Raw genomic sequence first — 71652 nt, 5'->3', positions numbered from 1 at the left:
CCTGTCAGGTATCTACGAGACGCCCGGAGGCACCATTCTCTATCATGCTCACCTGGACATCGAGGCTTTCACGATGGACAGAGAGGTCAGGTCTATCAAGCAAGGGCTGGGAATTAAGTTCTCTAAACTTTTGTATAATGGTAAGACTTGAGGCAATTTTTTTTTTATCAAATATTGTATAATAACATTTAATGATGCAAATCATTAAATAGTCTGGTTTTGGAATATTCCTGAACGAAGCGAGAAAGGTCTACTACACGTCCATATTAATCTATCTATTTATATACACATATGTGTACATATAAACTCTTTATTAATTTCTGTAAGAGCACAAATACCAGATTGTTTTGTGTAAAAGTTCCTGTTCTCTTTTCGTTCACTTACAAGTCACATACAGTAACAGATGTTACATAATAATAAAGCCCAAATGTGAGCACCTAGCTCCTTCCTTTCTCTCTCACACCGAGCCTCTTCTTTTATTCTCCGTCCTTCTCTGGCTCAGGTGTCCTAATCTCTTCGTCACAGGCAGCAGGCTGCTCTCTGGCCCATCTTCCCTTCCCATAATAGGATTTGAACTCATTAGTGGCTAATTACAGATCAGTCTCCCTGCAATTAAAGCCACATGGGAGTGAGAACAGGCACAGGGGAACGGAGCACCTTACAAAGGTGTGAACAGATTAAACTCATTAGACTCCTGCGTTCAGGGGAAACGGAGGCGGACGGAGCCAGAGAGGGAGTGCTCGGCCCCTGCTGTCCTGCAGAGAAGAGAGAGATGGACGGACTAAACGCAGGGCTTCGTTCACACCTGCAGACACTCACAGCCTCAGTGGACACACTAATAGCAGGGGGAAAAATGGTGGGGAGTGTTAAAGAAAAAAAAACTCTGTGTAGCTCAGCTTTACACAATGGATCATAACTTTCAGACCTAATGCAGTATTTTTAATGCGGTTTATATTAGGAATAAACCTAGTTAATAGCTTGAATTCCCCTGAATTATTTAGGAATTTAAGCTACGGATATAATGAGTTGTATGCTTGCTACCATACATTTTAAAGTCTTATTTTTCTCCTGCATGAGATAAAAAGATATTTTGTTGGTATCCATTCCTATTTTTGAAATTGCATACATAACTGATGTCACTTCTTTTCCACTTTTTCTTCCCAACTATTTTACAATAAGCTTGGTGCTTCGGAGCAGCATAGTGATATATTAAACACATGGACAGAATGACTTTTGTTATTAGCTGTGTCTGAAATCACAGATTTACAGTGCCTGTCAAACGTTTGGAAACACCTCAACTTTTTAACATCTTTCAAACAAATGCACAAAAGTTCCTTTTGTGTCTATGCAGCAAACTAGGTAAAAGGGCAAAAAAACACAAGTATTGGAGTTCTAGGCTTGACATTTCTACATGTTTTATGGACAGATGAGTCCAAATGTGACATTTTGGCTCTAACATAACTTATATAATACAGAAAACAGGAAAGAAGATGTTAGCAGAGTGCCTCACCCCCACAGTCAAACATGGAGGTGGAAGCTGGGGAGCAGGGAAGGTGAAAGTAATACTGAAACAACATGGCAACCATTTTATACGCCAACCCATGCTATGCAAGTCTATCTGGACTGCGAAGCATATATCCAATCTCTGGGATGAACTGGATTACAGAAAGAAATCTCCAACTAGTAAAGAACACCTTTGGCATGTTTCACAAGAGGCATAGCAAAGTATTTCAGCTGAATGTTTAAGGAAACTAAGTGTCCGGATGCCAATAGTGTGTAAAGCTGATATTCTTTCTGAGGGGAGTTTTTAAATGGAAATAAAATGGAACATCTAGACATTTATATTAATATTCATAGAGTAAATCTACATAAATTACTCAGGTTGTTGCAAAGAAACAAAAGAGAACATGCATGTGTCTTTATAAAAATATATATTTTTCAAAAACACATGAACGTATATTATTAATATTAAAAAAGTTGTAAAAGATTTGTATATAAGGTAGGTGAAAGGTTTATTAATGTATATACTATTCCATAAAAGGGAAATCAGACTACTCTAAAGGTCTTCTGGCTCTCATAGGAAAAACTCCAGGAACATTAAGTGGCAACAGTCATTCAAGAAACTCCGAAAGTATCTTTAAAATGTTTAAATCTGATTAAAGGTGGATGAGATTTTCTTCGCTGATACAGAATTCAATCTATTTTTCCTGTAGTAAGTAATGCCTCCTTTTCTCACCTTTGCTAGGATTTTGGTACAGCCCAGAGTGTGAATTTGTGCGCCATTGCATTGCCAAGTCTCAGGAGAATGTAGAGGGCAAAGTGCAGCTGTCTGTGTTTAAAGGCCAAGTCTATATCCTGGGTCGGGAATCACCCAAATCTCTGTACAACGAAGAGCTTGTCAGGTAACCACCATAACATTTAATATCTTGGTAGGTTCATTTGTCCTTGTATGAACATTTCACTTGACCACAAAATTGCTTATTTATTAAAAAAAAAATTTTTTTTAATTTTTTAAAAACTTGGTGTTAGAGTTAGATTCAATTATTGGATAGAGGGTCCTCACAAGCATAGTAAACCAAGTGTGTTTTATGTGTGTTAAAACTAAACCTTGCACTTTTTAAAAATATCTTTACGATTAATAGAATCACATATACCATAGAGAACATGAATTGAACCATGAAAAAAAGTGTTGTAAAGTTGCTAAAACAAACAAAAAAAAAAAAAATGCTAGCTGCTCAACTCAGTTTAAGTCTAGTTCAATTATTGGGATTATATCCATAATCGAATTTTTTAAAAGAAGAAAAATCTTTCTTTAAAAAAAAAAAAAAATGAAAAAAGCCTAATATTATTCATTTATAAGTAACATTTAAAATGTAGTTTGTGTTTTATAAACTAAATCTGCACAGACAGTTTTTATGGCATTTCTACTATTATTTATTTTGTTTGTATTCTTGTTTAATTGAAATCAGATCACTCAATGAAAATAAAAATAAAAATCTGCTACAAGGTTTAAATGGACCAAAGCGCCACTGATTCTTGTCTCTGTGGTCCATGATCCATTTTTTTTTGTGTGAAAAAGTATCAGGGCATTTTCCATTAGTTTCCATTAGTGACCAGAAAATGTAGGCACCTTGTCCACAATCAAGCGCGGTGTGTGATGCTTGAACAGGTCACTCAGCATGTCATCTCAGCATATGCATCCATTGAGCTGACACCATCTGTAGAGGAACAAAAATCTACACAGTACCATTAGCTTTAGAAGGTGAAACAAACGATTCTTTCCTACAATTTTTTCCATCCATTGCGTTGTCTCTCTTTCCTTCTGCCTTGTCCTGGGAGAACAGTGAATGTATTTAGTGCCATGACCCCTGGATGCCCTCGGGGCAGGCTCAGAGCTGACCAAAGCGGAGCACCCATATGCCCAGATCTCTCCTCTTGCCTCAGCTGCACGCTAATGGCCCTCACGGCCATGCTGGGGGAAGTGGCCTGTTTCATGCTGGTTAAGCATGGAGACATTCAGTTGAAAAGGTCACATCGGTGTATGTCGCTTTGTGTTTCATCGAGACTTTAAAAGAAGAACTGAGTGTGCAAGAGAAGAAGGACGAATGTGAGTGAGAGAAAGAGAGAGTCCTGGTTTCTCGGTCTCCCTGTGGTGAATCAACAGGGATCAGTAAATAGTGTCATTAGCACAGTGGTGTCCCTCACACGCTGTATTGATCCAGCAGAAATGTCACAATGTGGCACACCGAGTGATTACACTGACAGCTGTACATACAAAGAGTTACACACTAGGATAAACACATACACACACAAGCTACAGGAAGGGGGTCTGTTTTTACATCCCTTGCTACATTTAGTTCAGATCTTTCCCCAGACTTCTCTACTCACCGAGTATGTCTTCTTTTCCCCTACATCCTCCATTTTCTTCCCATCGTCCTCCTTCTTTCCTAAAGGCCTAATTAATGTGTTAGGCTTCTTACTAGGTTTCTGTGTGCAGCTCAGAGCAGCAGGTATAAACTACTGTAATTACAAAATACTGAGAGGAAAAAGGAAATCAGATCAATAGGAAGACTATGGTCGAGAAAAAAAAAGAGTCCACTCTGAACATTTATCTGTATTCATTTGGAACATACGATTATCTGAAGCAAGTTAAGAGAGATAGGATCAAACCCAACCACGGAGACGACAATGAGACAAGTGCTGCATGACTAATGCTCTTTTTACCGCAGAACCACCGAACCTTTCAAGGAAAGTTGAGCTTTCCAACCAGTACCATTATATAATTGCATGTAGTGGTTAAACAACATACAAATAACACGTGTGGACACTCTGGAAAAGTGTACAAGGCATTCAGGAGATGTTTGTTGCACAAAGTCTGTTTTTTTTATATTTATATCTAGTACAAACAGGTAACAAATGAAAAGAAAAAACAACATACTACTGTATATGGAACCCCTTCAGAACACTGAGGGCTCATAATCATCTGACGAACACATGAGGAACCTTTTTTTAAGGACTGTAATAAATAAATAAGGAAATGACAAACTAGTGGATATGTGAAAGTAGTAAAAGTAGTTTGCTTTGTTTCTCTCTGTGGGTACGTTTTTAAGGTCTAAATAGAACCCCATGTCAAATATATTTTCTTTCATAGAAGAACTAAAAACGAGTAAGTGTTTGAAAGGCTCTTGAGGAATGTTTAAACAAGTACAGAAGACAGCATAATGTATTCTGTACAATTCTGTAACACCTTGACATCCCTTTTTTTTTTTTTTTGTCCCTCTGAGGGACCCTTAAAGGTTCTATGCAGAACTCCAACCACAGAGGGTTTATCTTTAGGGAGCTAAGAACCTTTAACTATTGAAGAAAGCCTTGGGGGGATTTAAGGTTCATGTTCTGTAAAACCTCCACATCCAATCTCATCCATGAGCTACCCTCTTAGAAAATGTAGAACTTTGACTTTAAGGGTCAATCCAGGGTCAAGTGAAACTCCTTTTGGAAGCTACAAACCCTTAACCATCCAAACAACCCTTGAGGAAACTTTTTTCTTAAGAGTGTAGAAGATTTTAGATGAAGACTTTAATCCTCTGTCTATGAGCTGTAGTTTAAGAAAAAAATGAAATCCTTGAGGGTTCCTTGGTTCTATTTTTGGAACCATTAACGCCTTTATGCACAACTTAAAAAAGTAGGATTTTGTACTTGTGAAAAAGTTGAGTTTAAAAACTCCAATGTACCTGGAAATAGATTCTGCAGGACTCTTGAACTTTTCTGGAGAGTTCCTGCAAAACATAATCTTCCAGTTGGTGTTTTGAGGATAATGATGATGGTGATGAATGGAGCTAATACCTCACTTCAAAAGGTGTTCTCATTTTGAGTAAGATTGGGGCAGAACAGTTTTTATATTGTAGCATGCCAGGTTTGTATGCAAAATGCAACTTCTACAATTAAGTACATCATTCAGGCAATCAATTGTATTCTATATTTTGCTGAGTTTCTCAGTGTGAACATACTACTTGCATGCATTACTTGAATCATACAAAATTTGAGACAAAGCTGACTTTTTGCTAGCATTAGCAATAGCATTACATTCGCAATGCACTTACCATTAAGCAAAAGGTTTTTCCCAGGATGAATGATTTCATACCGCCATTATTTCTTGGTGGTACTAGATGAATAAAACTTTGCTGCATAACCCATGACCACTGATCATCAACACAGACAGATTTATAATGACTCTGAACTTGAACAGTGTAGTTTAATGAGAATCAGATCTGAGTACCTGCTGAAGCAGCTGATTTCCCTCCTCTTTCTCCTCCAGCATGGATGTTCAGGGAGACTACGATCCATCAGATGCCTCCGGCTTCATCAAGATCAATGCAGTCAGGTAGGTGCATACGTTTTAACACCATTAAATATAGATTTTATCCGAAATGGTGTATTTTTTAGTCAGTCTCTACAAACAATGTTATTTCACTTTCTTTCCTATTCCTTTCAGGCTCCGTGAGCATCACAGGTTGCTGGGAGGAAACCAGCTGAAGCAGTAAAACACTCGAAGCTTCACAACTCAGCCTATACATCTTCTCATACTGTCTTTATTCTTGTTTAAGTCTTTGATTACTTGATAGCATGGTTTTTGTATGGTGACAGTCCGTGACGGTTTATTAAAAGCACTTAAACTATCTCTGCTGTTTTGTTCTTTTCTAACATACACTATATTGGCAAAAGTATTGGGACACCGGATCTTTCCTGCTATATGTGGTTCTTTTCCAAACTGTTACCACAAAGCTGGAGGCACTCAATCGTACGTCTTTAGATGCGCTATAATAAAATTTTGCATTCACTTAAAATTGGAAACCCAAACCTGTTCCAACATGACAATGCCCCTGTGCACTGGGTGAGCTCCTTGAAGATCTGGTTTACATGCTTTGTAGAGGACGATCTTGAGTGGCCTGCTATAGAGCTTTGATCTCATTCCTAGTAATATCTATAAGCACACTCCAAAATCTAGTGGAACATCTTCTGAGAAGAGTGGAGGAAATTATAAGAGCAAATTGGGACTAAATGTGGAATGCAATGCTCAAAAATCACATACAGTACTTATGTCCAGGTGACCCAGTACTTTTGGCAATATAGTGTATGTTCGATGGACACAAGTCTCCATATATTGAGGCAGCATTATCAATAATCGTTTATAGGTAATCCAAAACAAGAATGCCAAAGAACCAACAATATTACAAGAAGTAAAGCTCAAAATTACATTTACATTTCCTGACATAATGTTGTTTAATTGAATTTTTTGTGGTTGGCAAATATAAAAATTTGGAATCACTGCAAAAAGATAAATTCTCTCTGAAAAAGCAACCCACAAAATACAGTGTCATCAGAACTGCAATTTGAAGTTTTGCCCATGCAGACTATCTGCATGTTTTCAAATATATAATGCAGAAACTTTGGAGCGGTTTTGTGCCTTAGACCAGGTTAGTATAAATCAATATCTGGTTGCCTCTGCCATTAGGTAATGGTTTCCTCATTAGGTGCACCTTTGGAAAAGCTAATTATCCCAAAGGTCCATCTAGATTAGCACAGAAATGCTTGCAGGAGCAGCAACAAAAAAAGCTCTTTGGAAAGTCATTGAATTAAAGATGGTGTCCGCATACAACTGCACAAAATGAAGGCCTTCATAAAGGCAACCCACAAAATGCAGTATCATCTGGACTGCTATTTGAAGTTTTTGGCCTTGTAGACTATCTTTCCAGAAATAAGATGAAACTTGGTTGCCTCTGCCATGGGGTTACAGTTTTCTCGTTAGATTGACCTTTCTAAAATTATCCTAAAAACCTATTACGTTTAGAACAGAAATGTTTGTAGAAACAACAACAAAAAACACAAGTCTAAGAATATAAAAATGGTTGAAATAGAAAATTACAACTTAAAGCACCTTGAACCTTTTAGACATCAGAAAGAGACTGTGTGGTGTTTTTGCCGTATAAAATTGCAAACCTTTTAAAGTTGATTCAGCAACCCCAAAAAACCATCCCTGCTACAATTGGTTATTTTAAATGTTAAATACTTTTGCTCATTTTGACCAATAATTCTCGAATTGACTATATAAACATATCAGTAATCTGAGCTGACACAGCTAAAGCACAGCACAAGGTGTACTTCTAGCCATCAACATGAACAAGCCAACATGAAATGGTGACACAATGACAGAAAAGTGGACAAGAACCCAGAAGTGACAAGAAATGACATCTCAAACTTCACCAAGCCATTTACTGTCCACCAAACTTTCCTCAACATACACTTACGCACTCTCCTTTCCTCTGACCTCTCCACTCTGTTCCATTAGCCATAGCTGAGATGGTCTCTGGGTGGTTTTCAGTGCCGCACTTACAAACGAGACCAGGAGCCCCCCTGCTGACTGTAATAAGGTCCCTTCCATGGCAATCAAACAAACATCCAAACCAGAACATTCTGCATACTCTCTACAATATGCATTTCAAGCACAGACTTCTCAACACCAACCTGACGGATTTCAGTATGAACTTTGTACCTGTAATGTACGGTTCTTCTAAAAGTGATGACAATCGACCTGGAGATTCAACAAAAACCTTGAAACTCTGCTTACGATTTTATCTTTGTCCCGGGAGACTAGACAGATCCATGCTTGCCCCAAAGGGCAAATAAATAAGGTACGATTTTCCAGACCATTAAATATCTGAAAATGTTTTGTATTGTTGATTTCAAATATGTATTTTCAAAAATGTATTTTTGACACTATTAGAATTGTTCAAATGAAGCACACAGTGAGAAAAGACTGGAAATACTCAGAAATTATAATTTTTAATTATTAATGTTAGTAGCTAGAGTTTCAATATATTCTCTTCATTATTAAAATATATGAAGCCACATGAACATATGAAAATGTACTCAAACTATTTTTTTATACTGATGGTATACTAATTGATGTTTTAACCTTACTTCTAGGTGATGTCCAAGCAAAATACAAATAAAAATGTAATATAGCTCAACCCTCTCTGCTACAGTTTGGTTGTTTGATTGCTGGCCCTGTGCTCTAAACCCCAGCTTCCTAACAATCTGGAATAGAAAAGACGTTCACTGTGCAAGGTGTAATGCATATATGTGTATGTATAAGTTAAAGCCTCTATCGTTCTTTTTATTGATAGAGGAAATGGTGTATAGTCATAGGGTGGCTCATGAAAAGTGGTAGCTTAGTGGTTAAGATTTTGGATTTCTTATAAGAAGGTCATGAGTTTTAATCCCAATAACACCAAGCTGCCATTGCTGGGTCTTTTAACAAAGCCCCACTGCTCAGTTGCATGAATGAGATAACTAAGTTACTAAGTCACTCTGGATAAGGGTGTCTGCTCAATGTTGTAGAACATGAAACCTTCAGAATCTGTAACATAAAAAAGGCAAAATATTATTTAAGATTTAAGTACCAGTTGTAGAGCTAATAATAATAATAATTAAAAAAAATAATGTCATATTTAGGATGAAGCTCCGCCCATATTCTGGGAAAGTCATAAAGTAAAAAAAATACAAAAATGCTTCTGTTTTCCGCACTGTTATTATGAGCCAGTTTGTGAAAGCAATCCCTGCCTCTTGTTTGATCTCCACAATAGAAAGGAAGTCAGACACGGCTGCTTTGGGACATCAAGGTGATTGATTGTCAAAAGGAGGAAGTTGCAGACTATCTAACAATATGATGGCAAGGATTTGAGCCCTGTCTCATGTGGCTCATATGGTAGCTCGAGACGGCGCTACCTGTCAGGCCAGGTATGAAAAAAGGTGACACTCAACCAATGGAGTTAATCATCCTTGACCTTTGGCCAATTATCTCTCATTAAGCGGCATTCTCAGGGGGCCGGGACACAACCAAAGGACATGAATAGTTCAAGTTTGTCACACAGAATGAGCTGTAATGGGGGCTGTTCTATCTCTCTCTTTTTATCTCTCTCTGCCATGATCCTTAAACACACAAAGCCTTCTATTGTTCTGCACATGTCGCCTGTGAAACCAGAGTCTCATCAATGCTATTATTTCTCTCAGACATGCTACTAGATGGATAAACACATGCTGTGTTGAACAAATCCTTCAACCAATAACCTGCCATTATTTCAGGTCATCAATAGCTATAAAACTACACTGAGGGTTTTTTCGCTGCTCAGACCAACATTTCAAAATCATAAAGTAGCAGCTAAGTGACTAGCTCGATGACGTAACAGCAGCAAAACATACATTTTTGATCCAGCAAACAGATTAAAAGTACACTGGCTTAACTATCCTATTAGGGACTGTAAAACTGTAATTACTGAGATTTGAAAGTATGTTGAGTATCGAATATACACTATATTGTCAAAAGTATTGGGTCACCTGACCTTTTCTTCTATGTGGTTATTTTCCAAACTGTTACCACAAAGCTGGAGGCACTCAATAGTATAGGACATCCTTAGATGCGCTATAATAAAATTTTGCAATAGCAATGCCCCTGTGCACAAAGTGAGCTCCTTGAAGAACTGGTTTACATGCTTTGGAGAGGAAGATCTTGAGTGGCCATGCTATAGAGCTCTGATCTCACCTTTGGGATGAATGTGAACGCTGACTGTACCTGAGGCCTCCTCACCTACATCAGTACCTGCCTTTCGTAATAACCTTGTGGCTGATGAACACAAATATCCTTAAACACACTCCAAAGTGGAAGAGTGGAGAGAATTATAAGAGTGAATTGGGACTAAATGTGGAATGCGATGTTTAAAAATCGCAAACTGTACTTATGACCAGATGACCCAATACTTTTGCCAATATAGTGTATATGTTCTTGTAAGGCTAAACAGCGAGGTTACCAAATATTAGCAAGCTTTTAGCTAGCAAATCATTAGATAGGGGCTAATTTCATTTAGTTTAGTATTACTAATGTTAAAAAACATATAAATATGTATATATATATATATATATATATATATATATATATATATATATATTTATAAGAATGATTGTCATTTTAATAAACATGTTGATTGAAGGTGGTGTTCTAACAAGCTAATTAATTTAAACCTGCAAGTTTGTTTGCAGCTGGAACTAATGTCCGAAATACTGTTACAGAAAACGAGTCTACACCTTCTGACCAACCAGAATCGAGCATGTGTGAACATGTAAATAAATCTATTAGCATTAACTGCCTATGAGTGCTGTGAAAGTGACTCCACTGTGTCCATCTGCCTTCCTGTTACATTGACCATTATTATTAACATCAGCCATCATCACAAAGGTAGCTACATGAACAATGGATCGAGCAGGTCAACAGGTCATTCGCCACCAGTAACCCAAAACCTTAGCATAGCATTGGAGCACTATGGGCTTTCACATTCAGATTCAAGCACAATTCAGTACGATATGATGGAGGGATAAATACTTACACACAGAAGTTTTTGTGATCCACTCTAAAGTTTGGAACCAGAACCTGTTTTGAGGTTATAAATATTTGATCGTTGCTAAGTACTTTTAATCGATGCTTAGTAATTTTCAAGGGGATCCGTTGAGTAAATCTATGTTGTGATTATGATTATAATGCAGGACTATGCTGCCTAAATCTTAGGTGTGTTAAGTAACCCTAGAGGTTTGGAGCATGGACTAATGGGTCTGAGATAGACAATGAGCTCACGTTCTTTGTCCTGTCTGCTGGATTTACAGCGCACACACACCAGAGATCAACACACCAGAGCGCTGTTAAAAGATTTCCGCTAATGCATTTTTGCGGCTTTGGTTAACATCCTCGGCTTTATAAAAATGCACCGGTTCTGCAAGTCGATTGAACCAAACAACGATTCAATTAAACAATTATTCGGTTTCAATTACACCAAGATTCATGTTTTATAAAACGCTAAAGCAGCTCCGAAAGATGGGTCTAACACAGCAAACTGTTCTCATTTCATACACCATTTAACATTCATGGGCCATTTACATAGTCTTTGTAGAAGGTCAACGAATGTAAAAAAAAAAAAGATATAAAACCGTACTTCCTTGACAGTATGTACGACATAAAGCCTGTCTCTGGGCGTCTGTCGCTGTCAAAGGGCATCACATGCACCCCTTTCTAATCTCTGTGCCAGATCTATAAACAGATGGGGGGCCATTATGGTCAAATCCTCGGTGTGTATGTTTTCCGGCGAGTGTGTGATAAAATATTGATGGAAAAATAGAAATATTTTGCCTGCTGCTTGAAGCCAACTCAGAGCTGTGCTCTTCTCGGGTTACAGTGCTTCTGCGCCAACCTGAGCTTTATCTGTCAATGGGCTTTCACACTCCGTCCCTGCTCAGTGTGTGCTCAATCAATAGCTTTTTATCAGTGCAAGTGGATTAACTTACACCAGATCACAAGTCTCACACATCAGATGAGCAAATGAATGCGATAGGATTTTTGTCAAAATTCTTTTTTTTTCTTCATATATAAACATACTACCTAACTATGTAAGTCAATAATCTACATTAGAACCGTTAAATTTTATTGCGATGCTCACGTTGCTGACAACATGTTTCATAGCAGCTATATAATTTAGAGGCTAATGTTTCAGCTAACAGGTTAAGTATAAAAAAGCTCCGAAATGATCAGCAACACGAGCAGAAATTCGAGCTCTGAGTGTCAAACCAAGTATATTAGAGTTGCTGTTTTGCCATAACCAGCTTTGTCATGTTTGGATACAAACCCTCCTCTGCACACACACACACACACACACACACACACACACACAATACACAGCGCACTCTCCCCAGGCGTGTCAGTAATGTAGCATATTGATCCGAGTCAATAGATTTATTTTGCTCTCTGCAACCTCCGTATTGGAGCCACACCCTGGGGGCCACTGCCTTGTTTGCTGGGGCCCTCATTATGTCTTTCGATTTGTTTTCAGTATTAGTCAGTGAAGGCTGAGAGCTCGGGCTGGGTCTGAGCCCTGATCTGAGCGGGTTAAAGGTGATGACCTGTACCTTAGGTGCGTGGACTCTAATCCACCCTTTTAGCTATTAAGGGTCCGAACTACTTCAATGGCATTTGTAACGAGAAGCCGACTTTACATCAATGTATTTGCATTTATGAATTTAAACTGAAGAAAAAAGACGGGGAAAAAGCCAGTTAATACTTTGCTGTTTTATAATTCATATCCTGATGATGTAAGATCACAACCTCAAGAATGTAGAGCATAGATTAAGAGGTCTATGTATTTTCCACAGACTGACCACACAAATGTATGATAATAACATGCTTTCATAAGACACGTCCATTATACACTATATATGCAAACGTTTGTGGACACCTGACCATAAGAATCATGTGTTTTTTTCCCCCCAACATCCCATTCCACATTTAGTCCTCATTTGCTGTTATAATATCCTCCACTCTTCTGGGAAAATATTCCACTAGATTTTGTAAAAATTTGTGCTCTTTCAGCTACAGGGGTGTTAGTAAAGTCAGGTATTGATGTAGTTGAGGTGAAAAGACCTGGCGTGCAGTCAGCATTTTAATTCATGACAAAGTTGTTCAATAGGGTTGAGGTCAGAGCTCTTTAGCAGCCCACCATGTAAAGCATATTTTCATGGAGTTGGCTTTGTGATAGAGGGGCATTGTCATGCTGCAACAGGTTTGGGTCTTTTATTTCAAGTGTCGGGAACATTAAATGCCACAGCATCCAAAGACCTCTAACATTGTGGTAACAGTTCGGGGAGGAACCACATATAGCTAAAAAAAAGTCGAGTGTCCCAATACTTTTGCCATCTAGTGTCTATATTTTTTTGCATATGCTTTAAATAGTAGTGTTTAACAGTAAGGGTTTCTGTCCAGCAATTAATTAGATTGAAATGAAATTAATATTGAACTGTAATTGAATTGATAAATTCGCTGTGATTTCACTAAAGTGTCAAATTAAACAATGAACACTGATATAAACCTCACAAAATGTCTTAATGACTTTATTTCCTTTTTAGTAAGCTAAAAACTTGTATAACATAAACATATCTGTTTGCAAACCATAGTTATTCCTGTTCAACTAATAATATATCAGCATCATTGGCTTTTTTGTAGCTTAATGACAAAATCTACATTGAGTCAATTTTCTCTTCGAATCTGGATGTACTTCCACTCATCAGAGTAATATAAGGAATAAGGAAAAAACTATAGCAATTACCTTACACATTTTTTTATCATTCTTTTATACAACCTTATAACTGCTTTATCTGTGTAAACCTGCTCTGAGACAATGCCCATTGTAAAAAAAAAAAAAAGTGCGATACATATAAAAATGTATTAAAATCTAAGTTAGAAAAAAAAAAAATATTCACCATACAACACTACCAACATTGTTAACATCAATACTATTTAATTTAGCTATTTTTTATTTTGTAGGAATTTTTTTTTTAATATACAATTTTTTTTGTGTCTATTAGGTGGAAATGGCTCTATTTCTTCTGACATTATCAGTGGGGTGCCTCAGGGGCCCATTCTAGGCCCCCTTTAATTCATGTTCTACATGCTTCCCATGGGTGTTTAAATCCAGAGTTTTAATATCTCTTTTTATTTTGATGCTGATGGCAGAGCATTGTAATGTTTTACATCTTTAAAGCTTTGGCTAATTTGAATGCTGATGTAGCTACTGCTGAATGCTATGAAGGACCAGATGAAAGTTTAATTCATATCCTTAGAAGTCGCTTTCACTATATTTGAAATAGGAATTGTATATTGGGCAAGACATTTTATAGGGCTTTGCAGAGCATAAGCATAGTAATGATGCAAAATACTATAATTGCTCATATTTCATTTATACTCATGTCATTTATAGAGTGTATCCGATTATCAGTATTTTGGTTATAAGAACTATTTTATTTCAAACTATTCCGCTCGGTTTCGGTCAGATAGTCTCTCCTGTAACATTTACATGTTTGCAGTGAGTGTTATTTGAGCTCTTTTCGAACGGAAACCTCTCGTCACCTGCTGAGCTTCACTTGCTGATGCTTGCAGTAATGACAAGAAAAAGACAGTTGTAAAAGGACAATGCTTTCTGGAATTCTCTCTGTCACACTCTTGTATTTTTTTTTTCCTCCACTCGCTCTCAGCTCATGGTGAGAGGATTGCACAAACAAGTCCATTTACCCATTATTTCATCGCAGTCACTGATAGCAACACAATAACTTCTACATATGGGGAGCGCAAGAAAAAGAACACGACAGGTGGGGAGTAAGTGTATGAGAGGGAAGGGGAAGGAGAGCGAGAGGATGGAGAGTAGGGGAGGGGGATGGACAGCAGGGAGTGGTCAAGCTGTCCCAGCGGAAAGAGAGAAATGATGGAAAAACATCTGTAATTTTCACCACGGGGTCCCTGCGTAATTGAGTCGTTGAAAGTACAGACTCCAGGAGGATTCAAAGCAAAGTGGTTTGGGGGGTTGGATGAAGAACAGACGAGAAGGAAAGGAAAGAAAGATAAGAAGAGACACACAGGATTGAGAACATATTTTGAGGGCATAGTTTATTGTCTTTCATTGTTATTGCTTCACAATGAGAGACTTTACAGCGCTAAAACCTCAATGGATTTATTTTAAGAATCCTCTGAATTAGAGGATACGCATTTATGCACACACATACTGTGTAATATTACATATTATAGCTTTATATTGTCTATAGTGCATACATTTGCAGTATAACTAGCTTGTAATTTAATGCCTAGATGGATTTATAATGATTTCTTTACCACCTAATCCTATTTAATGCAAACATCCAATTGTACAGTATGCCAATTACAGGATTAATAAAGTATGTTTATTTATTTATCTACATACAGTATGGGTCTTATTGTCTGTCTCTGATTGGATCCCCAAATTAAATCAACAATTCTTGAAATGCATAGGCTTTATGACCTTCTCCACAATTGTATACATAGATTTAATGGATAAATGGCAAAATGAAATTGTATGTACATTGTTAGAATTGGCCCTTTGGTATTCATGATCTTGCCAAAATTGTTTAAAGATCTGATTTTATGATACATTTAGGTTTTTTTCTTCAAATAACAACCACAGACGTTCATTAAGGTATTGGCCACTGATACATACAGTGGGATACATTAGGCAATAAATAAACATTTTGATGTTAATTTTGATGTGATAAAAGCAGTAAAATGGGCGAGCGTAAGGATTTGAGCGAGTTTGACGAGGGCCAAATTGTGATGACTGGACGACTTGGTCAGAGCATCTCCAAAACTGCAGCTCTTCTTGGATGTTCTCGGTCTGCATTGGTCATGTGATCATGGGCGGCCAAAGCTCATTGATGCACGTGGGGAGTGAAGCCTGACCCATGTGGTTTGATCCGATAATAGTTAAAAAAAATTGTTGAAGAAGTTAATGCTATTAATGCTCGCTGGGTCAGGACTGTTTTGGCAGCAAAAGCGGGACCAACACAATATTGAGCAGGTGGTCATAATTATATGCCTGATTGATGGCCATTGAATAATGCCTGATCGGTGTATATAAATCTCACTGCTTTCCTTCAAAACTAAAGGAAATCTATTAAAAAAGACATTCCCTTCAAATCATAAGTCATTCCATCAAAACATTCCTTTAGTTTATAAAAGTTTATTTTTATCCAAAATAAAAAATGTTGGAATTTTGGTTTGGGATCTCGTCATGGTCATCTCAAGTCAAACAAGTGTAGCAAGTGATGTCAAATCAATATTGCTGTGCTCAGATTAATAACCGAACACAGATTTGAGAAGCATATCACTTCTTATCACATGTCACTGTTAGCTAACTTGCTAATTGCTAGCAGAGATGAGCATAAAAGAACCACACTTTGTACCTCGGATGCACAGAGGATAAAATTGCCACCTGTAAATTCCTATTTCTGATGTAAGTCGAATGCTGATCAAGGTTATACTTTGGGGGGCGGAGCTAATTTCCAGCCCAGAAAATTACATCAGCTAAAAATACACTAGCATCCGAACAAGTTGGTCTGTTTTCATATATTCTCTTATTTATCCTAATCCTTAAATTCTATATATGACTTGTTTTAGTAAACTAATTATAATATTTGTTATTTAATTTAAGGATTTTTGGTTATATACACAAAATAATTGTATGTTTTTATAGTAAGCTGTAGGCTGCTTTTATTATACAAGCACAATTCTAAAAAAAAAGTTGGGACACTGTAAAATGTAAAAATTTAACAGAATGCAATGATTTACACATACCATAAACCCATATTTTATTCACAGTATTACATAGAAAAACAAACCAAATGTTCAAACTAATAATTTTATAGAAAAAATACGGTCATTTTGTATTTGATGGCTGCAACACGTCTCAAAAAACTCTGCAACTAATGAGGTTAATTGACAACAGGTCAGTGAGATGATTAGATATAAATAGTGTATCTTAGAGAGGCAGAGGCTCTCAGAGGTAAAGATGGGAAGAACTTCATCAATCTGTGAAAGACTGTGTCTACAAATTATGGAGCAATTTCAGGATAATGTAATTGCAAAACTGTTGAATATCTCATCATTTCCAGAACATAATATGGTCAGAAATCATATCATTTCAAGAATCTGGAGAATTATTATTTTTTTTTTTACTTTTTGCAGCCATCAAATTCAAAAATACCTTATTTCTTTCACTTAAAATAGTACATATTCTTAGCGTAAACAGTTTAAAAATATTTTTGTTATATTGTAAATAGAATATGGATTTGTTAAAATAGCAAATTCTGTTTTTAATTACATTTTGGACAAATTTTTTGGAACTGGGATTGTACATTATTGTCTTTAAAAATAAAAAAAACGAATGACCGTATTATATCATTGTTATAATCACTGTTTTTTTAGGTAATTTAAAAATTGCCTAGATGCACATTTAATCATATTAAAGGCACCTTTAACAATAGACCTAGAAAATCTCTCTCTTTCTCTCTAATACAAAACCTACAGGAGGTCAGCATTCGTAGATTTTCATTATGTCTCTCGCGATGTCTGACAGGCCCACACTCTAGGCAGTGAAAATTTTGACTTTGTGGTTTGGCAGCCATCCCAGATGTCTTGAAACACTCTTGCACTCAACGCTCATCTGTTAATACACACATGCAGATTATTCAGGAATTGGAATTAGCCTCTTTTGTGTGACACCTGATCAGCCCTCTGCTGATGTTTAACTGACCTGAGAACGTCTACGATTACTGATGTACAGTTATCCCTATCCTGCAGTCCCTCTTCCCACCACGTCTGCCCTTCTCACACCTGCTTCAGATCATCATTCCAGCCGAACCAGTTCATAACGGTTGTGACGGCTTCTTTGATGCCAGGATTTGACTTTTGCAGCCCCACCTGATCCTAAGTTGGAATTCATCTTGCAGAGCCACATGTTAGCAATCGAATAGTGAAGCTTAGATCTCACTCACGGCAAATTGAGGGGGGGTTTCATCTGAATGTGTGAGGTAGGTGACGGAAAGGGCAACCCCTTGATTAATTTCCTTTTTGTGTTTCTATGGAGTTGACAAAATGCCCAGGGTTAACAGGAAGGGAAAAAAATAACTTCGTGCATTACTCACAATGCTCAAAAACATGTTTTATGTATGTCATATGAATGACTTTTAAATGCTTAACATCTTACAGCCTGTGGCATGATAAGGGAATTATTTTTTTTTTATTTTACTATGAAACTATAATACTCTGTCCCTTCATGATTTTACATACCATACTGTGACATCTCTTTCCTTTCTCCTTCTTTCCAGAGTTTGTGAAACTGATGTTTCTCACAATATTCAGTCTAAATGCAGGACATCTGTTTAACATGCCAAAAGCTCATATTCAGAGGGTGAACCAAATTCAGAAGGCAAAGGTCGTCCATAATTTGCATAAACAGGCTTCAGGTTTTTGCCTATTTTAACACATTTTACTTGCACCCTCTTCTAAAAAATACCCAGAAATCCACCAGATGTCCAGTGAGGTAAACTCTTCCCACATGTGATGGAAATTCTGTAAATTAGTTCATCCTCCAAATGCAGACTGTCCACAACAGTATCATGTTCACAAGATTTCTACAATCATCTACGGATCCACCGAAAATCAGTCAGAATAAAATTACACCACGACACTGAAGCATCGGATCCATTTGACAATAGCACCAGCTTTTATTTAAATAATAGGTTTATGTCATTCACATGACCAGCTGCATTTTTATTTTATTCTATCATCATGAACAACATTTTACAGCTCCTTCCATGTAAACCTACTTTATAGCTACTATAATGCAAGTGATAACAGGAATGAACAAGTCTCATGGACATTTAATGCAAATATGAGGGTTTTAATGATCTGTTGTTGTTTTTAAATAATTCCAAATTATTGGTTAATTGCAGAGTATAAGTCAGAACATACTTTATTATATTTTGTACTTATTATAAAAATGACAGTGAAAACATAGGACCTTTCAAAACACTAAACCGGGAGATACTACGTCAGACAGCACTGCCAGTTTCAAGCATTAATGCAATTAAATTGTATTTATTTTATTTCATTGCCATTTTAATATATGTCAAATTCTGGCATCAAGAAATGTATTCTAACACTCTAAATACACCCATATGTGCATGTTGAAAATCCAATCCAGACTCATCACTGTTATAATAAGCTTCACTTTTCTGCAAAGTCTTTCCTCTAGATTTTAGAGAAGGGCGTGGGGATCTGATGAAGGGTGATGAAGTCTGAAAACAAATACATTCTCAAATACATTCATTGACACAGTTTTGTTGCATTCTGTCTGCCTTTGAGGTTATACTTACATATATTGAGGTTATATCTGTATATTAAACAAGGCAGAATGTGTTTTATATTTTCGGTTCTTTAAAGTAGACACCTTTTGCTTTGATTATAGCTTTGCACATTCTTTTCACATTCTCTCAGTCATGAGGTAATCACCTGAAATGGTTTTCCAACAATTCTGAGGAGTTCCCAGAGGTGTTGAGTGCTTGTTGGCAGCTTTTCCTTAACTCGCCGGTCCAACTCATCCCAAAGCTCCTCAACTGGATTCATCTGATGCAGCACTTCATCATTCTCGTTCTAGGACAAACGGCGCTCACATAACCTAGAGGTGTTTTTGGGGTTGTTGTCTTGTTGGAAATAATGATGGTCCCAAAAGTGCCATCTCAATGCTGTGGTAGACTTGCTGGTTAATTTTCCCCTCAATTTTGACTAAATCACCAAAAAGTGTGACCAGAAAAGCACCCCACACCATCACACCTCCTCCTCTATGCTTTACAGTGGGAACCATACATTCAGGGACTGTCAGTTCACCTTCTATACGTTTAACAAAGACATGGTGGTTAGAACCAAAAATCTCAAATTTTGGAATCATCAGAACAAAGGACAGTTTTCCACTGATCTAATGTCAATTCCTTGTGTTTCTGGGCCCAAGCAAGTCTCTACTGCTAGTTGTTCTTCTGAAGTAATAGTTTCTTGTTGCAGTTTAACCATGAAAGGCCTGACTCACGCAGATACCTCTGAGCAGTTGATGTTGAAATATGTCTGCCACATAAACTCTGAGAAGCATTTTGCACTTAGTCTTCCCTTTATAGGGCGGTCCCCCTAGCATTTGATAGCTTTGGTGACTGCACTTGGAAATACATTTAAAGTTCTTAAGATGTTTTCGACTGACTTTACAGTCAGTAGTTCTTACAGTAATGATGGACTGTTTATTCTCTTTAGTTAACTGAGTGTTTCTTGCATTAATGTGGATTTGTATAGTAGTTGTGGCAGCACTAACAGAGCTATTGACTCTGCCCTCACCCTTTTTTCTGCATGGTTCAACCGATGGTCTAAAGCACATTAAGTAGGCAAGATGTAGTCAACAAAGAAGTGTTTAACAAAATATGTAGGTGAGGTAGCCAAAGACATTGGACTATGGATCCAAATATCATGGGTTTAAATCCCAGCCACACCAAGCGACCACTCCTGGGTCCCTGAGCAGGGCTCTTAACCCCAATGCTGCTCAGTTGTGTGAAAGTGACTCTGTAAAAGGGGTCTTTCAAATACTGTAAATGCTTTAGTTTTCAATATTTCCATAGCAACCACACCATATATATATATATATATATATATATATATATATATATATATATATATATATATATATTTATTTATGTCAATATATAATTATATAAGACTGTAGTCTCGCGCTGTTTCCTATCAGCGCGAGGCGTTTCCGGTTCCTGGGTCGGCCTCGCTCTCGGCGCTCGTTCGTTCTCGTCGTGGTGCCGCGTGAGCTGCCGCCGTGGTGCTAGAGAGAAGGAAGGAGGGAGGAGGAGGAGGAGGATGATGATGATGATGATGGCGGAGCTGGCGCAGGGACAGGCCTCGGTAGCAGCAGCGGCAGCAGCGGCGTCTCAGCCCGGGATGAAGACAGACGGTTTCGCCGACGCGCTGCACCGGGCGCGACAGGTAAACGTGGGGAGTTGAGCGCGCGGCGCGAGCGCACGCTGATCGAGATACACGCGCGTAAATAAGTGTGTGTGAGAGTACGGCACGGAAGTGTTTGTACAGGAGTGCAACTTTTTCTGTTTTAGAGCGGCGCAAGCTCGACACGCTCCTCCAGACACACGCACACCAAGCTAGCTGGCTAGTCAACTTAGCATGCTAACGGGCTAACCCTTGCATGCCATGGCTGTGTGTGTGTGTGCGTGCGCGCATGCATATTAAAACAAGGCTCTCGCGCGTGAGCAACAAACACCGCGAGCAAGCAAACAAAGTGCGCGAGCGCGCTGCCGAGCGAGAGAGCGCGCGCCTCCAACCGCGTCGCGCGTGCTCGCACAACTTTCCCCGGCGCCCCGTTCCCGAAAAGTTTCTTCACCAAACAGCCGAGGAAACAACCTGTTGCGACCCAGTGAAAGTTCCTTAGCTGCTAAAGCTACACGCTAAGCTACAATGCTACCCAGTTGTAGGCAGAGTGTGGCCTAGTTCCGCAAAAGCCTCTCGAGCACCCGGGGGTTTGCACACGCGCGAGCACCATTTTGCACACACACACACACACACACACACACTCCAAACCTTTTTACGTTCCTTCGATTTTTCATTATATTCTTCATCACGGATCATCCGTGTTAGGATGGTCGTTCACGTTTCACCCCCTCCTGGGTGTGCTCTATTGTGGATCATTAGCTCCGAAACAAAAAATTAATAATCAGCAAAAAAATGAGTTTTCATGGGAAAAATAACAATAATGTTGCGTGACATGAAGGGAAAAAGTTTTGGACGCAGCGCTTTTGGTGGTATATGTGCGCCACTGTGTCACCTCGGATCTGGGCCTTCTGAGCTTTAGGATTTAGCATGTGCTTGGGAGGAAACTTTAGCACACGTCAAAGAAGTGAAGAAGGTGAAGAGGGGGGCGAGGGAAAGTTGAAAAAAAAAAAAGTGAAGCAAGCACGCGCGACAAGTTGGTCTACTGACTAGGATTGGAGTCGTGCATGCGTGTGTGTGTGTGTGTGTTTTGGAGTGTATGACATTTGCACGGCCACCCAACAGGCCTCAGTGCAATTCTGGTAAATTAATAACTCTGAATGTGAACCACCTGATTGCAGCCTGTGTGGCAGCTTCAGAGAATTCTCTCTCTGACAAGAGTGAACAAATACAGCACTAAAAATAAAAAACAGTTGTTTCCACTTGACTATATTACTATAAAATTGGCTTAGGTGAGAAATTCAACGCAGTCCTAAAGCAGAGTTCCTCTTAATTTAGCAAATTTGGTTCGCTTCCTATATACGGCGCAGAAAAACGTAATCCTGTTATAGGTTATAGCGTGAGGGTACACGTGTGACTAACATTCCTTTATTAAAGGCGATCCACATACTCGTGCACGTGATATTGTGGAGTTCCTATGCAAAACTACTGCGTAAACGGTCCCCCAGAGAAAACGCACGTCTTCTGTGCGACGATGCGACGTCGCATCTTTATTTCTGACTGTTGCAAAACTCCGGTACTGGAGACTCCTTACGTACGTTTTGAGTCGCCGTATTGATATCTTCTGTTAGAGAAAGCAACAAATCCATACAACACAATTCAAACCAATCAGATTCGAGAATTCGAGCGCACTAAAGTGTTGCATATCAATATGGTTGCCAGGGAAACATTGTAACCCCGGAAACGATACTTGGCTTCTATTTTGTCGCCAGTAACCCCAGTAAAATATTCATTTGCAATGTAAGAATTATTTTTCTTTCTTTCTTCCCCCTCCTTCCTTCGCTCCTTGGCGGCTCTCCTTAGTTTTAGTCGACCGGAATTTCCATGATTTTCATGAACTGTGTTCAGGCCGTTTATAAATCCTGTAATACAGCCCATTCTTCAATTATTTATTTTTGCAAACAAATCCTGCATTGAACACGATGCTACAATATGGTTCTCTGATCCTTCATTATTACGTCCTGCTTTTTGTAATGAACAAGTGTGTGTGTGTGTGTGTGTGTGTGTGTGTGTGTGTGTGTGTGTGTGTGTGTGTGTGTGTGTATAAAATGCTACACCTCAATTGAAAGTATAAAAGCCGTATAAGATTCGGTTTACACAATGACAAAAAAAAAAAAAAACAGGCTGTCGGTCTCACCTTCGTAACTGTTCTGGTATAACGTGAAAAACCAGATGTGAGCAGCGTATGCACGACCGGGCCTTCATCTCCTTCACACTTTATATCCGTGCTCTGACTTCTGTTCTTCTATTCAAATATACATTTCTGTGCAATTCAGTTTTATTTGTATAGCGCTTGAACAGTTGTCCCAAAGCAGCTGTAGAGAAATAAATACCGAAACGCATCAAATGCATTCTTTCTGACCCTCAGCGTGATTGGATTCAGGCTGCAATATAGAAAGTGATTAGAAATGTGGCCTAATATCTTGAAGCCATTTCATCGGATTTGTTTTTCAAAGAAATCATAGTGATCGGATTTCGTGTACTTCACACATCATTTCCATGCCAGTTTTGTAATCACAACCAAAATTGTTAAAGAATCGTAAAAAATTTGATGTTGTCCAAAATTATTAACTCAATCATAGGACTACACAAACTACACAAGCAGTGGTAATGCCAACGATGAAACATCAATGCTAACGGACTAAAAAAATATTTACTTTTACCTCAGGATCACTGTGGAATATTTGTTTACATGAGTAACTGATTCCAGCTCACAACATTCATCGGTGATGCCGCATGCAGAAATTTTCTTCAACTTCTAAACATTGTTGGAGGATTAGACACCAAGAAGTCACTTTATTACGCTGTCTGTTATAGGAATCTAGTAATTTAAATGGTATTATATATATATATATATACTTCTACTAAATTATGAATCATTTTTTGAGAGAAAAAAATGACCCTTGTATCTTTAAAACACATTAATTACCTCAGAAATATCACTTACTGCCTCACTTGTGGCTGATTTCTGTTACATTATTATGGCGGCCATCTTGGCTAACCAGAATTTCAAAATGTGCCCTCAGTTTGGACCTCATTTAATAACTAATATAACATTATATATCCTAATGTGTGTTATTTTGAATTAAAAATGTTTTATTTTGTACAATTTGATAGAGAGAAATCTTATTAGCAACGTCAGTGTTTTATCCGTAACAGCTACATGTTTTGGATGAAGGATTGGGATCTGGGGAAAAAGGCGTAAAATGTATATTTTCTAATAACAGAAAAGCTGTGTTTTGTTGTTTTTTGCATTTAGGGACAAATTAAGTTATTGTTATTGAAGAATTAGCAGTTACAAACGTTATGAAGGCGGTTTCTTGTACCCCCTAATAGCTTTGTAATGCCGATTAAAGCTTTGCATATGTGCCTTTTGGCTTTTCAGGTTTGTAAAAGTTCTTCTCCCCCTTTTTCTGTCCACACATTGAGCTTTTATCAAGTCCTACTGAGTGAAAATAGAACTGGGCATGAGGCCAGACAGATTTTACAGCCTGCATGGTAAAGCAAGCTCCTCAAACACAACTTGGCTACCAGTTCACACAAGAAAACTCTTTGACTCCTAGTTTACCTCTTTTGTTGGCCGTCCCAGTCAGATTCAATGCGTCATTTCTATGTTGTGTTTTCAAAATCTAACGTTTGACACGTTATATAAAGTTTAAACATCAGTTTCGGCAGCTTATGACGTTATTGGTGTACACTGTTGTTATGCTGCCATTCAGCTCAGTTTGCAATTCATGGTCAAAGTCATCGTCTTATCAGTACGTTTACTGCTCGAGCTCAGGCCAGATCTGTAAACACACACAAACACCCCCACACACACTGTACTTCAGTCTAATGACAGCTGTTACAGTGCTGACTTTGGCAGAACAGCACCACACCTGTTGTAGGTAGGGAATCGGACTCTTCGGCACCAGATGACTCGCGTTGTAGCCTTTTGCATCACTGATAGGTTTGTTAGAGTTTTCTCAGATCTGACGACAGCCCAAGATTTGACTGATCATCGTCAGCCCTTTACAATGTCTGTTGTCAAAAAATTAAAATGCAAATGTTTTCATTTGTGATTGTGGTACAGTGATGTTGCTTGTGTGAACAAATCACAAGTTCATTAGCTAGCCCTCCAGACGTGTGAAACCTCCTGTGTGTGTTGCCCAGTCCTGCAATTGGGTCCCTTGGAAAGCAAATGAATGTACTGGTGTAATTGTTGGATTTTGTAGCTTGTAGTCAGGTAGGTTATATTCAGACATTGAGTGCAGACTAACTAGCAGCATAAAACGATGTGAGTATCTTGGAGGAAGAATGTGATGGCCTTCACATTTTTGGTTGGTAGCTGTTATATGATTGTGTGAACCTAACTGGAGGATAGAAGTTGGTCAATACTTAATTATGGGTAAAACCCATCCATTTAAACCCAAGTCAGAACAGTGTTATCAGTTTTTCCTACAGTTGACACCCACAGATAATTTATTTGCAATAGTTATTCTGTTTGCCAAATTTATTTAGCCATTTAACTGTAGAATAAATCCATGTGACCTCCTCAGCAGCCTTTTATTCATGAATATACTACAACTAATAACATATTGGGTTCTTTAGTTTCAAATATTAGACATGAGGTAAAATTCCAGCTGATTACTGACTCCATGAAGTTTATTCTGGAACGATATACGAACATTGGTTTATTTTTGGTTCAAACCCTTTGATTGCATTTCAACTGACCAGTCAAATTGCCCAATATGTGGAGGGAGACAACGTTAATAAATAACATTTTAATAAGGTAAGAAACGGTAACAAAAAACATGGCCCTCTCATGGCTACGTACATTTGGGGTGCCCCATGGCACCATTTTGCGAAATAAATGCCCATCCATATTCTTTCCCCATGAAACGACAGAAAAGCCTGGTTGCCTTTCCTTGTCCTGAGACCCACAGCCGCTGGTCAACAAGTAGCCAGTTGTTGGGCCTGAATTCCTCCAGCGGCTGTCGGAGGCTTTTTCTTGCCCGGGTAGCAGATTTATCCGCATGCTCGCATTGCTGGCATTCCAGCATTCCCAAGAAAGAGGCTTTAGCCTGAGGGGGAAATATGGAGCGCTCATTTGCACTTAGTCTCCCTCGCTGTCTCTCAGGAATCACATCGTCTTGTCACCAAAGATGATACAAGCCTCTAATTGAGAGACACTAATTTGGAAACATTATATTTTGATTTTCGGGTCCTTTCCTTTGTGAAAAGACATCAATCATGCCGCCAGGCAGTCATCTCAATTTTCTGTAATTTTCTGAAAGGCTATACTTTTCAATGGTGAAAGACAACATGGAAAACGAAAGAAAGAATTCAGATAGAATCTACTTTCTTTTGTGTCGGCTTTTACTTTTGTGTTTAGCGTAAATGGCTAAACTGCAGATCGGAAGCTACGTGATTATTTATACAAACACCCCACCACCACCACCACCACCACCATGACAAAAAACGCACTAGCGATTAGTGTGACTCTCTTTATATAAGCGGCTTTAATTGTTATGATCTCGTCACAATCGCAGGAGAAGTCCGTTGTGTAAACTTTGGCTTGTGAGAAAAGAAGTGAAAATTGCACTTCATGGTGCGTCGATGTCGCTATATTGAGACCCGGTGCTTTGTAAGTGCTAGTGTATTATTAATGCATTCGCGCTAGCAGGGAACGAAGCCGTAGTGACCGCTAATTTATTATTTTTTTTACTGAGCACTCGAAAGGGTCTTTGGACCAATCCTGTCAAGTGTTTAGTCTGACGCTTCTTCAGTTCCTCAGGTCAGGTCCTACTCACAGTTAGTTTCTTTTTACTGTTTGAATCACAGAAATGAAAAACATAACCACGGTTTTGTATGTTAAATGTTTTCAAGAAAATTACTAAATAAGGTTTAGGAAGAAACTAGTCCTCTGGGGTGTAGCAACTTCAGTTAGCTTTCTTTGCCTCCATGAGGTAGACGTGCAAATTGTAGATTAGACGGAAACAAAGTTTCGTGTAACAGTGGCGATTATAAATAGTTTGTCCCCTAAACTCTGTACACGCCACCTACACAAGCAAAAACAGTCTCTGTTAATACGCACCAATAGAAGACATAAGCAACTGGTCACTTGCTAATTTGGTGGACGCATCAAATTTTGAACCAGAAGTTCATGTTCACTCACTACATCGGGTGTGAAGATTGGTGTTTGAGATGCAGCCAAAGAAAAATTGTGACTAAATAATTATGCGAGACTTGATTTTTAACCCCTTTTTTATATTTAACTAAAAATGAATCCATGAAGAAATTGTTTTTTTAGTTCATGTAAAGAACTTTTTAAATTGAAATGCCTAATGTAAATATTACAACTAAATAAGGATATATGTAAATGAAACTTATGAGCATTGTTCTCTCTTTTTGAACAAATTATTTCTGATCTAAGACTTACCTGCATTTTTTCTTCTATTTATTGTTTGGTTTGTTTTAGATTGCAGCTAAAATGGGTGGAGATCCAATGTCTCACCTTAACCACTCTTCTCCTGTTGTCGATCCCTCAATTTATGGCTACGGAGGGCAGAAACGCTCCCTAGATGAAGGAGGTAAGCCTGGTGATGTCCAGACACACACACACTGTTCAACAACTTATTTCTAAAATATATTTAATTAAGATTTAAAGTAGTTTAATAAACAAAATCAATATTCATTGTTGGGTTTTTTTTGTAAATTGTGTATTATATTTCATACACTGTATGGACACAATTTTGTGGACACCTGAGCCTCAGATTGTGTTTTTTGAACATCCCATTCCACAATGAGTTCCACCATTTGCTCTTATGATAATTTCCACTCTTCTAGGAAGATGTTCCACTTGTTTTTTTTAGTGTGCTTGTGGAGACTTGTGCTCAAGTCAGGTTACTGATGTATGTGAGATAAAGAGGCCTGAGGTTCAGTCAGTGTTTTAATTCATCCCAAAGGTGTTCAGTAGGGTTGGAGCTTTATAGCAGGAGATCTTTCACTCCAAACCATGAAAGCTATACTGGTGCATTACCATACTGGAGCAAATTGAGTCTGCTAGTTCAGGTGAAGGAGAATTTTCATGCTACAGTATCTAAAAAATAAACACCTATATAATTGTGTGCCCCCAAGTTTCTGGTAAAATTTTGGGGAGGAACCAATTACGGCTGGAAAATACAGGTGTCCCAACACTTGTCAATATAGTAAATATTGTAGCTAGTAAAATGTGATTTACATTTATTTATGTCATATATTAACATTTGTGCTTTAACTGATTGATTATGGATAAAATCTATTTTTTTAAATCCCAATTTATTTATTATTTAAATATTTAGATCTTTAAAAATGTGTTTTTTCCCCCTAAAGAATACATTTTAAAAAAAATCTGTGAATATACAGTTATCAGACCATGATGAAGTAACCTTCTTTGTATCTTTTTTGGCATAGTCATAATTTTCTCTCAAACAAACAGCCTTTAGTCTGGGGGAAAAAAAACATGCCCCGTCCTTGCTCACTTATTTTGTGTGTGTGTGTGTATTTATTGGCCTTGCAGATTTCTCACTGTAGATATGAGGAGTTTAGTGACGTCTCAGGGTTTATGTTGAAATGTCGAGGCGATTTACATTGCAAAAAAAAAAAAAAACAACTTGTTGATATGTCAGGAAAGAGTTTTTGCACTTGTGCGAGGTGTGTGCGTGTACACACTCGGCCCTCTCGGCTCACAATGTTATTTTTGGTTGGGATTACACAACGCAGCACAAAGTAAATTAGGTGTGTAGGCAACAGCAGAGTCCAAGCCACTGCAAGGACAGAGAAGGGATTTATTATCGGGCGTCCGAGTCCCGACACGTGGCTGTCATGGACGTCTCTCTCCATTCCTGCAACAATTCGCACACATTAAAGCTCCAGCTGCCTAAAGTCGTTTCAGGAAGTGAGAGGGTTTTCGCTACACTGCAGTTCATGAGCTTCAAATTTGAGAGAATTGGTGACACAATGTACATTAATAAAATAAGATTATAGTCACTGATATGATGCTTTAGACACAAAGACCAAGCAAATAAGTTTCTTTGTGCGAGAAATCCATTAGCAAAACGAAGGCGGTCAGTCGGAGTACCGGTCCCATGTTTTATTTCCCTGGGAACCTAACCGACAAGCCTGAGAAGTGTTTGCTAATCATTAATAACGTATGACTTTAAATATTTCCGCTATTAGTTAAACATTTATTGAAAATGAAGACCGTGTTTTTAAATTACGTAAATATGCGTAATCGGGCTTGTGAGCACCCATCCACTGCTGCTCCTCCCTTCACCGCAGACACGATTACTCTCCGAGAGGTGTCTTTTTAAACATCTCGTTCCTCATTTAGTCCCCCATTGGCTTTTATAGTAACCTCCACTCTTCTGGGAGGAAAGTTGTGGTCCATGAGATTGTGTAGCAACACGGGAGCTTGTACTGTAGTTAATGTCAATAGTCTTCTACAGTGGCTCAGGACCACCAATCACTGCACGCTTCCACAACGTTGTACTGTAATAAATGGACATTCGGTGCCACCCAGATGAGTGTCACTCGCTTTTTGAGTCTCATTCCTCTCAAGGTTTCTATCTCATGATATCACGGGGAGTTTTTCCTCACCGGATCGCTCATTAGGAATAAACTTATAATTATAAGATCTACTAGTTCGATTGAAAGGAAACTTGAACGCTACAGCATCCAAAGACGTCTATTACAATTGTGTGCCTCCAACTTTGTGGGGAAGAACCATATGACTAGAAAAGTCAGGTGTCCCAATACTTTATACTTTTTTTTTTTTTTTTTTTTGGCTTCTAGTGCATGTAATTTTGTCCTCTAGTGTATGTAAATGTTTACTCTGTATACAAGTGTGCTCTTTATATATGCTGGGAGTAAGATTTCCATTGTATGGTATCAGAGACTGCTTTCCTGTACATATAAATCTAGAATTCATAAAATTTTTTCGTAATTATTTTATATTATAGATGCACAGGCAGATCATGAGTCGATCTAATTGGGTTATTACACGTCTGGTTATTTTGTCTGCGCCATGTATTTTGTAAAGCTTTGGCGTCAGATGCTGACAGACTCGTTTAACTCGACGTGCGATCTTATCTTCATCTCCGATCTCGTCAGTGGTGTGGTTTTTAGATTTTTGCTTTGCATACACAGCGTAGGCCTTCCTTTTGAATCTAGAGCTGATGTGACCACTGAACATTTTTTTTTAATTAAAATTTTCTTGCGTAGTAAATTTCTTTTTTCCCACGCTTTATTAATTACCCAGACGTTACGAATTGGGATTGTTTAATTAATTTATAATCCAGAGATGCTTACACACAGTAGGATGGCACGTGTCGGAAATGTTTTTGTAAGAGCAGGAAGGAAATTATAGGTGATTTGCAGACTAGATGACAATCGCTTTTGTTGTATGTAATAATTTTGCATGGGGGAAATTGAAGGCCCCATAAGTTCATAAAAACTTTTTCAAAATGCGATTTGAAAAATATATTCAGCCGTACAAAACTCAAAGTCTAAAACAACCATCATCACTAAACGTCCATGCTTTGGCGATGAAGGTGATGATACAGTGCCGTGATTGTCCAGGTAGTTACAAACAATATTGCACAAAATAAGAGATGGAGGTCTTGCAGTAATAAAAATTCAGGTATGGATTGGGGTTATGGGAGTGTGCAAAGAAACTTTGTGGCTGTTTTGGACTCTGGCAGTCCCTGTTTTGATCAGTGTGTATGCAGGGTGTGCGGTCCTTCATAATTCTTCCAGCCTGGTTCTTGACACAGGACATTTACAGGTCCGGGGGGGGGAGGCTAGGTTGGTCCTGATGAAGCGCTCTGCTGATGTGTCCCTAGTAATAAGTTTTTGTTTGAAGACTCATATTTCAGTGTGGATGAGCTTGTGAACTTTTGGGAAACGATAAAAAAAAACGAACGTTTGGACACGTTTTTGGACTTTTGGGTTTTCAAATTTATCCTGGTTATTGTAGATATAGCCTTACTCTCTGAAGTTGTCATCTTGCCCAAAATATATTTGAAGTACACGTTCAAGGTTTACTTTATTTATTTATTTATTTTTAAATAACAATTTATAAAAAATACTGAATAAGTGAATAGAATAAAAACGAAAATATAAATGCAACAAATTGAGCAGAAACCATGAAAATACATGATTATTGAATGCATAAAATTATTTATTTGAAAATTTAATCTTTCTTTTTTATTTTTTGTTTAAATTAATATTTAAATTCAGTTCATTTAGTTCAGATCCCATATCTTGCTGATTTTGCTGATATGTCCTGTCCAGTGGTGGACGAAGTACACAAACCATGTACTTGAGTAAAAAGTAGAGATACAGTAGGTAAATTATTACTTCAGTAAAAGTAAGTGTCCCTTTAAACTTCCACTTTAGTAAAAGTACAAAAGTATTTGCCTTCAAATGTACTATCCAAAGTGATATAATAATTGGCACGACTGTGCATATGATTGGTAAAAAAGTCGCCTAAATGCGCCACTGCCACGCGGTAATCAAAACAAGTTTAAAAAACAGCTCCCTTAAACTAAAGGCACGACTGATTTTGGGAAATGTAGATGAGTAAAAATGGAGATATTTGAAATGTAGTGAATTCAAAGTCTCCTCAAACGGAAATACTTAAGTAAAGTACAGGTACGTGAAGAAACTACTTGGACCAGAAACGTCTAAATTCTTCACATTTGTTGTATAAAGAATGCTGCTTATCAAATCCTCTGAGGAACCTGCGCTGCAAGCCGAGCCACAGTGCATCATTTATTTCCACTCATCGTGCCTGTAGCATTGTCTCTGAATAAAGACCGCAACAACAACTTCCTGTTTCTTTGACTGGAAATCACAACCGAATAACCTTTCGTATCGTGCACCAGAAATGGAAATGCGAGTGGTGGATGTGTGGTGGTGGCTTTATAGGTTTCCTTTCTTCTGCCCTTGCCTTTATATACACTAACACCAGGATGAGGGGAGAATGTGATTTTGGCGATGGTGCTTAAACGGGACAGTGATTTCCTGCGAAAAACCAAAGCCCTAAAACATTCTGCACTGTATAGAATAGAAAATAAGACTGGACTGGTTTGTTATAGAAGGAAGGCGATGATAACTCGCCACTCGTTCCATCTGTGGTGAGCAAAAAGTATTTCAGGTGATGAATCTGAGGCTACAGTGGGCACAGAGAAACTTGAGAAACCGAGCCGAGTTTCGCGTCGAGAAATGACGTTTGAATGGCGTGCTGTAGAATATATTTACACACGAACAAAAGAGGTCACAAAGGAAGCAACAAAATGCATGTTTGTGTGTGCATTTTGTTGCTTCTTCAGCGTGAAAATGGTTTGCAAGTGTTTTGTTTTAAATACATTTGACTGAATGACTAACAAAAGGTGTTTCGAAGTTAGCAGATTTTGTACAAAGGCCCAGAAGTGAACAACAAACTGACAGGCGAGGTTAGCACTTCCTGTGGTGTGATTTTTGGCGTCGGCGACGTTGAGTTGGCGTTTTAGTTTTTCTGTGAACTTAAATGCAGGATGAAACAGAAAGGTCCGTCTAAATAAAGCTCTAAAGAGTGAGATATCATGAGAGAATCACACTGTCCATGACTACTGCTTAAACACAAAATGCTATTTTATCAAAACTGTAAGTGATTGACTTCCTGTATCGGGTTACTCTTGTTAATATTAATAGACGGATGTATTGAAATAACAACTTTCCCCTTTTTCTTTTTCAAGTGGGTAATCAGCTTGGTGCAATGGTACATCCAAGGTGAGTCTTTCTTCATCTTCTATTTTACTAAAAATAAATCATGTAGCTTTAATATGTCCAACACTATAATGGAGATGTTTGTGAGGTGAGATGAGGAGGCCTGGGGTACAGTTCCCACTCATTCTAAAGGGGTTCAGTAGGGTTCAGTTGATCTTCGTAAATGGTATCTTCACGGGACTGGCTTTGTGATGGACGTCATATACAATTGTCTGCCTCCTACTTTGTGGTAAACAATGTCAGGTGTCCAAATACTTTTGCCAAGTTGCGTGTGTATCGATAGTGTGCATGTGCACGTAGGTCTATAAACTTAAAGGTTTATAGACGTAGAAGGTGACCTTCAGGTTTTTCATGGTGGCTGTACAAAAAGAAAAAGAGAGAGAATTTTCACTCCTTTGTGACTGCAGTATTTCATACATACAGCTGTTTAGAAAATACACCTTCTCCATAAAGTTAATTTCCACCTCAGGATCTCTCTGTGGGCATGGAATCAAAAATTCACTTTCAGTTTTTTCTTCCTTTACAAAATCTGGAGGATTAAAAGCTCTTCAGCAGGATTTTTTTTTTTTGTTCAATTAAATTTTACAAATATAAACACAATTACTACAGTAAATATTACAAATTGATATTTTCTTTGAATTTTTTTTTCCCATTAAAATCTTCTTTTCTTTCAGATTTTTAAATATTTAGATTTTTTATTTTTTTATTAATTTTTACAATTTATTTCATTGTTTAAACAATTTCCCTTTTTGTGTTGCACCTTTTTCCGTCTTGCTTTATTCCCCTCTTTTTTTTTCCTCCCTCCTTTTCTAAAAAATTTACCTATGCCGTTTTCTGTTCGCTTATCAGTTCGTATGTATTTAAAGTGAAAATTGCATTTCTCCGTATTTTAATACAGAAAGAGAGACTTGAGCTTTTCACAGCCCTGAGTGTAATTTCTTTATATTTATATTGCGGTGTTGAAAGTGTGTAAATTACGGGTTTTTGACTAATTACATAAGCCGCTCTCTTTTGTGCAGTTGCGATGTTGCGCTATAATTTTATTTCTTTCTTTTTTTGGTCCAGGGCTATAATAACAGAAGACTTTAAAGTGCCTGATAAGATGGTGGGATACAGTAAGTACAGCTATGCAGGATCTTTTTTTTTTTTTTTTTTTTTTTTTTTTTTGTATGTCCTGGAACATAATTGCACTGAATTACAGGAAAAAAAAAAAAAGCCTGTGGGTTTGTCTCAGGGACACAACAGTAACACTGTACATTATGAGTATGAGGGTGTACAGCAAAGTGGGTAACTGTAGCTAATGCCTCCTTACTATGGTAGGAATAATACACACGCACTATGTGGACATAAAGGTGTAGACGATGTGAGGAGGCCTGGCCAGAGGTTAGAGATCTATAGCAGAAGATCTTCCACTCCAATGCATGTAAAGGATATTTTAAGGAGCTGGCTTTGTGCACAGGGACATTGTCATCCTGGAACAGATTTGTATCTCCTTGTTCACGTGAACTTTCATGCTACAGCATCCGAAGACGTCTTGTACACTATTCGATTGACATGATCCAATAATAATGTCCACATTTTATATTTCAGGGTAAATTGCTTCCCTGTACATTTAATGATGCTGGAATTATTTTAAGACCTTTTTTTTTTTTTTTTTTTTTATACAAATAACTCAGACGTTAACGCCAGACTTCTGTTTTTAAATGTATCCTTTTTTTTTCTAATTATTTCAGTTATTGGTCGCGGTGGTGAGCAGATCACTCGAATCCAGTTGGAATCCGGGTGCAAGATCCAGATTGCTTCCGGTGGGTTTTTAACTTATTCTTTCACCCGTAATTACTCCCAACCTCCATTTTCATCACCATTGTGTGATCTGCTTGAATAAGCATACTGTGTTTAAGACCTTGTTCTCCATGTCCGGAGCTAACTTGTGTTCCTTAACTGTTTCTTTTCCAATTCTTTGTATTTAATCAAATTTTTTCACTTTAATTTGTTTGTGTTGGCCCTTTTTTTTTTTTTTGTTTTGTTTTGTTTTTTTCCTGTGGCATTAACATGCTTTGTGTTGCTCCTGTAGACAGTGGAGGTATGATCGACCGGCCTTGCACCTTGACTGGGAGTCCAGAGAACATCGAGTAAGCACTCGGCTTTCTGTTTTGTGTGTGTGTGTGTGTGTGTGTGTGTGTGTGTGTGTGTGTGTGTGTGTGTGTGTGTGTGTGTGTGTGTGTGTGTGTGTGTGTGTGTGTGTGTGTGTGTGTGTGTGTGTGTTTTATCCGTATTTAAACCTCACTGATGCTCATTAATCCAGTTTTACCAACAATCAATTTATAATTTATAATCACAAAGGTGTGTAGTGATAATTAGGTTTTAAATGCATTTTGTGATTTGCATTGTAATACATTTAGCTCATTTCACAGGGTCTTAAATAGTCTAAATAAAGCCTAAAATTTAAGAATCTAAATTGTAGCCCTTAGTAAGCCTTTAATTTACTGTTCTAGGTCTTAAATCGTTTTAACCAGGTCTTAATTTTCTGATGTCCATGTAACACTATCTCAAGTGCTCATTGAAATACTTTTTTTTTCCTTTGTGTTTTTTTTTCGCTAGTCCAAATATAATTCGCTGTATTCCGACTAGACCAACCTGCAACAGCCAATCAGCTTTCTGTTATTAGTGCGAATCTCTCTTTAATTGTAACACAGTCGTACAAATTTTGTAGTGCTTCATTTAGGCCAGTTGCATGTTTGTATAGTATTTGTGTGTTTTTGATGTTGTAATATGTCCTAAATTAGATTTTGTGAAATTTGCAGAAACCCTGATTTTTCCACCCTGATTTTGATGCAAAAAAGTCCGTTTTATCAGCCACACAATGCATGCACGTGTAGTCCATTACGATCTGTGTTTGTGTCCATCAGGCAGGCGAAACGGCTGCTCAGTCAGATCGTGGAGCGATGCCGGAACGGGAACGAAACCAGCCAGGACGTCCTGATTCCGGCTAGCAAAGTGGGTCTCGTGATCGGGAAAGGAGGAGACACCATTAAACAACTTCAGGTGTGTTTCATATCTATTAGCGTGGGTTCGTCTCGCTTCGGAAAATTTTCGCTAATTGATTTCGTGTTGCCTTCAGGAGAGAACAGGGGTGAAGATGGTCATGATCCAGGATGGTCCCATGCCCACTGGAGCAGACAAGCCCTTGAGAATCTCTGGCGATCCCTACAAAGTGCAGGCGAGTCCTGATGCACATGTTCTGGTAGCGCTGGTTCTGTTGCATGTTCTAAAGGCTGAATATTTGCTGTATGTGTGTATCTTGCAGCAAGCACGAGAACTGGTAGCAGAAATCATACGGGATAAGGACCAGGGAGATTTCAGAACCGGACGGTTGATGGATTTCGGATCAAGGCTGGGAGGAACCAGTCTGGATGTAAGTGCAAACGCAGAGCTTGCATTCTTTTTCATTTTTTTTTTTATTTCGCATGGTGTTTTGAGGCTCTATCTGTGCTGAAACAGGTGGCAGTGCCGAGGTATGCCGTGGGGATAGTCATCGGCAGAAATGGAGAGATGATCAAGAGGATCCAGAATGATGCCGGTGTGAGGATCCAGTTCAAACCTGGTCAGTGTGAATGCAGCACACACCTCTTATTTCTTCTATATAAAGTTAGCATTGATGTCTGTGGTTGACCAGCAACTTCCAAGTTTACTTCTAACAGTTTAAGCTCCTTTATGTACATTATATGGGCCAAATGTTTCGAGACACCTGACTTTTCTAATTATATGAGGCACACAATTGTATAGAGCGTCTTTGAAAAGCTGTAGAATGAAATTTTCCCTTGGAGACCCAAACCTGTTCCATCATGACAATGCCTCTGTGCACAAAGCCAGCTCCATGAAGATAGAAGAACCCTATTAAACACCTTTGGCATGAACTGGAATACTACTAGCACCCTTGTGACTGAATGACCACAAACCTCCACAAGCACACTCCAAAATCTAGTGGACCATCTTCTCAGAAGAATGGAGGTTATTATAGGAGCAAATGGGAACTCATTTTGGAATAGGATGTTTAGAAAGCACACAATCATTTGCTCGTGTCCACAAATTTTTGTTCATATAATATTTTAGAGATATTTGTATGACACGATGACGAGACCGTTTTTGGCTTGAACACATGCAGTGATTCGCCTTCAGAATTGGGGAGAACATCAGTGTTTTTCTTCCTGCACTGAACTGAAGTCATGTGCAGACACATTTAACCCAAACAAATCTCTTAAGTCTGTAAAGGAGACGCAGCGTAACAGCCTGCTGAAGTGTTCCAGGCTTTAAGACAGATTAACGTCGATGCGAGTCTTTTTACGCTGTAGACAAGCGAGCCATGCTGAATTCGAGTCACATTGTTTAATGCTACTGTACTGGCTGAACTGGTATACACAAAAATACACTGATTAGCAAAAATAGAGAAAAATGGCTTGCCAATATAAATGTTTAAAATCATAAATTAGTCCCTATAAGTTTTTCTTTTAATTAATGAGCCATTGGTGACAATGGCAAGTAATCCTGAGATGGTATGAGGAAGAAACATTGAGACGAACCACACACAAGAGGAGTCTATCTTCATCTGGCTGAGTGTCAGTTTATTATAGTTCCATCATTATAGAGGTTCTCAGCTGTTTCTGATGGAAGGCAAAATTGAATGCAAAACTGTTTATCTTACAGTCCACATCCATCGTCATCGTTTTTGCGTGGAATCATTTACAGTAATCTAATGGATCTTTATGCTGCTAATGTGAAACCATCCTCAGAAGCAGTGAGGGAAAACTCCATCCCGAAGTATTCCGTATTGCTGGTACATCTGGAGAACTTGTAGCTCAAGGAAAATAAAGCGTAGACTATTAGGTGTTCTATGCCCTACATCTGCTCGCTGCACTGATTTTAGTGGGAAATCATTGAAGGCTTTACTCATATGCATTAATCAATAATATCGTCAAAGTTCTTACATCTGCAGAAAGAGTTGTATGTATTTTCTTGAGAATAGACAGGCTGAATTGTTGTTTTTAAATCTGCTCTTTAAACCTGCTTTTTAAATTTTTTTTAATATTACTTTTTATTATTATTGTATCTTTTTTTTGTTTTGTAAATTTTATTCATTTATTATTTAATTAAAAAAATTATTTAAATCTCATTATTGCCTATTTTTATGCATGGAAAGCTCTTTGAAATGTCACTTTTAAAGGCTCTATATAAAATTTATGACATTACAATTTTTTTATTTATTTTTCCCCTCAGATGATGGAATTAGTCCGGAGCGGATCGCTCAGGTAATAGGACAGTCGGACCGATGTCAGCATGCAGTTCACCTCATCAACGAGCTGGTCAACACAGTACAGGTACTTTTCCCTGGTCGGTTGACAGGAAACCCTACACAGCAGATATGCTGAATTGTCAACTCTGAATTGTAAATCAACCTTCGAACCACACCTTTTGTCAAATCCCTAAAAACCAGATCACATAGTTCTGAATGCCAAAACTTTTAACGCTGCATTTGTTTGGGAATCCATTTTTTTCCCCACCATTTAAATTTTCTTTGCTTATATTTTTTTATATATATAGAAGAGGTGAAGCTTTAGACATGATCATTTGAAAGTATTTTTGTGTCGTCTCGCCCTCAGGAGCGCGATGGATACGGCGGAGGTCTGGCTCCTCGCGGTCGAGGTAGAGGCCGTGCCGACTGGAACATGGCTCCTGGAGGCCTACAGGAAGTGACTTACACGATACCAGCAGACAAGTGTGGCCTTGTGATTGGAAAAGGTAATTTGTTTCTGTGCGTCCTTTAACTTTATGGCGCTCGTTTCTTAAAAAGCTGCAGGTGAAGACTTGCTGCGCAAATCCTGTCTTTTGGTAAAACATCTCGGATGGGTCAGACACAGAGGGAGAAAAATTTTTAGGACTGATATATAAATGATGCGTTTTTTTGTTTTTGTTTGTTTTTATATGTAGTTGTGATTTTACCTCAGAATTACTGCTTTTTAGTTTTTAATTGCTTATGAAGTCATCGTGTAATATTGGTTTGTAGAGACTAGACATATGAAAAGGGCGTTCACTATAATACACTCTGTGAAGAACATTTTTAAATATCCTTCAGTATTTATACTATAGTTAAAAATATTTTTAGCAAACCCAAGGGGAAAAAAACTAGTTTAAAATTATTTAATTTGAAATTAAAAGCTGAAGATTAGGACTATATTGTGAAAAAACTAATGTTAAATCCCAGACTGAAGTGAGGTTTATACACCTTTGAGGCAAACGTAACGCATAAACGAGCGACGATCATCATCTTATCTGCCTTTTATTTCCATGATTATTGCTTTATGCTTCATAGCGGTCCCCTCCACATCACTGCTGATTTCCACTTGTCTTCGGACATCCTGGGCCTTTTGATTGTGCGCTGTACTACTGTACACCCGTACACGCATGTGACAATGTGCTGACGTCTGAGCTATTTCCGTGTTTTGTTTGCAACTGTCAAAGTGGTAAGTCGGGGACAAAATTGAAATGATGGCTTTTTGCTGGTGCCAGTTAACATACGAATACATATGAAGTCGGCGAGTCTGGACCTTGTCATATCGTCTTTTTGTTCCTCTAGTGACAATTTTCTGGTAATATCTCAAGTCTATTTCTTCAACACAGCTACATCAGTAAAAATAATGTTGGCTGAGGTCAAATGAGAGCTGAGTGATTTTCAGACTTGCTTATTATACTATAATAAAAGGATATCTCTGGTTTTTGAGTGTGTTGCTGGGATTAATGGAAATGTTGGATTTAGATCAGTTGTTTTAGTAATAGACACAAGTGTTCTTTTGTCAGGTTTTATTCCGAGGATTGGGGGGGTCTTAGTCTGAAACACACACCTCATTGTATACTCTAAGTGCTTTGCCAGAGCGTCTTTTCATTACGCATTTAAGACCACCAGAAAAACACTCTCACGGTATTTAAAAAAAAACTTCAAAATTAAGCCTGTCCCGCATACGGCAGGCCCAGGTCCAGTCCATGAACTGAGCGGTCTGGATCTTTATTCCTCTGCAGAGCTCATAATGGCTTCATTATTGCAGAAGTTAAATTTGTTTGACAATAGCTTAACAGGCCCACTCTGTCCATCGGCTTTGGCAGGGAGACGGAAAGAGGCGGGGATATAAAAGAGCGTTTTCAGTCAGGGGTCAGGTCAGGTCAAGCGAGTATCAGTCCAATGTGAACAAACGTGTAATTGATTTTTGGGGGACATCCCTGTTCTCCCCCCCACTCTCCATCGCCACCCACAGGATGCTTTTTTAAAATTCTTTGTTTCTGCAAGGACAAAGTCTCATCTCCTTGCCAACAGCTTTTCCTTTTAGAAGATGAAGAAAAGAATGGAAAAGCTTGGACTAGCGCAGGATACGCTTTTAAAAAATTTGCTCCGCTGCTGAGGGAGCAGATCTTCTTGCACTGCTGAGAACAATCCCGTCTCTGTCTTGTGGTTTCGGCTTTTCCTTAGAACAAAGTTCTAGCCATTAAACATGAAAAAGGAAACATGCTTTAATAGCATTCTGTATGGGTCTCCATCAAGTTTACAAAGAAATACCTTCATCCCTGTTTTCCTCAGGTGGTGAGACCATTAAGAACATCAACCAGCAGTCTGGAGCTCATGTGGAGTTGCAGAGGAACCCTCCTCTCACTACCGACCCCAACGTGCGCATCTTCTCTATCAGAGGCACCCCGCAGCAGATGGAGATGGCCAGGCAACTGATTGATGAGAAAATTGGGGTAGGTGCCAAATCCTGTATTTCCTTTGTCCATACCATAGAATAAATACGGTTAATGCACGGTTTGTTCCCCTAGACATAACTTGTAAGTGTCTGAGTCGTATCAGCATTTATGGATCATTAAAATGAACCAAAGTAGCATGGATTTCACCTTGACCCCCGAAGAACGTGAAGTCCTCATGTCTCATTGCTCACAGAAGTGAAGTGCCTTCACATGAAGCTGTTCCTCTCACTGTTTTGCCCTCACTTTTATTAACCCTGAAGCTGTGGATGCTCAGTTTAGCTTTGCTTTACCCTTTTTTTGTATGGGAAAACATGTATTTTTCGAGTTTCTTACCTTCATTTCATCTACATTTTATTGATTGACATCAGAAAATAAAATACACAAAATCTTAAAAAGTATTGAGACACCTGACTGTCCAGCCGCATGTGGTTCCTCCCCAAAATATTACCACAAAGTTGAAGGCACACAATTGTATTAGATGTCTCTGAATAGCAGTAGTATGAAATGTTCCATTGTCTCTTGCCCACTTGAACTCGGAGACCCAACCCTGTGGAAGTCATGAAGATTTGGTTTACATGGGGTGACGATCTTGAACTCTGACCTCAAACCTATTGGGAAGAATCGGAACGCCGATTACACCCCAGGCCTCCTCGCCACACCTAAATCAGTACCTGACTTGAGCACAAATATCCACAAGCACACTCAACGATCTAGAATCTTTCCAGAGGTGGTTATAGCAGCAAATGGGAACTCAATGTGGAACAGGATGTTCAAAAAGCTTCTGCTCGGGTGTCCATGAACTTCTGTCGTCTTTAGCATTACCACCACCGAGCATCTTATCAAATGAATATTGTTCTGTTGAAAAGAACAATTTCTAGGTTGTTGACTATTCTGCATCGATGCAGTAATAAACTACAATCCATTTCAGCCCACTGATGTCGCATCCATGTGCTTGTTCTTCCTTAAAATGGTGGACGAAGGCGAAACACCAGAACGAGTGATATAAAAATGCACCCAGTGTGTTTAAATCAAAATCTTGCAACAGATCAAATAAAATAGGTCTGTCTGCTTGTATTCATTGATAAAAATGTGCAGTATGGATAAAAATGATATCGAATTGAATCGTATCGCTGATATGATTATCGTTATCGAATCGTGAAACCAGTGAAGATTCACACCACTAGTTGTTGCCGCTTCCCAGGATCTGAGCGCTTGATGTTAAACAAGTTATTATACCCACCTCTTCAGGCCACACTTGGTAGCCCAGTCTCATCCAAAAACATTGTCTGTGACGGCCGCACGAGTTTGGTCTTAATTGTTCCCTGCTCTTTATTTAGTCCGTCCTTGCACAATGTGTAAGCGGTAAGGGGTTTTCCTGCCTCGCCATCAATCAATTGATGGTGCTTAATGAGGTGTGTTAGGACCTGTGCGTAACCTCTGACCCTGCCTTGTTTTGCTGATTCGCTGTGTTCTCTTCATCCAGGCCTCAGGGATGGCTAGCAGCAGCAGCTTCGGCCTCAGTCCCTTCACCCAAGGACCGAGCAACCCACACCAGAAGTGAGCGTTATTTCCTTTCTAATACCTATGGCTTTTATTTTTCCCCCAGAGTTCAACGTGTTAAATCGTTGTGTTTTTTCTGACAGCGGACCGCAGACTTTCATGACTGGAGGTTGGGGGACTACATACCAGACATGGCAGCCTCAGGGCCAGCAGGACCCCAGTGAGTACCGCACCAGCTTATTGTTTCTGTCCCGATACACAATCGAGGGCTTTGCTCCCCCACGCACCCTTTTTTTATTCTGGTTCTATTTCCTCTTATGGCATTAATTTGTTAATGCTGAATATATCCCCGAGCCTGAGATGCAACATAGAGACAATTTTGTTAAAAAAAGAACTGAGGAATTGCATAAAAACAGAGGGAAAGAAACTTAAAACGTTCGGTCATCTGCACCATGTTTGTCTGGTTTCAGGTCACAATGGCTCGCAGACAGGACAGATGGATTATTCCAAAGCGTGGGAGCAGTATTATAAGAAGCTAGGCAAGTGGCCTATACAGGATTCTTAGAGAGCCTGTAGTTGTTTCATTTAACCAGTGAAATGATCTAAAAAGGACAGAAGTTTACACACAGTTGTAGGGAAAAAAAGTAGAAATCTCTCCCTTTAATACGCTGAAATGCAGTCAGGAGAACTGGATCGGTTTATTTACACGGTTTAAATCTTAATGGGCTGTGGTATGTGTGTTCGTGTGTGTGTGTGTGTGTGTGTGTGTGTGTGTGTGTGTGTGTGTGTGTGTGTGTGTGTGTGTGTGTGTGTGTGTGTGTGTGTGTGTGTGTGTGTGTGTGTGTGTGTGTGTGTGTGTGTGTGTGTGTGTGTAGGTCAGCAGAGCCAAGCACAGAGCACCGGTCCGGACTACAGCAAAGCTTGGGAGGAGTATTATAAGAAACAGGGTGAGTTGTTTTACATTTTTTACTGTCTGATCTCGAGCCTTCTGCTGGTTTAGATGTTTTTTTTTGTTGTTGTTTTGAAAAATTTGTTAGAAAGTAAATGTGGAAAAAGAACATGAAGCATCGGATGGTTTTAAATCTGTCTGTCTCAGGTCAGGCTGCAGGTCCTGGCTCTCAGCAGAGCTCCACTCCTGACTACAGTGCTGCCTGGATGGAGTATTACAGACAGCAGGGGGCTTTTTATGGCCAGGGGGCGCAGCACTCGCAGGCTCCAGGCCTTCAGGTAGAGTCAGAACCTCACAAACACATGATGGTAGACACGGGAATATTGGACATAAGCAGACAAGGAAATGTACAAACATGTAGGCCTGATGGACACACACACACACACACACACACACACACACACACACACACACAGTTTGCGGAATGACATGCATTGAAAAAATAATAATAGATAAATTTCCATTCGTCAAACGAGGTTTGGTTTCTTATGGTCTTAAAAATCTTTAGGAAAGTCGTATTTTAGTCTGGAAAATTTCGGAATTTTAAATAAATGAAAAGTGTGTAGGAACCCTGCACCTGAGAGACACATGGGCTGTGAAATACACACATAGCAGACACATGATATACATACCCTATAGACCCTAGTGGACATGCCTATGCCTATGGACATACAGTGACGTGGAACACACTCTGAGGAATGGGGACATCGGCACTGGGACACACACACACAGGGATATGAACAAACATGGACACTTTTTCTGACAGATTTGATGGAGAACCCCCCCTGTCTAACCGAATTTTTCATTTATTGTCTTTGTGTGTGTCTCCTGTAGGATCATTAGAGCGGATACCTTTTTGTTGAAGATTTTTGATCAGAAGATGAAACAAACCTTTTGTAACAGAGGTTTCTAGATTTGCAACGCCTTGAAGACTTTTACTTTTTTTCTTTTTTTTCTTAGTGAGAAACACTAGCTGTAGAATGACTTATACAATTAAAAGTAAGAAATATTTCTAAATCAGGAACGTTAAAAAAAAAAAATTGTTACTAAATACTTGTGTACACCATTATTTGAATGAACAATATCCGGGATTCTTTTTTGGGCAAACAGAGCTGTTTTTGTTTTCTTTTATTAATTAGTTTTTTTTCTATTCTATCTTTTTAATTCAAGTGAAATGGCCAAAACGAAACCCGGAATTGTGACATTTCAGCAATCGCAATATAATCTATTTTTTCTAGTTCTGTTGCAATAAAATCGTACTTTGCCGGCTTAGCAGTCTTGAATCCTTTTTTTTTTTTTTTGTTCTGTTCTTGTGAGATGTTTTAAGAATGTGTAAAAAGATGTTTTCTTTTTTTCCTTTCTTTTCCTTTTTACATAAAGCAATTTTAATTCAGTGTGATAAAAACTGTGATATTTTGTTACAGGAAAAATGTGTTTTTTTGTTACACAATATGACGAGTGATGATGGCGAACGGCAGTCAATTCCTAATTTAATTCCTCTTGTGTTTTGTATTCTGTTTTTCATTGTCATTTTATTGTACTCTGGTTAAAAAAAGGTGCAATATCTTATTTCATATTTGAAACAAAGATGGATTTCTCTAATATTTTGACAGATGTTTAACATGTAGTTCTTAAATTTTTTTCTTTTTTTTTTTTAGTATGGAAGTGTAACGGATAATTTTTTATTACCTTGATCTGATATGGGAAACAGGGGGGGGTCTTGCATATTGTGAGTTTATTGCCTTTGCTATCTTGTAAAACTATGTATGTACACTCAGATACTTGACTAAATACTTTATTTAAATATATATGTAATTAAAAAATCAAAGAAGTTTTTTTTTTTTCCTCATGGAGAGTCATTTTGCAGAAAAACTGTCCCTGTTTTTCTCTCTCTGTTTTCATACTGAAAGTTTTTCAAAGATCGTGAATGTCATTTGAAATTTGATGTTGCATCTTGATGTTTTGGACAAAAAAAAAAAATATAATGAGAACTGATAGGTTTTTATGTATGTTCTGTACTTTAACCCATTCAAGACTGCTAAGCCTCCAGATCCTGTATGTGTATTAATTGTAGTTTTTTATATTCTAAGTATTAAGATCAAAGTCGTCTTATTTGGTACCAGCCGGCTCATCGACGCCCCTCCGCCAGTACACACTGTGGACTCGTGTACAGTCCGATGCTAATAACGTTTTAAGTAATTTTTTTTTTCCTGCTCTGTGTGATCTAATATATGTATGAATGATTAGTTATAAATCGAATCTAGTATTAACTTCATCGCTTAATGAAAAGGGATATTATAATTTCAGATGTTTAATTTTAGTGTTTTTGGGTTTTTTTGTTTGTTTTTTCTTCTTCTCTTCTTTTCTCATGTGTACAGGTAACCGTGTATTAAAAACATCAAAAGACTACTTTACCGACTTTTTTTCTTTATTATATTTTTTTCCACCTTTTAGATTTTTTTTTTTTCCTGTACCTTTTTTCAGATACACTCTTGAAGGGCCAAAATGTCCCCCCCCAAAAAACTGGACAGTATCCATCTCTTCTGAAAAATGATTGTGTATGTAATTCATCACTTTGTATCACTTTGGGTGTTTATAGAAGAAATCTATTTTCTATACTACTTTATTATAACCTTCAACAGCTGAAATAAATGGCGCACATGACACGTAAGATGTAGAGTTTGTTTATGTTTTTGTAGCCATGTGCTTTTTTATTTGTCACTTTTTAGTAGGCGTGTTTTGGTAATTGGTTATATTCTGATTGGCCCAATTGGTTAACAAATAACACAAGGGTATGTCAGTAGCATCGCCATCACAAAGTTTATATTGTTTTTTGTTTTGCAATACACAGTAAAATATAAAAAAATAAAGCTTTCTGGGTGTGCCGTAATGGAAAAGTAATCAACAACGGGTTTGTGACTTCATGTGTAATGGCGTTAAAAGGTGACTTATTTTCCTATAACCGCACATACTGAGGTGATTTTTATAGATTTTTTTCCACTTTTACCACAGAAATTTTTCAGCCAAAAATTCACACACTTCAAGCATGCTTTATGAACAATTATGGAATTTCCATGAAACAAATTACTTGTTTTTATTAGCGTTAGAGCAGCAAAAAAACACTGATTAATCAGAATTGAGAATTCAGTTCTCTGGTGTAATTATTACTATGAGAAAAGTCAGGAACCAGCAACAGATTAAACAATCACAAATATGTAGTTTGATGTTATTTACTGAATTCCTGACTTTCGCTTTCCTGAATGACTTGCACTATATGGATAAAAGTATTGGGACACCTGATCTTTCTTGCCATATGTGGTTCTTCTCTAACTGTTACCACAACCCCGGAGGCACACAATTTTATAGGATGGCTTTCGATGTGGTATATTTATATTTAGCCTTCACTGAAACTTGGAAATTGAAACTTGTTTCACCATGGCAATGCCCCTGTGCACAAAGTGATCTCCAAAACATGTAAAGCATATCTGCATGGAGAAAATGATCTTAAGTGGCCAGCTATAGAGCTCTGATCTCAACGATACTGAACACCTTTGGGAGGAATTGGAACGCTGACTGCACCCCAGGCCTCCTCACCTCACCTCACCTCCATCAGTATTTTACTTCACGAACAAACTCCAAAATCTAGTGGAACATCTTCCCAGAAGAGTGGAGGGAATTATAAGAGCAAATTGGGACGAAATCTGCAATGTGATGTTCAAAGAAAGCACATACCGTACCTTACAACAAGGTGTCTACAAACTACTTTTGGCAATATAGTGTATTTATTTACTGAAGGTTCCCTTATTTACTGACTGACTCATTAGTTTGTTCAGGATGAACTTGGTTCCTGACTTTTTTTCCAGAAACCCTTTTCTTTTGCAGCAGCAGCTTGTCTTTGGTTAGAAGAAAAGCAGACACAGCAGCACTGCACAACAAAATGAATGTGTACAGACCAGACCAGTGTTCACCAGAGCTGCTTTTTTTTTTAGTTTTCTGTATTTTCTCAAAATATATCTCCATTCTTAGATGCAAGACTCAAAGATTAGTCAATTATTGTGATGTGAAAATGTGACCTCTATTTCTAAAGTACTCTGATTTATGTCAAAGTAGGCATTACACACTCGTCTGTTCTTGTGTCGCCGTGCGCTTGAACCTCAGATACACATCTGCTCGTCTCTGAAATACGAGTCCTCATGAAATATCGATGGCATCAGAACTCCATGTCTGTGTGAGGGGAGAAAGACCATTAAAGTTCACGCTGATTATTAAAGATGAGAAGCAGAGAGTCAAATGGCTGCATGTTTGAGTCCTCAGGCAGGGAACATAAGACTGGTCTGGTGCAATGTTGTACTGCCTCAGGCTGCGTTTCTCACGCTGGTCCTCAGGGACTCCAGACGGTCCACATCGGTGCTCTACACTAAAGCTTCGAGCTAAAGAGCAGTTAGTGGTGTGTTGGGAGAGGAGAAATATGGAAACACTGTCAAACAGTAATGTCTCACTGTATCTAGAGCAACTTACGTTTACGTCCCATTTGTACAACTGAGAAACTAAGGGGTTTGAGGGCCTTCCTCAGCGAGTGGCAGATTTTTGGAACTGAGATTCAAATTTTCCGATCCAAAATCCAATGCCTTATTTTCCTAGGTTACTATGTGCACACTGTAATTAGCTTCAAGAGGTAGCAAAAATATTTACCAATACTGAAAAGTATTTATCTTTTACTTTTATTTATCTATTTATTTACTTATTGTTAAGCTCGCATTTGAATCTGGGCCAATCTGTAAACATGCAAGTCAACCATTCTGTAAATCTTACACATATTCAAACTTGTAAAGTATGGCACCGTCTGATACCTTGAAGTATTGTGTATCTGACATGATCATTTCATTGGAATTCATCCGTTTCTATCCAAACAGGCCACTCGGATACTTGTTCAGTCCCTCGTCTGTTATAATAACAGGATGGAGATTGTGGAGAATGTCTCCAATTGAGATTTTTAATCATTCAGTCACAAAGATGTTAGTAAAGTCAGGTGCTGATGTATAGGTGAGGTGAGCAAGACTGGGTTGCAGACAGTGTTCTTGTTTATATGTTCAATAGAGTTGAGTCTAGCGCTCTATAGCGGACAACTCAAGATCTTCCACTCCAACCCAAGCAAAATATGTTAGTGGATCAGGCGTCATGCTGGAACAGGTTTGGGTTCTTTAGTTCAAGTCAAGGGAGATTTTAACGCTACCACACCCAAAGGCATCCAATACAGTTGTGTGCCTCCAAGTTTGTGGTAACAGTTTGGGGATGAACCACATGGCTGGAAAAGTCAGGTGTCCCAATACTTTTCTGTGAACAGTATGTTGGATTTGTTGGCCAGGTGTTGACCTGAAAGACTTGAGCTTTATGTAATTTACTGACATGGGTAAAAAACTTTCCTAACTTGTGTTTTCACATGTGTGTGTGTGTGTGTGTAAAGTCTGGTGCTCTTCTGCCCATGCTGTAGCCTGTAGTGTTGGAACAATGGCAGGAAATGTTTCTTTAAATCGTTGATGGGAAAACAATGGGTTTGTCTTCTATTCTTTGTGATTGAGATCATATGGCACATGAAGAACCCATTTTTTGTTTACACATTTATCCAATCCATGCATCGGGCCTGTGGCTAAACTACATCTACTGCAGCCAAACTACGAAGTTTTACACTTTGAAGTGTTTGAACAGTGGAGGATTTTTTTCCGCCGTTACCACCGAATGTAGACGGAATGTAGACTTTGGTCTGTGAAGCTCTTTATTTTGAAACCGAACTAATAATCTTTTTCATTTTGTCCTTCATTTGAGTATTGTATTTACTTCTATTTATTCCTAAACGATAACACACTTGTATTCGTTTGTATTGAGCTCGATTTAAGGAGAACAACGTCATTTTGGATTCATCATCAAATTACTTTAAGAGGGCGAATTGAACACAAGACAGCATGTGGACTTTGTTTTGAGACAAAAGTTTACCAGTGAAAGATGCACTACATCGACAAAAGTATTGGGACGTCTGACTTTTCCAAGGTAAATGTGTGAAGTAGCATTACATCCTAATTTCACTTGAACTAAGAAACCTGTTTTTAGCATGAACCTGTTTCAGCCACTGTGCACAAAGCCAGCTCCATGAAGATCTTAGTTTAATTGGTTTGGATTGGAAGATCTTGAGTGGCCTGCTATAGAGCTTTCAGCTCAACCTGGGATGAAATGCTGACTGCACCCCAGGCCTCCTCACCTCATCTGCATCATCAACTAAACACCACAAATCTCCATGAGCACTCTCCAAAATCAAGTGGAACATCTTCCCAGAAGAGTGGAGTACTATAATAGGAAACGGGGACTCCTTTGATGACCAGTTAATTGTTGCTTGCTAGTGTGAACATACGTCCAATCAATAATATCCTGAAATCTTTTCTGTGAAATTTCCACTACATTCAAATCTTCCTACTATGAGCACCAAACATGTTTGATTTCATTCTAACCCAAACTGTTCCTTTAAGAGCAACAGGTTGCATGCATTATAAACAACAGCTTTAGCAGAGGAGAGAAAGCACTCCTAATAGGATGCAACTATGTGATGAGTCTTTTCTGCCTTTTGTTTTTTTTTTTCCTTAAGAATTGCTTTACTTAAATCACTATATTGATTTCATGCTGCCACGTTGGCTGAATGTGGACCAGTAGATAGGCCGTGTGGAGGATTTGCCATATTCACATATTCAAATACCTTCTCTGGGCATTTTCCATTCAGGATGATAGTTGGACGCAGCAGGAGCCTTCGATGCCAGAGAAGATCCTCCCTCCTGCTGACAGTCTGCAGCTGGTCCCTCATTCATACCTCCATTCTCCATCCTCTTGTTTTTTTTTCATCCTCTCTGAAATAAGTCCATGGAGAAATGAAACATGTCTTAGTTGCTTTAATCTCATTTAGTGAGTGGAGGAGGAGAAAAAGGAGCCATGGGCTCCTTGCCAGATCCTGAACATACAGCCTACAGTGTTGTGTATACTGCAACTACACGTTAATGCTGTAAATAAACAAAAACAATATTTTTTTGCAAACATACAGTAATAGTTGTCTGGTAATAATCAGATTTCTAAATAAATGTCAGTGTAATTCGCTGCTTTCTTCTCAAAAATCTGCTTAAACTTTTTCTTCTTTGTGGATGACGATTGGCCAAAGTCCCAGCATGCACATTTCCATCCTGAATAAATAACATGTTCATTAAATTCAATTCAATGATCCTTAATGATATAAATATCCATATAAACATCAGCTTTTGTCAATGTTAAATTAAATCCAATACTGAGCAGTGTTTGAAGTGTACAGATCTCCCAGTGTGTTTAGTGCATGTGTGTGTGTGTGTGTGTGTGTGCGTGTGTGTGTGTGCATGTGTGCCTTTCCACCTTAATCCCTTTTTAATGGGCCTCAAAAAAAGATTCCCAAAGGATCGTCTGTACTCCTGTGTACAAAATGATAATGATTTACCACTCGCAAATTATACGACTTAAATTATAGCTTTTACATAAAACACTTGAAAATTCAGGATGAAATGATATGTGGCAGTTTTTGAACTCTAACCTATAGTGAGAGACTTGAACACACTATCTCTGAGCACGTATTATATGTGTAGTGGATCGATCTCAGCTCAGCAGTGACACTGTCATGGTTTTGTGTGTGTGTGTGTGTGTGTGTGTGTGTGTGTGTGTGTGTGTGTGTGTGGTTCTGGTATGAGTGTATTAGTTACAGCACCGTTGCCAGGGTTTTAAACACCACAAACAATCCACCACGCCAAAATCCCTTGCCAGTAGTAATGCTGTGGTCAGAAAGTGACACTGATGAAGGCTAGAAGATGACTTTCATACACTTTCTACGGAAAACATGAGTGTAGAAGTGTAACGTTACACAGGCATACAAGGTGATCGGCAAGATCCATACAAGCTAAATTATGATTTCAATAAAGCAATAAATAGATTGTCTTTAAATAATAATTATAAGGGGAATCATTAATTCTTAAGTCTAATTGAAATATAAATAATAAATAAATATATATATATAACAAACTACATAAAAAGACAGTGTGTTGTACACAATATAAACAAAAGCATTGAAACATCTGATTTTTCCTTCAATTGAACTGGGAGACAAATACCTGTTTCAGCATGATAGACAAAGCCAGCTCCAAGGAGATATACTTTACATGGTTTGGAGTGGAAGATCTCCTCCTATAGAGATCTGAACTCAACTCTATTAAACACCTTTGGGATGAATGTGAATGCTGACTGCACCTCAGGTCTTCTCACCTCACCTACATCAGTATCCGATTTTACAATTGTGGCTGAATGAGCACAAATCTGCATAAGTGCACTCCAAAATCTTCTTCCCAGAAGAGTGGAGGTTATTATAACAGCAAATGGGTACTAAAATGTGGAATGGGATTTTTAAAAAATCACATACCAATTATATGATCAGGTGTCCATACATTTTTTGTCCATTTATTGTAGAACTTTAAAGGCAATATGGAAACTATTGTTCTGTTAAAGATCTCTTTAAAATGCTACCAGTTTCAGGAACTATACACTTATAGATTTGTTGCTCTTTAGGTTAAGATGTAAAACAATAGAAGAACAGGATGTTTTTTTTTTTTTACAGTTCAATTTGTCAATCTGTCACCTTGTTTTTAGTAACTAAAATAAAAAAAATTCATCTGCCATTTGACCATTACTATGTATTATAATTAGAATTAGAGAATTATTAGAATTATGTTATTATTTAACATGATCATTAATCCATCTCAGAAATAAAGAAACCAAATACCATATATAAATACATACATATCACATATATATATATATATATATATATATATATATATATATATATATATATATATATATATATATATATATATATATATATATATATATATATATATATATATATATATATATATATACTGTATATACACACATACATTTTAACCAGGATGCACGGATATACTGTACCTTTAATAATAATTTAAGGTATATAATTGGACATTAATGACTATTGAAAAGTAAAGTTTTACTCAATAAAAAAACGAAATCAATCCAAACTTAACCGAAGTAACAATATTAATTCATTATTTAATGTTAATCGATTTGCTGCTATGGTTTCTCAGGTCCTGTGAAGAAAAAAAAAGTGTACTACAAAGTGACCAATTTGTGATTTTGGACAGAGCCTATAGTAAACTATAGTTTGAGAGCAATGTTTGCAGATCCCGGCTTTAGTGATTCACATGCCAGGGCAAATGCGTCAAACCTTCTTGATTAAAAAAAAGAAAGGAAAAATGAAGAGAAAAAAAAAAAAACACACCGTGGAAGATTGATTTGAGCCACTTTTCACGCTGGTAATGGAGAATAGGACGGGATAAAGATGTTCAGAGGGAAAAAAAGTGCTTCTTAAAAACACTTTTTCCATCCAGGAAAACAGAGAGAGTTAGACAAAAAAAAGCTGAAGGCTTCATATGAACCACTATGAATATTAATTACCTTTCATAAGCGGGTAGAGATGGGGGGATTGGGAAAAGAAGGAACAATGCAGTAAAAGCGCATTGCTCTCTCTCTCTCTCTCTCTCTCTCTCTCTCTCTTTCTTTCTCTCTCTCTCTCTCTCTCTCTCTCTCTCTCTTTTCTCTTTATGGATGTAAAACGCAAACAAGCCGCAAGATGCGAAAATCATGAGAAAATATGTAGAAGAGAATCTCAGGACTGAACTGCTGAGATTTCTTCTTCTTTTTACTGTGTTTGTTAAGATGGGAAAGAGCGTGTATATGCTTCTGTTCATAAAAATGTATGTTTTTTTGATAACCATTATTACTATTATCTGGAAAGTCACACGACCCCACAATTACCTCTGATTGACTAAAGTAAATATGCGGCTTTTATTTAGAATAATAAAAAAGCGCCTTTTAAAATACAGCTATAACTAATATAACTCTTTTCTAACACGTTTAAATAAGAAACTAGAAACCAGGCAGAAATATGTTAGAAAATATTCATACATGGATAAAAAAAAAAAAATAATAATAAGCTTCACTTCCGACATGCTTTGTCTTTATAATATAATATTGTCGTTACAATTCCTACGACTTCTGAAATTTCGGGGTTGTGTTTGTATGAGACCTGCGATCAAATTGATCTGAAATTACTGGTGAATTTCTCAATAAGTAAAGAATAAAAGTAGGCATGAAAACATGCATGCAGTACAGTTTATTTTGGAAATTAAATATCATTCATGCCTAATATATATATATATATATATATAGTTTATTTTACAAATTAAATAATTTAAAAATAATAATTTTTATGATCTCTAATTTCTAAAATAAACTGTACTGCATGCATGTTTTCATGCCTACTTTTGTTCTTTACTTATTGAGAAATTCACTAGTAATTTTAGATCAATTATATATATATTTAGTCTGCATAAGCATGATGTACAGTTTATGTACAATATGTACATTATTACTTGGATAATATTTCTTAGAAAAAAACCAAAGGGTTTTCCAGGACCAGGGTTTAAGATCCTGTGGTCTATAATTGTGTTTTAAACCTTACCTACTGTTTTAAAAACGTGACAAATTGATTGCCAATGAAACATAAAACACACGCACTCACTTAAACGAGGTTTCTTCTTTAATAGAGTTCATATTTGTTCCTCTTTAAAGGGTTCTTTAGAGAATTATTCCCTTCTAGAACAATTTCAGAACATGCAAATGCTCAGCACTTTTCATTCTCTGAAATCATGAAGTCAGGAAATTCTTTTTTCTTGCTCAGTGGAACAGGTGCGTCTTTTCTATGTTCACTATTATCACCTGGACACGTGAATAGGACACGTTTTGAAGATGTTGTATGATGTGAAGGACCACGGATGAGCGCTTTACTAAAGGTGCACAACATGCAATCAGGTAAAAGATCTCAATATTTCGCCTTGAAATGTATTGGAGTGAGAAAGACATCACTTTTTGGTGCCATATCACGTTCTTTACACGTCGTTTTAGGGTGTCATAAAGAGCCAGGTTTTGTGTTGTTCGGTTTAAATCTATTTTACATCAATTTTTTTGCTTCTTCTATTAGAGACTTTACCAGATTTATGCCTAGGAGTGTACAATGACACACACACACACACACACACACACACACACACACACACACACTCACACGCCGCTCTTTAACAGGGGGTTGTCCCCGACCTACCTAGACGAAGAGTTTCCCCCTTAAAGAACAAGCCCATGAGGAAGGGAGGGAGGACCATTAAGAGCTCATTAGATGCAGGACGCGCACATATAAGAGCCGACTGGAAGCTCTCTGAGACTTGGAAGGAATATCCTCTCTTGTGTGTGTCTTTCCTCCAGCTCTTCTGTCTTCTCTTCTACTATCCAAGGACACACAGCCATGGGCTCGGTTTTCCCCGCCGAAGCTCTAAGGATGAAGTCCGGCTTCAAGTCTCCAAATCTGTCTCTGTGCGAAATCATCACCTCGGATGTCCTGCACAGTTTTCTGTACGGGCGATGGAGGAACGTGCTTGGAGAACAGCCTCAGCCTCATCCTTCTCAACCTCACCACCAACAGCACCATCATCATCATCATTTTCATCAAGTCTCCGAAGGGAAGCCGCAGCATCCCATCAGCAAAACCGCGTTCACCGCTGAGGTCCTGGCGCAGTCCTTCTCTGGAGGTATTTCAGCTCATCATCTTTTCTTCACAACCTTCTGATCACATGATGGCATGATGGCATGATTATCCTCTTGTTACGAACAGGTTTTAGGATTACATTCTTTAAACTCGGAAATGCCTTTACACACCTTTACTTATCCCATGTTTACGTGGCCGCACATTTTTGCGACAAATGAAACTTTTGCGGTTGTTTTGAACCCAGACGCTAAAATCTACAACATTCAACAAAAAAATAAACAAAAAGGTTTAACAGTTTAAACGTTTTCTACAAACAGTTTTCTAAATCTACACTATTTAACAAAAATCTAAACATTTTAAACAAATAAATAAGTAAACAATAATTTAGTTTTTATTTCCAATTGATCACGTGTCAAATTCATTTTATGCGAACAAAAAAAATATACCAAGTACCAAATATGCATGATAGATAGATAGATAGATAGATAGATAGATAGATAGATAGATAGATAGATAGATAGATAGATAGATAGATAGATAGAGTTAAATCGATGGAATGTGCGTTATAACAGTATTCCAAATTATTTCGCATTTTTTACACGTGAATATGGAACACGGTATGGTAATAGCGCTGGTATAATGCATTATTATTATTATTATTATTATTATTATTATTATTATTATTATTATTAGTAATAATATCAATAATAATTGTATTGTTGTTAATACTAATATTTAATTATTTAGGCTACGTTTTTAATCTTTTAATTTTTTTTAATAAACCCATTATTAATTATACCATTCTTAAAAAAAAAAAAAAATAGTTGACTGATTTATGGGTCTGGGGAAATTCAGAAGAATTAAAATCGCAATATTAATAACGCTACATTAATAGATCACGTGAAGTGGAAACGTGAATAACTGAGCTGGTTACTGAACTAAACAGAAGAAAGCTTGATGCAGATGTAGATAATAATAATAACCAGACAGGGATATATTAAATTAATATACAGGCAATTAACTCAATTAACATCTGCACAGCTGGATACAAATAAACAGCTCCAGACATCAAGAAGTTCAATCTTCAATCTAAATAATATATATATAAATTCTGAAGGCATAAAGGCAGTAAAGGCATTTGGTTAACTTTGTGCTTTGACCTGAGAAAACTTGCAGTAAAGAAAACCTGAGAATCACAGAGAGAGAGAGAAAGAGAGAAAGAGAGATCCCTTTCTTTTCAGATTAGCCAAAAAAAAAAAGAAAATAATTTCATTCATCAATTCATCAATCTCCGGAATCTTTTCCTGCGTTGGCAGCTAATCGCTCCCTTTTTCTCTCTTTCTTTCTCTTTTTCTTTCTTTCTGCGTCCTGAAAAGATCGCTGTTCCTCCTCTAATGCACCATGAAGGCCATTTCTCTCTCCATTCACAGCAGGTCAGCCGAATAATCTTCCCCCAAATCACCACCACACTTTCCCCCTCTCTCTCTCTCTTCCACACTTTCCTCTCTCTCTCTCTCTCTCCCTCTCTCCCTCTCTCTTTTCCAGGGGTTTGTTTGTGAAATCCGCGGCTCTTTTACAACAAGCTCCCGTTCATTCACGGCAAATTTATGGCTACAAAGTTTCTGTAAAAAGGGGGATAATGAATTTGGAATTAGATGAGTCTCCCCCCGGCTTCTGCGAGGGGAAAAAACCCAATGAATATCGCGGGGTGAACCGCAACGAATCTCTGCGCCTCGAGTAAACAGAGGAGCGTTTAACCTCTGCTTTCTATCAGCGTCACGAATAAAAATTCTCCGAGTGGGACATGAAATGAATTAAAGCTCCTGAACGAATCCTCAAGTGCAAAGACCCCCATCCACCACCACCATCACCACCACGACCATCACCACCACCACCACCACCACCAAGACCACCACCACCACCCCGACAATCAACTGCACTGCCCGTTAATTACATTAATCACCGCAAAATACCCGTATGTTCAAACAATTAGATAGATAGATAGATAGATAGATAGATAGATAGATAGATAGATAGATAGATAGATAGATAGATAGATAGATAGATATCTTCATGTTCAAAATCGGATGCCACCCTTTCATAATAAAAAAATGCACAACATCAAAAACAATACCAGAAATGTATTTTTAAATTCTTATATTTATTAAAATTTATTATTTTAATATCTAAATCAATTATAAAACAATTGTAGTGCTTTATTTGTCGAATTTTCTTATGAAAATGTATTGTTATTATTATTATTACTGTAATTATTATTATTATTATTATTATTATTATTATTATTATTATTATTATTATTATTATCATTGTTAAATATATATTTTCACAAAATCAATTTATTCATACACTCCCCCCACCTCTAGAGGTTCAGAAGTTGTCCAGCTTGGTGCTTCCTAATGAGGTGATCATCGCTCAGAGCTCCATCCCTGGGGAAGGCCTGGGCATCTTTTCCAAGACGTGGATCAAAGCTGGGACTGAGATGGGTCCATTCACAGGTCGTGTTCTCTATCCCCAGCATGTGGACCTGCTTAAGAACAACAACCTGATGTGGGAGGTCAGATGTTTCCTTAAACACATATCTGTGATACACAATAGAGAAGTCTGCATCCAGATTTCAGAAATGATTGTAGTGTGATTGCCCTCCAAAATAATAATTCTATTGCACTCAATTAATCCTAAATCCTGTCCTCTGCACATAGGTGTTTAATGAAGATGGGACGGTGCGCTGCTTCATAGATGCCAGTCAGGAGGACCAACGCAGCTGGATGACTTACATCAAGTGTGCAAGGAACGAGCAGGAGCAGAACCTGGAGGTGGTGCAGATTGGCAGCAGCATCTTCTACAAGGCTGTGGAGGTTAGAGACATTTATTTATCAGTTTATCCCAGGGGACACCTGTCTTGCTATGTCTAGGGTAGCTAGAACCACTGATTAAAGCTCTGGACAGAGGCTTGACAGGTTGTGAGATTAAATGACAGAATCACTGCTCAGTTGTAATCTGTCTTTAATATAAATCGCTTTGTAGAAAGGCATGTAATAAAATAATCTTCATACACTGATGCATATTTTTTCGAAAACCTTTGGCATATTAATGCATGATAAATATATATAGAATTATTTAGTATTTTAGAAAGTAAATTTTTTAATTTTGAATTTTTTTAGACTATTCCTCCTGACCAAGAGTTGCTCGTTTGGTATGGGAATTCACATAACACTTTTCTGGGAATTCCTGGTGTTCCGGGCATTGAGGATGAGCATCAGAAAAGAAACAGGCATGGTAAGTGTGATGTGTGTGATATATATAGCATCAATAAATAACAACAATAAATAACAAGGACATAAGGGTATTTAAGATCACATAATAAAGAACTTAAAATAGTCAGCTTGAAATTCTTTTGCAAGTGCACCCTCTACTGGTGACGTGTGGTATAACATTTAAAATCATAATCAATGCGCCTATATTTTATTGTGTTCATTAATTATGGCAAAAAAAGTAAATGCGATGTGGAATAAATTGATTTTAGGGATCTTAAAACATAGATAGATGTCCTACAGCATTGTTCTTATATTTTTAAGAAAAATGTTTTATTTCCTAAAACCTTTTGACGTGAACAAAAAATTGGATATTTCCCCATAATCATGTGAAAAAAATGTGATGAAAACGCCATCATGTTTAGACTTTTTTTTGAGACCTCCAAACTAAAAAAAAGACATGCATATAAAGAAATCTCACTCTGACGTCTCTCTTCCCAGATGATTCCCACTCAAGCGACAGCAATTCCTCAACCTCTCCCTCGTCCACTTCCTCGTCTGCGTCCAGCCGCATGCGCTGCGTCATTTGTCACCGTGGCTTCAACTCGCGCAGTAATCTGCGCTCTCACATGCGCATCCACACGCTGGACAAACCCTTCGCATGCCGCTTCTGCAACCGCCGCTTCAGCCAGTCGTCCACGTTGCGCAACCACGTGCGCCTGCACACCGGCGAGCGCCCCTACAAGTGCCACGTGTGCCAGAGCGCCTACTCGCAGCTGGCAGGACTCCGTGCGCACCAGAAGAGCGCCAGACACCGGCCAGCAGGCACCAGTACAGAACCCAGACAGCCATCTCCTGCCTCTCCATCAGAGATGGCCTCCATGGCGCAGACGGTGCCCCTGGTGCACCACATAGCCACCATGGTGCTCTGAGGAGTGCAGAAACTGGACACACACTTAGAAAATGTCGGTCGAACAATGATGCACTTTTGCACTTCCTCCTCAAACGTTGTGCGTTACGATTATCCGTCGTGCACAGTACAATCTTGGTTATGATCTGCATCACTATGTTTTGTTGATGGACACTAGTCTGGGTTTGAGAATACTTGCATCCTTATATCAGTTTGTCCTGGCGAATGCACATGCATGTCTACAACCTTCTGAAGAGATGTTCAGCACAATCTAAAAACCTAATACAGGCTATGTAGGAACATCTCCACCTTCAGAGATCCTAGGGCCTGTGGATGCCATTAACATCCTGCAATCGTGTAAACAGTGTATTCTGATTTTAATCTAAACAGGGGCTCACTTATTAAAGGAGCAGTTTGTGATTTAAGACCTCCCGCTGATCACGTTGTGTTAGAGCTTTCACACCTTCTGTGTTCCATCTTAAGGAGAAGGAGCAGAGCTGAGCAATTCTCCCATGACATGTTTTTCTAAAACGAAGACATTAGACAGCTCTACTGGATAGCAATGTTAGGAATAATACATTTTAAAATTGTTTGCTGTTACAAAAGTAAAAATAATAATAATTTCAATTTATAAAACTGCACCTTTAATATGACCATAAACACATCCACTGACAGGAACGTGGTGGTCCATCATGTCGAATACTGTGTCCCCCCTCCTGAAGAAAATTATACTAGATGCCTTAAAACTCGAGCCTGAATACAGTCATTATTTCCAGGCACATTATTTTAATGCAGATTTAGTTTTCCTTCCCAGTGAGAGACATTGAGGAAAGCAGAAGGTCAGGGAGAGGGTTTATGATCACTAAGAATGTAAACATGTGAATATGACGTGATGTACACGTGCCTACACAAATGTGATTTAAAAATCCCCGTGTCTGATGATAATGTCTTTGTATGTCAAATTTATTGTTAATAAAGTCAACTGAGTATATTATAAACCACACTATTTTAGAATGTCTGTCTGTCTGTCTGTCTGTCTGTCTGTCTGTCTGTCTGGCCTTTATTTATTTTCATTATTTCAGTTTTGCCAACCAAATCTTTTCAGCTGAAGCATCTTATTAGACTAAAAATATAAATCATCTATCCATCCATCCATCCATCCATCCATCCGACCGCCCGCCCGCCTGCCCGCCTGCCTATCCAAACATACAGGATAGATAGATAGATAGATAGATAGATAGATAGATAGATAGATAGATAGATAGATAGATAGATAGATAGATAGATAGATAGATAGATAGATAGATAGATAGATAGATAGATGTCCTGTAAAAATAAATTGATGAATTGATATGCCATCACTAAGAAAATCACAATAATAATGCTGTAGATTATTATCTATTATAAAAAAGAATAATCCATGCTGTTACACCGTACTGTAAAGATTTACACTGCGGTGTCATATTCAGAATTGACCACTGGATGGCAGCAGAGTGGCGCAGATTTCTATCAAAGCACAGATTAAGTGAATGTTTTTTAAAGACGTTTTGTTACTTTTTTTTTACTGTTTACTGATTAGAAGTTTTTTCACATATCGATATACATTTGATTTTTTTTTAATAATATACAGTTTTTTAAAGAGCTCTGTCAAACAAGGAAAATTCACACTTACATACAACATGACCAATCAAAGCCGCTAATATCACTAAGAAAGCCTGGCAGAGGTTGTACTTTCTCCTTCAACTAATGAAGCACAACCTGCCAGAGGAACTGAGGTGCCATTTCTACAGGCCCACCTAAATCCAAACAGACAGAAATACAGACAGACAGATAGGCTGGGCCTGTAGCAGATTGGGAAAGGAATAGAAAATGTTTGTCTTTTCAGTGGGAACAGTGTTGTAGATCACCCTTTTTGGGCCAGCCCATCAAAGATCTGCGTCAGTTTAGTTGCGCCAATTCTCAGGTCATGTTTCTGCTATTCGTCAGTTATCTGGGTTCTTCGGTGTGCTTTGTTGATGTTCATCATGCACAAGGTCTGCTCACACTAATGCAAATAACTTGCCTTCATGCTTGACACCTAAACGGTAGCTGGGGGAAAAATATTTAACTGGGGCTGTTAATTGGCTGTGAACCTCAAGCAGTAGTTGGTTTTGTAAGCAAGGGTCAGTGCTTTGAATCTGATGCATGCAGCCACTGGAAGCCAGTGGGGTGGTTTGGGAGAACTTAGGCAGGTTGGACACAAGTCATGCAACTGCATTTTGGATCCTTTAGAAGTAGACCTGCCAGCAGAGAGAGTTGCAGTGATCTGATCTCGAAAGGACGAGTCACTGAACAAGTACCTGAGCAGCTTGCGTGGATACGAATGTTCAAATCTGTCTGATGTTGTAGAGAAGAAACAGACAGGAATGAGTCACATTAGAAACCATTTTGATTTAGTTGATTGACCATGGTCACCCCAAGATTGCGAGCAGTGGCTGAAGGGGAGATCGACAGTTGTGTAGTTATTGTAAGATCCTTACATGGAGATGAATCACTGGAGATGATCAGCAGTTCAGTTTTGCTGGGATTGAATTTGAGCTGATGAGCAATCATCCATGGTGAGATGATAAGGCATGATGTTTCGGAATTTGGTAAAAAATAATTTAGCTGCCCACTCCTTTCGACTTGACTTTTCTTTGGTCCACTTATTGGTAAGGTAGAGCTCAATGCAATGGCAAACGTCAAGAATGAATGTCTGTGCATAGAGACGATTGACTCAGCTTTAGCAAAGATCAGTAGTGTTTGGAGTGCGCCATCTAGTGGATTAAAATAAAATGCAGGGTATTGTAGGAAAAAGGGAAAAAAATGTAATAATTTTGTAAATAATCGCCAGAACGAATTAAACAAACCAACAAGACAGATGTGGTCTGAGGGGTATAATTTGCTTACCACTGACATAAATGGACAATCCATGCAATATAAAGTCACTTTCTGTCATAGGCCAATGTGTGCTGTTTTCTATGCTCTGTTGTTTAGTTGTGTTATGTGTAATCGTGTCCTGTACAGTCCATCATTGCCTGTATTAAATGTACACTGTTAAACCCGATTAAGCAAACTTTTCTGATAAGATTCTGATAACAGGGCATTTATTTACGCTTGTGATTTGCCTTCCTATTCTCAGGGCTGTTGGATAATAAAAACACCTGACCAATCAGAATCAAGAATTCAGTGCAGTATTTTAATGCTCATCTAACATTCTGAGAATTTTCACTGTACTTTAATTGTATTTTATAAAATATCATTACAATAAATCCAGCCATTAGGTTGCACAAGCCAGTGCACTCTTAGTGCCGGTCTGAAGCCCGGATAGATGGGGAGGGTGGTGTTATGAAGGACATCCAGTGTACAACGTAAAAAATCAAATATGCGGATCACGAATCAGAATTTCATACCGGATCGGTCGACGCCCGGGTTACCAACAACCGCCACAGGTATTGTTAGTCACACCATGATGTTATGGGAAAGAGTAGTGGAAGCCAGGCTGAGAGAAGAGGTGACCATCTTTGAGCAACAGTATGGTTTCATGCCGAGGAAGAGCACTACAGACCCAATATTTGCTTTGAGAATGTTGATGGAGAAGTATAGAGAAGGAGCTGCATTGTGTGTTTGTGGATTTATAGAAAGCATACCAGAGGGTGCCGAGAGAGGAGTTGTGGTATTGTATGAGGAAGTCAGGTGTGACAGAAATATGTGAGGGTGGTGCAGGACATGTATGAGGACAATGTGACAGCAGTAAAGTGTGCAGTAGGAACAATAGACTGGTCCAAAGTGGAGGTTGGACTGCATCAAGGATCGGCTCTGAGCCCTTTCCTGTTTGCAGTGGTGATGGACAGGTTGACGGACGAGGTCAGACAGGATTCTCCGTGGACTATGATGTTTGCAGATGATATTCTGATTTGTGGTGAGAGTAGAGAGCAGGTGGAGAAGATCCTTGAGAGGTGGAGGTATGGGCTGAAGAGAAGGGGAATGAAAGTGGAGGAGTGGAGAAGTGGAGGAGTTCAGGTACCTGGTGTCAACAGTGCAAAGTAATGGAGAGTGTGTTAGAGAAGTGAAGAAAAAGAGTGCAGGCAGGGTGGAGTGGGTGGAGAAGAGTGATAGCAGGAGTGATTTGTGATAGAAGAGTATCTGTGAGAGTGAAAGGGAAAGTTTATAGGACTGTGGTGAGACCTGAGATGTTGTATGGATTAGAGACAGTGGCATTGAGTAAAAGACAGGAGGTGGAGCTGGAGATGTTGAGGTTTATGTTGGGAGGCACGATGATGGACAGGATTAGAAATTGGTTTATTAGCGGGACAGTGCATGTAGGACGCTTTGGAAACAAAGTGAAAAAGGCTAAGATGGTTTGGACATGTGCAGAGGAGGGACATGGGGTATATCGGTAGGAGAAGGCTGAAGATGGAGCCACCAGGAAGGAGGAAAAGAGGAAGACCAAGATGGAGGTTTATAGATGTTGTAAGGGATTACATGCAGGTTTAAACGAGGCAGATGTAGAGGACAGAGTAGTATGGAGACGAATGATCAGGTGTGGCGCCCCCTAATGGGAGCAGCCAAAAGAGCATTAGGTATTATTTATAAAGATGATGTTCTTTATAACTACACTGGAGAAAAAGCATGCTAATAATGAATCTATTAAAATATAATTTTTAGAAGAAGATGCCAAAAACGCTCGCTTGTTTAAGTGTAAAGTGTGAGAGATATAAAAAAACTTGAATAAGCAGTAAAAAAGGGAAAAAATAGGGAAGAAGGGTGAAAAGGAAGAACGGAAAATGTGAATAAAGCAACTTGTCCTTGGAGGTGAATAGGTTGTTAAGCCTGTGGCAGCTGAAATAATCATCTGAAGAGGTCTGTGTGGTGTATGTGTATGTGTGAGACTTTACAACAAACACGCTGACCTTTTACCAATTATCCTGAATGAACATTCCCAGTAAACACATCAGCAATCGTTCTTAAATCTTTTTTTAACATTGGGATTCAACAATGGCCACTTTTCACCAAGGCCTGTGGTGTCCATCTATGCTCCTCACTTGCACATGGCAGGAGCAGCTCAGATACAGAGACTGTGACGCCAGTAATACGTGTTAAACACATGAGAACCAAACAAAAATCGAAAACCCATATATACGGACAAAAGTTTGTGGACGTCTGCCACTTTAAGCATCCAAATAAATCCAATACAATTGTCTCCAACTTCAAACAGTTTGGGGAAGAACCACAAATGGCTGGAAAAGTCAGGAGTCTCAATAATTATTTATACTTACTGTATATCCAGCACAGCACCTTTGGAGTTTTTCCATTTTTAAAAATCACGTCTAAAAGATAAACAAGTCTGTGAAATCACACAAACCATAGAACATTTGAAGAACATGTGCACGTATGAATGCGTGTGCACATGTCTACACACCAGGTCTCTTTCACCCGTGACCCAGCAGCCATATCTGAGTCACAGATGCCCTTGGTGACAAAGTACCAATGTTCCATCCTTTTGTTATTGCAGCACACGTCTTTCTTTCATATAGATATTTTATACTCACATTATGGACTCTACAGGCATCTCCAGAATAAACGACAGTAGATCCTTCACAAAAAGCAATTACATGATTAGAGATGTTCTACTGTAACTACAGTATTGTATGTTTTTCTTTTCCATTTCTGTTTTTCATGCGATTTGTTTCAGAGATTAATTGCGCACTTTGTTCAATTTTTTTAAATCTACTAGAAGATCTGATCGTCCCAATGAGTTTAGAAAACTGGGCCCAGATCTTAACCGCCATGCCGAAACAAAATGGTCCTGCCGACGTGTCATTTGATCCTTTTTACGTTTATTTTTGTTCCGAATCCATTAACATAACAACGGAACATAGAGTTTCTTCTCGCCGCCACGTAGATGACCGTCTCTTTGGCCTTTTCTAACTGTTTGTGCTTTTGTGTGTTGCTGATTACGTGGATATTAATACGAACGCGCTCCTCGGGGCTACGTTCTACTGTACGTGGCACATTTATAAAACGTAATTAAGGCTCGAGGGAGGAATTGATTGTTTCAATGTGCTCCTTATTAAGATGTTTTAAACAATCATGGTGTGACCAAAAAAACAACCTAAATCACATTACGACATTATATTGAACCCCACAGTTTGTTGCTGCCTCGCATAGATGCGAGTCGTTAGATGCGACGTGCGAGTGCTGGGATCAATTAGAATGACACATGCGGCTGTTTGTGCGCATAATTGATTAATTTCTGTTGCAACTAACTCCACACACTCAGAGGGACATTTATTTATTTGGCAAATGCTTTCGATCAAGAATATCTGGATTTGTTGTGCCGGTCTGGGCAAAGCTAAATGTAGCTACTTTGGACAATAAAAAATAAAAAAATTCTGGGTTGTTCAATTCAATAAATTTTTGTTTTGATAGCACTTTTAACAATAGACATTGTCTCGAAGCAGCTTTACAGAGTTAAAGCAGTATATAAGAATGTGTATATTTAGTGCCTAGAAGTTTGTTACTTATAATTTAAAGTTTCTCTCTAATGAGCGAGTTGAGATAGTGGCGACTGTGGTGAGGAAAAACTCCCTGAGATGGCACGAGGAAGAAAACCTTAAGAGGAACCAGACTCAAAAGGGAACCTCATCCTCAAAAGTCCATTCATTACAGTTCCATCATTGTTGAAGTGTACTGTACAGTGAAAGGCGCTTAAATGCGAAACTGTTCATGCAACCTAAGCCATTGTAGTAGACTGTTAATTAATTACAGTACGAATCCATCCTCAAAGTTCTTGAGTTGACATCTGTGGCATCGTGCTGTGTGATAAAACTGCACATTTTAGAGTGGCCTTTTATTGTGGCAGCCTAAAGCACACCTGTGCAATAATCATGCTGTCTAATCAGCATCTTGATCTGCCACACCTGTGAGGTGGATGGATTTTCTCAGCAACGAAGAAGAATTTACTAACACAGATTTAGACAGATTTGTAAACAATATTTGAGAGAAACAAGCCTTTTGTGTACATAGAAAAAGTCATAGATCTTTGAGTTCAGCTCATGAAAAATGGGTTTGTGTCAAGTCTCAAATCAAGCACCAAAATCCGCCATTTAAAACCATCCGTGTGGAAACATAGCAAAAATTTCGTTTGGAGTCCTGATGATTTACATCATTTAAAAACACCATAATTACTTTAAAACATGCTCGATGTTGAGTTTGTTTTTTACTAGTAATAAACACGCATTTGCGTAAAGCATCCATATTTGTCCATGTTGATTAGAGTAGTATTAAAAACTTGAAAAGTATTAATTTAAAGGTACAGAGGTTTAATTTCAGGTTTAGAACATAGAAAAATGTGCGAATATGTATGAGTTAACTCACGACAATCAGGCGATTAATCACGATTAAATACACACACACACACACACACGCTACATATTTGTATATACTGCATATTCTTTTTCTTTAATTCCAATATTTTCCTTTCTTTATTTAGTTACTGTAAAATTTAAATTTTTTCACAGAATGTTTTACTCTTCAACTGATTGTAGTACCATGTAAAGTCATTTACAGTGCTAATTGGATTATGACTTTAATTATTATCTTTGTCTCAATAGATGAGCTACTAGTCAGTTCTGCATCAGTGGGTCAGCTCTCTTCTTAGTTTTGATGATGACGCAATACTCAGAAGCTTCAGTCACAAATTAACAGCTGCTAATTGCTCTGTAAAAAGAAATATATATTTTTTTTCAACCATTGTGACCATTGTTCTGCACCTGACCTTAAGCTGACAAACACTTTTTATTACCAAGTGTCCTCCAGGATCCTATACAGCCATGAAGTATTTATATAATTAACTCTCATGGACCAAAATACATTTTGTGCACGAGATCTGAATCTGGAAATGGTAGAAAGTTAAAACTAGCGTCTGCACCTCCTAATTAAACTGTTATCCTCACCCATAAACAGGACCTAGGCTCTAAAATGAAAAGAAACCTGGTCGGTTAATTTACCTGCTCATTATTACGAATGATTAATTTACAAAATAAAAAATTTAAATATCAGTGAAATGAAAAAACTTTTTACTATTGTGTTCTTTGTATTTTTCTTTGAAAGGGTCTATTTTTATAATTAGCTGAATCGTCTATTGTTGGCACCGAGGGACCACTTGACGAGGACAAGGTGATGATGTGGGAGGGGGAGTATCCAATGGCAACAACGATTGGATTTCGGTATAAATATGGGTCTTTCTGTGAACGCAGGCAAGACGGAGAAGCAGGAAAAAGTTCAGTGAGAGTCAGACCTCGGTTCGTGACGATGGCAACGTGGGCTCTCTCTTTCCTCTGTGCCTTTGTGGTTCTGTCACTTTCCTCTGCATGTTACATTCAGAACTGCCCCAGGGGAGGGAAGCGCTCGTTCCTGGATGCCGTGCCCAGGCAGGTAAGTCAAGCGCCAGGGATGTGACGATAAATCGTATGTTAATTGGTATTGAGATATCCAGTTGGTATAAATAGTACAATGTGTTTCCGAACATAATCATGCTTTTTTGTATCGCTTTATATTCTTTATATCCTTTTAATTTGTAAATATTTTATACAGCTTAATATTGTAGGAGCTTTGAAATTATTATATTCAAGATAAACTTTTTTTTAACATTCATTAAACCTTTACGTTGCCTTCTGTAAAGTTCTGAAATGACCCACACATCATGCAATGAACATCTCATCTGTTCCAATCTCGGTTTCCAGTGTATGCCGTGCGGTCCTGGGGATAAGGGCCAGTGTTTCGGCCCCAGTATCTGCTGCGGAGAAGGACTGGGCTGCGTGATCGGATCTCCGGTGACGGCTCGCTGTTTGGAGGAAGAGTATCTGCCCTCACCGTGTGAGGCTGGAGGAAAACCGTGTGGACCGGACGAGGGTCGCTGTGCTGCACCCGGGGTTTGCTGCGACTCAGGTGAGCTTTTTGCTCATCTTATTCATCATATATTAATTGGTATTTTAAAATTGATCTTCATCTAAAAAGTTGAAATGTGTTTTATTGATTGCATAAGACACACTGTAACGTTAATAAAAATTTCTTAAATGTAGAAATTCTGTTTTCCCGGCGATTTTAAATATATATATATATATATATATATATATATATATATAAATCTTTTTTTTCAAATCATTAGTGTTATTCTTTTCTATTTTATATGGAACAGTGTATGCTGCGGTTTTGCGGCAACAAATGCAGTAATCATAATTTGTTTTTTCAATATTAATATGCGTAACATTCGAGTGTTATATTGAAATGACTTATGAATTCTATAGTATTGGTGTACTTAACTTCATGCCATTCTTCCATTTCTTTGTGGGCGTGTTTACGCACAGACGGCTGTAAGCTGGATTCAGACTGCATGGAAGGAAGTGAACATGAAGACACAGATGAAAGGAAGAGCTTCCTGGGCGGGTCACGGGGAGAGCTGCTGTTGCACATCCTCCATCCCGGCAGGGCACGCGGTCCATACTAAACTCCTTCAAAACACACATACACTCGCAGGACCTGGATAAAGCTTACACACACCTACAAACATTCACACTGAATATTATTTACTCACCCAATCAGTACACGGACACGATTTCTCCACACGATTCACCCCAGACAGATACGAACGTGTTTCCCGCTCGATCGACTGCATGTTGAGATGCTTACACAAAATATGCACTGTATATGTAGTGTAAATACAGTATAAAGCCAATAAAACTGCTCTTGAACTGTTAGAATTGGTTTGGAATTTATAAATCGAACCATACCAAGTTAAAACATGAACTTGTTTATTGTCTGTAGAATTTTAAACCCAACATAAAACCATGCGTTGATGAACATTACACCCAGCTGTTTATTTAAACACCTAGCCGAATTAAACGAGCAAAGAAATAATCTAAATAAACGATCACATAACATGAAAAATCAAATGGAAAAACAAACAAAAAAAAAAAAAAAATCACAAAAGAACAATGGAATCGTGTATGCACTGGTTCTCTGGATCGATTTAGAAATCTGGAAAAGTTAATCAGGGCATTTGTGGAATCTGGAGGTATTTTCTTCTATTAAATGATTCACTCTTAAATGAAAGATAAGACCAATAAACCATTTCTTTAAAGTAGAATTCCAATGATGATAAAAACATTTATAGCAACAACGAGAACAGTGTTATTTGATCTTTCAGAGCACAAACAGGAAAATCATAAAGCGAAAAAAACTGGCCTCTATGTTAAAGGAAAACTGGCCAAACTGAGAATTATGGGATGGATGTAAATAAGTGTTTGAGACGAAATAGAAAACTTAAAACCATTACACAGTGGAATATTTATGACTCTTGAGGTGAAAAGGATATGCCTGGACCACCTTAATTATATTTATGAAAAGACAGGATGTGAGGGGAAATTTTTTGGGGGACTCCATGTTGCATCATTTCGCTTATGATTTGAGGTACATGAGGTCAAAGGTCACAGTTGTGTCGCCAGCATCATTCTTCATGGCTGGAAAAGAAACAAAAGAGGAAAAAAAAAAAAAAAAGATGAAGGCATTTTGTGTTTATTGGGTCAACCACCGACAAATTTTAGTTACATCACATCAATCACAGCGTACCTCTTGCTGTCGTTTAATGGAAAAGCGATCCCAGAGTTGCAACAGCTGTGCTCCGGCCTGAGTCTCCAGCTCCTGCACATGATATAAACATGAAGACAAGTTTAAACCTGCTCAAAAATATATATATATATATATTTATATAAATACGTATTTATTGTACTGCTAGTTATAATCACGACCAGCAGAATGCATTTATAACGCGTTAACGCAAATTCATTTTAACGGTCCTGACCATGACCCACCTGACCGTCCCGGCTGATCTGTACTTTCTTGTTGTCGTTCCAGGGGTTGAGGAGCTGTTGAGTGACTTGGAAAGGGAGACTCTCTTTACTGATCCATTCCACACTAAAGAGTCCTCCCAGACCGGTAGAACCCCAGTCCTTACACCGCTCTGAGCCAATCTCCGTACTCATCCGAGCATAACCCTGCGTTTGAACACAATAGATATATTTTTAAATATAGAACATGATTGAAAACACTATAGTAAGCAACTGAAGAATTGTATTTGTTGCCCTGATGATCTATTGAGTCTCATAGTGCACCTGGAAGTGTCCAGAACCTTGCACGGAGAAGATAAGGAAGACGGTACTGTTCTCCTGGAAGGCTCGGTTGAGTTTGTGCTCATTGTTGGGGGTAGTGGACCAGATGCCCCTCTGCTGTGAGAGCTCTATGTTCCTAAGGTTGCTGCTCTTCATGATGAAGTAACGCACCAATTGTCTGGGCCTCAGCGATGGCGACTTAGAAGCCTAGAGTGGATAAAAAAATAAAAATAAATTATATATATATATATATATATATATATATATATATATATATATATATATATATATATATATACACACACACACATATACACACACACACACACACACATACACACACAATTTTAAACTACAAAGCCTGTGCTAAGGTAAATAAAATGTCCAGATGCATCAGGGTGAAGAAGAGCCTCTCACATTTTCATGACGAGATAAAAAAAAATCTAAAATGGCAGCTTACCTGCAATGTTTCTCATTAAAACCACTATAATGTCAACAAAACTGAACTAAATTACAGGATGTTATTATAAATACGATTCTCCAGATCCGTCACTGTTTACCATCCAGAATAAATACAAGACATGAACGGAAAATCATTTGAATATTTCTTTATATATTTAATGGTTTAGAGAAAATCCCATTTCAGTTTGATACGTTTCTTGAATTGAAAGATCTCCCTGTGAGTCGAATGAATTTAAAATAAGTTTGTTTCAATACCAAAAAAATTGTTGTTTTACCCACCCCAGCTACAGCTGACATAAGAACAGCTGGTCCTTTTGTTGAGGGTGTGGACGAGAGACTGGGACTGGGACTGGGACTGGATAAGCTGGGGCTGTCTGACTGGACTGGGAGATCGTCATCAGCTGAACGTTTGTTAAAGACGGCACCTTTATCTCTTTGGCTCTTAAACTGAGAGATGGCGGATGACACTTTTGGAGACCTGAAAAATAAAACAGTCATAATATGATCTTAAAATTAAACCTACTTAAGACCTAAAAGTATAAGATTTGTGCAAATTCTTTATAGTTCTGGAAGTCTTACCTGTCTGGTGTGGGAGACTCAAGTCTTTGCTCCATGGGACTCTTGTGCCCACTGTTACTCCGCCAGCTGTTTGATTGATGCTGAGGTTCATCTGGACTTATGGGTTTGGGTCTCTGTCCGATTCCAGTGGGCTGCTGCAGGCCAGCTTCCTGCTCTTCGGCACTCAGCACTGAAACCACGGCCCGGATTGTCACCTCGTCCAGCTGGGACCACGGCTTAGAGGGGCAACGGATCCTCCTTAAGAACAGGCTATTCCAACGCTGCCTCAGCTGGAACACCATGGACGCCATCTTCAGAAATGAGAGAAAAGGATATAAAATACACCGACAGGCAAAAAAGTATCATCATGTTCCAAAAGCCACAACAAACATTGTTGGAAAAGCATTCTGCACACTAGACTGTAAAATAAGATCAGGGAAATAAATACTTTCTTAAACAGTAACCACAACAAAATAGCAGAGCAATAAATAAAAACAAAATATGAGAAATAGAGAGATGAAAAAGAAAGGGATGAAAATGTTCTATGCTC

At 38.2% G+C, this 71652-nt stretch overlaps 5 protein-coding genes across 8 annotated transcripts in view; 4 read left to right on the top strand and 1 right to left on the bottom strand.

Annotated features, from left to right (window-relative positions):
* Positions 1-6176, top strand: part of ass1 (argininosuccinate synthase 1) — a 28119-nt gene extending 21943 nt beyond the window's left edge. The window contains exons 12-15 of the mRNA XM_046839580.1: positions 9-140; positions 2246-2402; positions 5816-5881; positions 5993-6176. Of these exons, the coding sequence (XP_046695536.1) occupies positions 9-140; positions 2246-2402; positions 5816-5881; positions 5993-6041 (404 nt within the window). The 3' untranslated portion in view covers positions 6042-6176. The remainder of the gene's footprint in view (positions 1-8; positions 141-2245; positions 2403-5815; positions 5882-5992) is intronic.
* Positions 6177-20749: 14573 nt separating this feature from the next.
* On the top strand, positions 20750-45696 carry fubp3 (far upstream element (FUSE) binding protein 3). 2 transcript variants are annotated; one of them, XM_046839109.1, is made up of 19 exons: positions 20750-20983; positions 27459-27570; positions 32758-32791; positions 33854-33903; positions 34522-34593; positions 34863-34920; positions 35698-35833; positions 35910-36008; positions 36096-36203; positions 36290-36392; positions 38063-38163; positions 38446-38584; positions 40413-40573; positions 42060-42133; positions 42220-42296; positions 42547-42615; positions 42952-43023; positions 43173-43303; positions 43860-45696. In XM_046839109.1, the coding sequence occupies exons 1-19, from the start codon at positions 20858-20860 to the stop codon at positions 43866-43868; spliced, it is 1731 nt and encodes a 576-aa protein (XP_046695065.1). In that variant the 5' UTR covers positions 20750-20857; the 3' UTR covers positions 43869-45696. The 2 variants fall into 2 exon arrangements, with proteins under 2 accessions (XP_046695065.1, XP_046695067.1); XM_046839111.1 differs by lacking the exon at positions 42547-42615 and having other exon boundaries at positions 20751-20983.
* Positions 45697-54471: 8775 nt separating this feature from the next.
* Positions 54472-58932, top strand: LOC124379319 (PR domain zinc finger protein 12-like). Its single transcript, XM_046839581.1, has 5 exons — positions 54472-54754; positions 57096-57286; positions 57432-57587; positions 57894-58008; positions 58485-58932. Exons 1-5 carry the CDS (start codon positions 54472-54474, stop codon positions 58913-58915), a joined length of 1176 nt encoding a protein of 391 aa, XP_046695537.1. The 3' UTR covers positions 58916-58932.
* A 3961-nt stretch (positions 58933-62893) lies between these two features.
* Positions 62894-68907, top strand: LOC124379307 (vasotocin-neurophysin VT 2-like). Of its 2 annotated transcripts, XM_046839570.1 has the most exons (5): positions 62894-62934; positions 67027-67092; positions 67173-67350; positions 67659-67863; positions 68283-68907. In XM_046839570.1, exons 3-5 carry the CDS (start codon positions 67228-67230, stop codon positions 68420-68422), a joined length of 468 nt encoding a protein of 155 aa, XP_046695526.1. In that variant the 5' UTR covers positions 62894-62934; positions 67027-67092; positions 67173-67227; the 3' UTR covers positions 68423-68907. The 2 variants fall into 2 exon arrangements, with proteins under 2 accessions (XP_046695526.1, XP_046695525.1); XM_046839569.1 differs by lacking the exons at positions 62894-62934; positions 67027-67092 and having other exon boundaries at positions 67103-67350.
* Positions 68710-71652, bottom strand: part of LOC124379306 (3'-5' RNA helicase YTHDC2) — a 13043-nt gene continuing 10100 nt past the window's right edge. For both annotated transcript variants that reach the window (XM_046839568.1, XM_046839567.1), the window contains 6 exons: positions 71124-71413; positions 70824-71022; positions 70086-70289; positions 69786-69968; positions 69544-69615; positions 68710-69434 (listed from right to left, as the gene is read on the bottom strand). In XM_046839568.1, the coding sequence (XP_046695524.1) occupies positions 69429-69434; positions 69544-69615; positions 69786-69968; positions 70086-70289; positions 70824-71022; positions 71124-71413 (954 nt within the window). In that variant the 3' untranslated portion in view covers positions 68710-69428. The remainder of the gene's footprint in view (positions 69435-69543; positions 69616-69785; positions 69969-70085; positions 70290-70823; positions 71023-71123; positions 71414-71652) is intronic.

This window comes from Silurus meridionalis, chromosome 25 (assembly GCF_014805685.1).
Source record: "Silurus meridionalis isolate SWU-2019-XX chromosome 25, ASM1480568v1, whole genome shotgun sequence".
NCBI lineage: Eukaryota > Metazoa > Chordata > Actinopteri > Siluriformes > Siluridae > Silurus > Silurus meridionalis.
The sequence above is the reverse complement of the archived record's forward strand: the minus strand, read 5'-3'. Positions and strand labels throughout refer to the sequence as shown.

Excerpts from the sequence above, each read along its gene's own strand:
- LOC124379307 (XM_046839569.1), top strand. The coding sequence starts at position 67,120 with ATGGCAACAACGATTGGATTTCGGTATAAATATGGGTCTTTCTGTGAA. Across the intron at positions 67,351-67,658 it reads TGGATGCCGTGCCCAGGCAG|TGTATGCCGTGCGGTCCTGG; the intron begins GTAAGTCAAGCG and ends CTCGGTTTCCAG. Across the intron at positions 67,864-68,282 it reads CGGGGTTTGCTGCGACTCAG|ACGGCTGTAAGCTGGATTCA; the intron begins GTGAGCTTTTTG and ends GTTTACGCACAG.
- LOC124379319 (XM_046839581.1), top strand. The coding sequence starts at position 54,472 with ATGGGCTCGGTTTTCCCCGCCGAAGCTCTAAGGATGAAGTCCGGCTTC. Across the intron at positions 57,287-57,431 it reads ACAACAACCTGATGTGGGAG|GTGTTTAATGAAGATGGGAC; the intron begins GTCAGATGTTTC and ends CTCTGCACATAG. Across the intron at positions 57,588-57,893 it reads TCTTCTACAAGGCTGTGGAG|ACTATTCCTCCTGACCAAGA; the intron begins GTTAGAGACATT and ends GAATTTTTTTAG.
- fubp3 (XM_046839109.1), top strand. The coding sequence starts at position 20,858 with ATGATGATGATGATGATGGCGGAGCTGGCGCAGGGACAGGCCTCGGTA. Across the intron at positions 32,792-33,853 it reads GGTGCAATGGTACATCCAAG|GGCTATAATAACAGAAGACT; the intron begins GTGAGTCTTTCT and ends TTTTTGGTCCAG. Across the intron at positions 35,834-35,909 it reads ACACCATTAAACAACTTCAG|GAGAGAACAGGGGTGAAGAT; the intron begins GTGTGTTTCATA and ends TGTTGCCTTCAG.